At 46.8% G+C, this 72,089-nt stretch overlaps 1 protein-coding gene and 1 pseudogene across 2 annotated transcripts; one reads left to right on the top strand and one right to left on the bottom strand.

Moving 5' to 3' along the window:
• The first annotated feature begins 35,102 nt into the window (after nucleotides 1–35,102).
• Nucleotides 35,103–43,275, top strand: LOC125514998. 2 transcript variants are annotated; one of them, XM_048680406.1, is made up of 12 exons: nucleotides 35,103–35,708; nucleotides 36,563–36,645; nucleotides 36,775–37,080; nucleotides 37,174–37,257; nucleotides 38,122–38,368; nucleotides 38,715–38,879; nucleotides 39,116–39,265; nucleotides 41,528–41,621; nucleotides 41,699–41,991; nucleotides 42,182–42,310; nucleotides 42,614–42,856; nucleotides 42,969–43,275. In XM_048680406.1, the coding sequence occupies exons 1-11, from the start codon at nucleotides 35,292–35,294 to the stop codon at nucleotides 42,845–42,847; spliced, it is 2,202 nt and encodes a 733-aa protein (XP_048536363.1). In that variant the 5' UTR covers nucleotides 35,103–35,291; the 3' UTR covers nucleotides 42,848–42,856; nucleotides 42,969–43,275. The 2 variants fall into 2 exon arrangements, 1 of the variants encoding a protein (XP_048536363.1); XR_007286744.1 differs by lacking the exons at nucleotides 41,699–41,991; nucleotides 42,969–43,275 and having other exon boundaries at nucleotides 42,614–42,768.
• A 28,058-nt stretch (nucleotides 43,276–71,333) lies between these two features.
• Nucleotides 71,334–71,475, bottom strand: LOC125517759 (annotated as a pseudogene).
• Nucleotides 71,476–72,089: the final 614 nt, after the last annotated feature.

Below are 72,089 nucleotides of genomic sequence, written 5' to 3'. Positions count from 1 at the left end.
CCCACTCCGGCAAGCGCACCTCTTTGGAGTGTAGTGCTCTCATCGAGGACGTGGCAGAGAGCTCCACCGGCAAGAGCAAGAAATCCAAAGCCACGGCGCCAGAAACCAAGAAGGTGTCTGTCAAGGAGGATGGCACGGGAGGGGCTTTCACCATAAGCTCCACCCTTGACAGCAAATAGGAAGATGCGCTCGTCACCTTCTTGCGGGCGAATGTCGATGTGTTTGCATGGCAAGCATCCGACATCCCCGGCATTCCTAGGGAGGTGATTGAGCACCACCTTGCTGTCTGCCCTCATGCGCGACCCGTCAAGCAGAAGGTCAGAAAGTAGGCTTTGGAACGACAAGAGTTCATCACAGAGGAGATCCGGAAATTGTAAGCAGCGGGCTTGGTGAGGGGAGTGCTCCATCCGACGTGGTTGGCCAACCCGGTGGTGGTGCGCAAAGCAAATGGGAAGTGGAGGCTGTGTATTGACTACACGGATATCAATAAGGCTTGTCCTAAAGACCCCTTCCCATTGCCGCGCATCGACCAGATTGTTGACTCCACGGCCGGGTGTGATCTGTTATCATTCCTCGACGCCTACTCCGGCTACCACCAGATCTTCATGACGAGAGAAGACGAAGAGAAGACAACATTCATCACCCCATGTGGTACGTATTGCTTTATACGAATGCCTTCCGAGTTGAAGAGTGCTGGCTCGACGTTTGCAAGGGCAGTCCAAATTGGTTTTGAACCCCAGCTCCATAGAAATATGGAGGCTTATATGGATGACATAGTGGTCAAAACCAAGGATGGGATGATCCTCATACCAGATTTGGAAGAAACGTTTGCGAACCTACGCAAGATCAACCTCAAGCTGAACCCTGAGAAGTGTTTCTTCGGTGTTCCGTCCGGCAAGATTCTCGGGTTCTTTGTGTCACAGCGTGGGATCGAGGCGAACTCAGACAAGATCAAGGATATCGAGCAGATTGAGGCGCCCAGGCGGATCAAGGATGTGCGTCGGCTTGCTGGCTGCGTTGCCGCCATGAGCAGATTCATCTCCAAGTCCGCCGAGCGCGCCCTCCCCTTTTTCAAGATTTTGAAGAAGGCGGGCCCGATGGAGTGGACCCTAGAGGCTGAAGCAGCATTGCAGGATTTGAAGAAATACCTCTCCTCCATGCCAATACTAGTTGCGCCTAAACCACAAGAACCGTTGCTGCTATCCTTAGCGGCAACAAACCAAGTGGTCAGTGTTGCACTAGTAGCGCAGAGAGAGGTTGGCGCCGAAGTGATAGCGACAACAGAGCCTGGTGCCATTGGTGCAGAAACGACACAGCCGGTTGAAGTGTTGCCGAAGAAGAAGATGATGCAGCACCCGGTCTACTTTGTTAGCTCCCTCTTGCAGGGGGGCTAGATCAAGGTACTCCGATGTGCAGAAACTGCTCTTCGGCCTCCTTATGGCCTCGAGGAAGCTGCATCATTAGTTCCAAGCACACGAGATAACCGTCGTCACCCGCCTCCCTTTGCAACGGATACTGCATAATCCAGATGCAACTGGAAGGATTGTGGAGTGGGCACTGGAGCTGTCTAGCTTTGGCCTTAAATTTGAGAGTACTTCGACGATTCAAAGCAGAGTCTTGGCGGAGTTCATCGCGGAATGGACCACGACACCCGACAAAGAAGTTCAAGAGACTGCTCTCCTCGGCAAGGAGGCGAGTTGCGACTGGATCATGTACTTTGACGGGGCTTTCTCGCTGCAAGGCGCCGGTGCTAGTGTACTACTTGTTGCACCCACCGAAGAGCACCTCAAGTACGTGGTCCAAATGCACTTCCCCAGGGAGACGTCGACGAACAACACTGCTGAGTACGAGGGATTGCTTGCTGGTCTCAGGATCACGGCGGACCTCGGAATCAGGAAACTCATCGTTAGGGGTGACTCGCAGCTTGTCGTCAAGCAAGTCAACAAGGATTACCAGAGCCTGTTGATGAAAGCCTACGTAGATGAAGTGAGGAAGCTGGAAGAGCGTTTTGATGGTATATAGGCGGAGCACATTCCCCGAGCGGAGAACAACATCGCCGACTACCTGTCAAAACACGCTGCCCTCAAGCTACCTGTGGAACCATGTACCTTTGTGCTTCGACTAACTCAGCCATCCGTTGAACCATCAACAGAGCAGAACAAGCGGAGGAAATCAGGGCCCGACAAGTACTTTCCCACCAAGCTCCCCGGAGCCGCCGGTAAGGATGTTGCCGGAGATGCTGAGCCGGCCCTGGGATGACTGGCTCCGGCAAAGCGCCAAGCTCTTGCCATGGAGGCGGCCACCCCCGTGGCGAAATAAATGCCTTTAATCCTTGCCGTTGAGCCTCAGGCTCCGGCATGGGCACAACATATCGTCCAATTCCTCCAAACAGGGGAGCTTCCTAAGGAGCAGGAAGAAGCGGAGAAAGTAGCCCGTCGGTCTGCTATGTATCAGTTCGTCGATGACGTCCTATACAGAAAAGGACCGAATGGTGTGAAATTGAAGTGTATTCCCCGGGAGGAAGGACTGGGGCTGTTGGCGGAAATACACAGAGGCATATCTGGATCCCACATAGGGTCAAGAGCCCTGGCCGGCAAGGCATTCCGGCAGGGTTTTCTTCTGGCCCACTACCCTCCAGGATGCAACGACACTAGTAACTAAGTGTGAAGCATATCAGTTCCATTCAAAGAAGCTTCATCAACCAGCTCAAGCCCTTCAAACAATTCCTCTCTACTGGCCATTTTCAGTCTAGGGGCTCGACATACTGGGCCCCTTCCCCCGTGCTGTCGGGGGCTTTGAGTACTTGTACGTTGCAATCGACAAGTTCACAAAGTGGCCGGAGGTGGAGGCGGTGAGAAAGGTGACAGCCGTCAAGTTCTTCAAGAGAGTAGTTTGCCGTTTTGGTGTACCCAACAGGGTCATCACCGACAATGGCACACAGTTCACAAGCCGCACCTTCATGTAGTACATCCAAGACCTTGGCAACAAGGTCTGTTTTGCTTCCGTTGCTCACCCACGAAGCAATGGCCAAGCTGAGAGGGCAAACGCTGAAGTGTTGCGAGGCCTGAGAACGAAGACCTTTGATAGGTTGCATCAGAGCGGAAGGCGTTGGATTGATGAGTTGCCGACAGTTCTTTGGTCAATCAGAGTGATGCCAAATCGAGCCACCGGCCAGACACCCTTTGCCCTGGTATACGGCCAGAAGCAGTTCTCCCCACAGAACTCATATACGGGTCACCTCGAGTGCTTGCTTACGACGAGCTTGAGCAAGTGCAATTGCAGCAAGATGACGCAACGCTCCTTGAGGAAGATCGTCTTCGGGCGGCTATGAGAGCAGCGCGCTACCAGCAAGCCTTGCTCCGCTACCATAGCCGCAAGGTTCATGCCCGAAGCTTTGAGGAAGGCGACCTTGTTCTTCGGCGCGTTCAATCAGCCAAGAATTCCAACAAGTTGACGCCGAAGTGGGAGGGCCCTTATCGGGTAATACGAGTCACCAGGCCCAGCGCAGTCCACCTGGAGACCGAAGATGATGTTCCAGTGAGCAACTCCTGGAACATCGAGCATCTCCGCAAGTTTTACCCACAAAGCGCGGCTTGCCGGGCCCCCCGGCAAGCCACCTTTTGTACAAGCCTTGCCGGCAAGGCATGTAACCCTTTGTACAAAGCCAGGCGCAGACCCTGAGCATAAATAAATGAAGCGCTGGCGCCCTAAGTTATAGCATGCATGCTAGGTTGAGTCTCCCCCTTGGTTAGGGTTGATAGTGCTTAGCAGCGACTAACCCCCGGCCTAGAGGTCGAGTATGCATATTTCTGTCCTCTTTGATTCGCAGGGCACGTGGATACTTCTGCCAAGCCACTTGAAAAAAAGAGAACGGGCCGGCGCTCCGGCCCCGGCAAGCCAAAGTTGCCAGGGGCTGAAGATACAAGGACCCGGCCCCGGCAAGCCAAGGTTGCCGGGGGCTGCAAACTCAGATAAGTCCTTCATCTCCTGCCGTGCATTTCTGTATGAATTGGGGCGTATGAAACCTCGTTTATTTCCGGAATACCGTGCTCCCCTCTAACCTGTGCCCAAGAATAAACCCCTGGGCCGGAATTTGGTTGTAGCCGTGGTAGGAAGGTAACGAACGAGGGGCCTAACTCTACTTCACCACTGCCTCCGCCAAAAGCGCGAGAATGGTCAACCGAAGTGAGGGAGATGGCAAGGCCTGTTGCCGGGCGTCAGTGTTTATCTTAAAAATAACAAGGACTCGTTCCTTGGCATGGGCCTCGCTCACGCACAAAGAACCCGGCAAACACCCCTTTTCATTAAAAACATCCCATACAGGTACAGTTCATACAGAATGAAAAACACGAGCAAGGGGGTTACAAGCTTTAAATCCTACTAAGGCCCGAAGGCTTACAAACTAAAAAGAGATAAGGTGCCCGTAACCCCTTTCTTGTCCCTCTCCTCAGGAGACAGAGAAAGATGGTGAAAGGGCAAAAGGGGCGCCTAGGCGAGGTACGAGCAGCAAAAGGCACCAGGAGAATATCCCGGTGGCCACCCCGACGAGAGGCTGGTGATGATGATGATGGGGTAAGAGCTGGAAGACGAGGCGGCAGGACCGGCAATACGCGACGAAGGCGTCGGTGCCCGCGTACTCCGAGTTGACGGCCCGCCATCCGCCTTCTTCGCCTTCCCCGGGCCTCCTACACCAGCCGCCCAAGGAGGCAACCCCGAGAAGTTCAAGGGGCCCGGTGTAGATGCTGTTGTTGCCGACGCTGCCCCGGGACGGCAGGTCTGACACCTAGTCGGACCCGTCATCCTCCCGCCTACTACTCTCGGTCGTCGATGTCGCTGTCCTCCTCGTCACTCTCGCTCGAGGAGGAATCTTCATCGTCGGAGGAGCTCTCCACACAACACTTAAGGCGAGTTCCAAGATCTCCGAAGACCGTGCTGGAGAGTACGCCGCCCTCCATTAACTTGAAGTAGAGGACGAGCCCCACCGTCAGGCTATGGATGCGAGCAAACGTCTTCCATCCACGACGGAGATACATCACATGCGGAGCGGGGAAGTCGACGCCGACCCGCGTACCACCGGTCCCGCAGCCCCTCATGTGCAATCTGAGGGTCTGGGGCGGATCGACCTCCATCTCCTCAGCAAAGGGAGTGGGGAGACGGAGACGACGACGCAGTGGCCGGCGCAGCCTGATGAAGAACTCGCGGGGCCGGTCCCCGACATGGCCCTCCATCGCAGGAGGCACCATTGGCGGAAGCACGGCCGCCGCACCGCCTCGTCCTCCTCTCCCCCGACCACCACGGCGACCTCGGCCACGCCCGCTCCCTCTTCCTCTCGTGGCTGGCTCCGCCGCCACAGGTTCAGGGGAGGGAGGGATGTGCTGGCGAGCAGCAGCCCTCGTCGCCACCGTCTAAGGGCCCGCGCCTCCTCTCGCCATGACAGGTGGAAGGAACAAGCGGAGAGGAAGGAAGATGAATGCTGAAGGAATGTGGGACGACGCCCTCCTCCCCTCCTCCTTATAAAGAGACGGAGTCGAGGCTCGGCCGCCCCACTCTGCCAATCCAGCCATCGGAGGCACAGGGAATCCGGACCGACCTGCCGGCCCAATCAGCAACGGCCCGGTTTCCCGCCTCCTACACTCGCATGAATGACGCGTGGCGAGCGAGCAGGGTCAAAAAGACGGGTGAGAGAACCGTCCCCCGCCCTGTGATCGGTGGGGCACGGACGCCCTGAAGCCCACGACCCGGGTCGTCTCAGTAAATGAGCCGCGCCTCCACGCTTCCCTCTTTACGGGGAAGGCGCGAGGCGCCTCTTTATTGCAATGTGACGCATGCATGCGGAAGCCACCCCACGCATGCCCCCCACATCACGCACGATCCTCCACGACGCGCGTTCAACGCGGGTCATGGGGACGCGCAGCGGACAAAAAGTTACTGCAGGGAAAATCCGCCCCACCTGCCCGCGCACCGTTCTGGGCCTGGCCCAACAACGTGTCGTGCTTATGTGTGGCCCAAACCCGGGGGCTCCTATCGGTGTACAAAAGTAGGGGCTCTCCTTTTGACCCCTTTACTTGTGCTCGGGCAGTTAGAGCTATGGCCGCGGTCACACTAAGCAGGGCAAAAGGAAGGAGGCGGAGCACAAGACAAACAAAGCAACGCCAAGACCAGAGACACAAAGAACAGAGGGGCAAGCAGGTCCCCCCGGCAAGGCCCTTGCCGGGGCGGCCTCGGCGGCCTCGGCAAGAACCTTGCCGGGGCAACTTGCCCAAGCACCAGTGGGACAAGCCACCCTTAAGCCAACGGCTTTCAACATAGTCAACCACGTTAAGGCAAGGGCTCGGGAGGCACCTCCTTGGTGGTATGCAGATCTTCGTCAAGATCATGAACACACAAGATCAGATGAGAACCAGAAGACGGCGACCCTTGGCGGGATTCTAGCCAAGGAGATCCACGAGACCCCTGGCAAGCGCCTTGCCGGGGACGACTGCAACGCCACGGCAAGACCCTTGCCGGGCCTCCGGCAAGGCCCTTGCCGAAGACATCAGCGGGACCACAGCCGGGCCTGCATCGACCAAGACTCTACCAACCGTCCCCAAGCAGCTGCTAGCTCAATCAGCTGGGCAGGCACGTGCGTGGCGATGGGCGGCCTCTACGCCAACTCATCAAGCACCTGCGTGGTGGCATGCAAATCTTCATGAAGGCTCCACCACCACGCCAGCTCAACTGCCTACCTGCCTACATGGAGCCACCCACATCGCTCGCCTGGGCGCGTGTCGAAGCCAGATGAGGCGGCAACGGACGGGACGGGCTCCGTTCCCGTCCCCGATAAAGCAAGGGGACACCTAAGCGATGCATTAAATGCATCTTGTCCTATAATACGGGCAATAAGCTCGCAGCACTGTTACCTTTCCACCTCCTATGTGCCACTGTGGCAATCCCTTTTCTTATAAAAGGAGGCCCGAGTCGACCAGGAGAGGGATTCGGCTTTTCTGAGCACGTTACACCCCGTAGCTAGCTAAGGAACACAAGAACACTCAATACATCCACCAAAGCAGGACTAGGGTTTTACGCATCCTCGCGGCCCGAACCTGGGTAAACGAATCGCGTGCTTCCTGTTAAACTTGCTCTTCACTCAACCCCACGCCCCGCCAACCGTAGTAGGGATTCTTGTGATCCCATAGGTGTCGTTTCCCCGACACATTTTGAACTTTTTCAAAACTTTGTCAAGGTATGTGCTTTGTGAAAGTCCTATTAAGCGTCTTGATCTATCTCTATAGATATTGATGCCCAATATATAAGCAGCTTCACCGAGGTCTTTCATTGAAAAACTTTTATTCAAGTATCCTTTTATGCTATCTAGAAATTCTATATCATTTCCAATCAACAATATGTCATCTACATATAATCTTAGAAATGCTATAGAGCTCCCACTCACTTTCTTGTAAATACAAGCTTCACCAAAAGTCTGTATAAAACCATATTCTTTGATCACCTCAGCAAAGCGTATATTCCAACTCCGAGATGCTTGCACCAGTCCATAGATGGATCGCTGGAGCTTGCACACTGTGTCAGCACCTTTAGGATCGACAAAACCTTCTGGTTGCATCATATACAACTCTTCTTTAAGAAATCCATTAAGGAATGCAGTTTTGACGTCCATTTGCCAGATTTCATAATCATAAAATGCGTCAATTGCTAACATGATTCGGACGAACTTAAGCATCGCTACGGTTAGAAAGTCTCATCGTAGTAAACTCCTTGAACTTTTCGAAAACCTTTTGCGATAAGTCGAGCTTTGTAGACCATAACATTACCATCAACGTTAGTCTTGTTCTTGAAGATCCATTTATTCACTATGACTCGCCGATCATTGGGCAAATCCACCAAAGTCCACACTTTGTTCTCATACATGGATCCTATCTCATATTTTATGGACTGAAGCCATTTATCGGAATCTGGGCTCATCATAGCTTCTTCATAGTTCGTAGGTTTGTCGTGGTCTAGTAACATGACTTCCAGAATAGGATTACCGTACCACTCTGGTGCGGAAGATACTCTTTTGACCTATGAGGCCCAGTAGTAACTTGATTTGAAGTTTCATGATCATCATCATTAGCTTCCTTGCTAGTTGGTGTAGGCATCACGGGAACGGATTTCTCTGATGAGCTACTTTCCAATTTGAGAGAAGGTAAAATTACCTCATCAAGTTCTACTTTCCTCCCATTCACTTCTTTCGAGAGAAAATCCTTCTCTAGAAAGTTTCCATTCTTGGAAACAAAGATCTTGCCCTTGGATCTGTGGTAGAAGGTGTACCCAATTGTTTCCTTAGGGTATCCTATGAAAACGCACTTCTCTGATTTGTGTTCAAGCTTATCAGGCTGAAGCCTTTTGACATAAGTGTCGCAACCCCAAACTTTAAGAAACGACAGCTTAGGTTTCTTGTCAAACCATAGTTCATACGGTGTCGTCTCAACAGATTTAGACGGTGCCCTATTTAACGTGAATGCAGCTGTCTCTAATGCATAACCCCAAAATGATAGTGGTAAATCGGTAAGAGACATCATAGATCACACCATATCTAATAAAGTACGGTTATGACGTTTGGACACACCATTACGTTGTGGTGTTCCAGGTGGCGTGAGTTGTGAAACTATTCCACATTGTTTTAAATGAAGGCCAAATTCGTAACTCCAATATTCGCATCTGTGATCAGATCGTAGAAACTTTATTTTCTTGTTACGATGATTCTCCACTTCACTCTGAATTCTTTGAACTTTTCAAATGTTTCAGACTTGTCTTTCATTAAGTAGAGATACCCATATCTTCTCAAATCATCTGTGAAGGTCAGAAAATAACAATACGTGCCACGTGCCACGTGCCTCAACACTCATCAAACCGCATACATCGGTATGTATTATTTCCAATAAGTCATTGGCTCACTCCATTGTTCCGAAGAACGGAGTTTTAGTCCTCTTGCCCATGAGGCATGGTTTGCAAGTATCAAATGATTCATAGTCAAGTGATTCCAAAAGCCCATCTGCATGTAGTTTCTTCATGCGCTTTACACTAATATGACCTAAACGGAAGTTCCACAAATATGTTGCACTATCATTATCAACTTTGCATCTTTTGCCATCAATATTATGAATATGTGTATCACCACAATCGAGATTCAACAAAAATAGACCACTCTTCCAGGGTGCATGACCATAAAAGATATTACTTGTATAAATAGAACAACCATTATTCTCTGATTTAAATGAATAACCGTCTCGCACTAAACAAGATCCAGATATAATGTTCATGCTCAATGCTGGCACCAAATAACAATTATTCAGGTCTAAAACTGACCCCGAAGGTAGATGTAGAGGTAGCCTGCCAACGGCGATCACATCGGCCTTGGAACCATTCCCGACGCGCATCATCACCTCGTCCTTAGCCAATCTTCGTTTAATCCGTAGCTCCTATTTCGAGTTACAAATATGAGCAAAAGAACCAGTATCAAATACCCAGGCGCTACTACGAGCATTAGTAAGGTACACATCAATAACATGTATATCAAATATACCTTTTTTCACTTGTCCATCCTTCTTATCCGCCAAATACTTGGGTCAGTTCCGCTTTCATTGACCAGTCCCTTTGCAGTAGAAGCACTTAGTTTCAGGCTTGGGTCCAGCTTTGGGCTTCTTCCCGGGAGTGGCAACTTGCTTGCCATTCTTCTCGAAGTTCCCCTTCTTTCCCTTGCCCTTTTTCTTGAAACTAGTGGTCTTGTTAACCATCAACACTTGATGCTCCTTCTTGATTTCTACCTCCGCAGCTTTGAGCATTGCGAAGAGCTCGGGAATTGTCTTCTCCATCCCTTGCATATTATAGTTCATCACGAAGCCTTTATAGCTTGGTGGCAGTGATTGAAGAACTCTGTCAATAGCACTATCATCTGGAAGATTAACTCCCAGCTGAGTCAAGTGATTATGATACCCAGACATTTTGAGTATGTGTTTACTGACAGAACGGTTCTCCTCCAGCTTGCAGCTATAGAACTTGTTGGAGACTTCATATCTCTCAACTCGGGCATTTGCTTGAAATATTAACTTCAACTCCTGGAACATCTCATATGGTCCATGACGTTCAAAACATCTTTGAAGTCCCGATTCTAAGCTGTAAAGTATGGCACACTGAACTATCGAGTAGTCATCAGGTCGAGCTTGCCAGACATTCAAAACATCAGCATCTGCTCCTGCAGCAGGCCTTCCACCTAGCGGTGCATCAAGTACATAATTCTTCTGTGCAGCAATGAGGATAACCCTCAAGTTAAGGACCCAGTCCGTGTAGTTGCTACCATCTTCTTTCAACTTAGTTTTCTATAGGAACGCATTAAAATTCAAGGGAACAGTAGCACGGGCCATTGATCTATAACATAAATATGCAAAAACTATCAGGACTAAGTTCATGATAAATTAAGTTCAATTCATCAAATTACTTAAGAACTCCCACTTAGATAGACATCCCTCAAGTCATCTAAATGATACGTGATCCAAATCAACTAAATCATGTCCGATCATCACGTGAGATGGAGTAGTCATAAATGGTGAACATCTCTACATTGATCATATCTACTATATGATTCACGTTCGACCTTTCGGTCTCCAGTGTTCCGAGGCCACGTATGTACATGCTAGGCTCGTCAAGTTTAACCTGAGTATTCCGCATGTGCAAAACCGTCTTGCACCCCTTGTATGTGAATGTAGAGTCTATCACACCCGATCATCACGTGGTGTCTCAACACGACGAACTGTCGCAACGGTGCATACTCAGGGAGAACACTTATACCTTGAAATTTTAGTTAAGGGATCATCTTATAATGCTACCGCCGTACTAAGCAAAATAAGATGCATAAAAGATAAACATCACATGCAATCAAAATATGTGACATGATATGGCCATCATCATCTTGTGCTTTTGATCTTCATCTCCAAAGCATCGTCATGATCTCCATTGTCACCGGCTCGACACCTTGATCTCCATCGTTGCGTCATGGTCGTCTTGCCAACTATTGCTTCTACAACTGTCGCTAGCGCATAGTGATAAAGTGAAACAATTACATGGTGTTTGCATTTCATACAATAAAGAGACAACCATAAGGCTCGTGCCGGTTGCCGACAACTTTTACAAAACATGATCATCTCACACAAAAACGTATATCACATCATGTCTTGACCATATCACATCACAACATGCCCTACAAAAACAACTTAGACGTCCTCTACTTTGTTGTTGTAAGTTTTACGTGGCTGCTACGGGCTTCTATCAAGAACCGTTCTTACCTACGCATCAAACCACAATGGTGTTTCGTCAAGTTTGTTGTTTTAAGTTTTAACCTTCTTCAAGGACCAAACACAGTCAAATTCAATTTAACTAAAGTAGGAGAAACAGACACCCGCCAGCCACCTTATGCAAAACTAGTTGCATGTCTGTCGGTGGAACCGGTCTCATGTGCGTGGACATGTAAGGTTGGTCCGGGCCGCTTCATCCCGCAATATCGCCGAATCAAAGTAAGACTTTGGTGGTAAGAAGTATGACTATCACCGCCCACAACTCTTTGTGTTCTACTCGTGCATATCATCTACGCATAGACCTGGCTCATGATGCCATTGTTGGGAATCATTGCATGGACAACAACAAAAATTCTATGCACACGCAATGATCTATCCATGGAGATGCATAACAACGAGGGGTAGAGTGTATCTAAATACCCTCGTAGACCGTAAGCGGAAGCGTTTCACAATGCGGTTGATGCCGTCGAACTTTCTTCGTGCTCCACCGGTCGAGTAATGAACGTCGACACCTCCGAGTTCTGCACACGTTCAGCTCGGTGACATCCCTCGTGTTCTTGATCCAGCAAGATGTCAAGGAAGTAGATGAGTTCCGTCAGCGCGACGGCATGGTGACGGTGCTGGTGTAGTGATCCTCGCAGGGCTTCGCCTAAGCACTGTGAGAATATGACCGGGGGTGTAAACTATGGAGGAGGGCGCCGCACACGGCTAACAATTGATGTTCTGTGCTCTAGGTGTTAGGGAACGTAGTAATTTCAAAAATGTACCTACGCACACGCAAGATCATGGTGATGCATAGCAATGAGAGGGGAGAGTGTTGTCTACGTACCCTCGTAGACCGAAAGCGGAAGCGTTAGCACAACGCGGTTGATGTAGTCGTACGTCTTCACGATCCGACCGATCAAGTGCCCAACGCACGGCACCTCCGAGTTCAGCACACGTTCAGCCCGATGACGTACCTCGAACTCCGATCCAGCCGAGTGTTGAGGGAGAGTTTCGTCAGCACGACGTCGTGGTGACGATGATGATGTTCAACCGACGCAGGGCTTCGCCTAAGCACCGCTACAGTATTATCGAGGTGGACTATGGTGGAGGGGGGCACCGCACATGGCTAAAAGATCAAACGATCAATTGTTGTGTCTATGGGGTGCCCCCCCGCCCCCGTATATAAAGGAGCAAGGGGGTGTGGCCGGCCTAGAGAGGGGGCGCGCCAGGAGGAGTCCTACTCCCACCGGGAGTAGGACTTCCCCCCTTTTCCTAGTTGGATTAGGACTTGGGAGGGGGAAAGAGGTGGAGGAGAAGAAGGAAGGGGGGCGCCGCCCCCCTCTACTTGTCCTATTCGGACTAGGGGGGAGGGCGCGCGGCCCAGCCCTGGCAACCTCTCCTCTCTCCCGCACAGGACCACTAAGGCCCAATAAGTCCCTGGGGGGTTCCGGTACCTCCCGGTACTCCGGTAAAATCCCGATTTCACCCGGAACACTTCCGATATCCAAACATAGGCTTCCAATATATCAATCTTTATGTCTCTACCATTTAGAGACTCCTCGTTATGTCTGTGATCACATCCGGGACTTTGAACAACCTTCGGTACATAAAAACATATAAACTCATAATATAACTGTCATCGACACGTTAAGCGTGCGGACCCTACGGGTTCGAGAACTATGTAGACATGACCGAGACACGTCTCCGGTCAATAACCAATAGCGGAACCTGGATGCTTTGGCTCCCACATATTCTACGAAGATCTTTACCGGTCAAACCGCATAACAACATACGTTGTTCCCTTTGTCATCGGTATGTTACTTGCCCGAGATTCGGTCGTCGGTATCTCAATACCTAGTTCAATCTCGTTACTGGCAAGTCTCTTTACTCGTTCCGTAATACATCATCCCGCAACTAACTCATTAGTTGCAATGCTTGCAAGGGTTAAGTGATGTGCATTACCGAGAGGGCCCAGAGATACCTCTCCGATAATCGGAGTGACAAATCCTAATCTCGAAATACGCCAACCCAACAAGTACCTTCGGAGACACCTTTAGAGCACCTTTATAATCACCCAGTTACGTTGTGACGTTTGGTAGCACACAAATTGTTCCTCCGGTAAACGGGAGTTGCATAATCTCATAGTCATAAGAACATGTATAAGTCATGAAGAAAGCAATAGCAACATACTAAACGATCGTGTGCTAAGCTAACGGAATGGGTCATGTAAACCACATCATTCTCCTAATGATGTGATACTGTTAATCAAATGACAACTCATGTCTATGGCTAGGAAACATAACCATCTTTGATCAACGAGCTAGTCAAGTAGAGGCATACTAGTGACACTCTGTTTGTCTACGTATTCACACATGTATTATGTTTCCGGTTAATACAATTCTAGCATGAATAATAAACATTTATCACGATATAAGGAAATAAATAATAACTTTATTATAGCCTCTAGGGCATATTTCCTTCAGTCTCCCACTTGCACTAGAGTCAATAATCTAGATTACATAGTAATGATTCTAACACCCATGGAGCCTTGGTGCTGATCATGTTTTGCTTGTGGAAGAGGCTTAGTCAACGAGTCTGCAACATTCAGATCCGTATGTATCTTGCAAATTTCTATGTCTCCCACCTGGACTAGATCCCGGATGGAATTGAAGCGTCTCTTGATGTGCTTGGTTCTCTTGTGAAATCTGGATTCCTTCGCCAAGGCAATTGCACCAGTATTGTCACAAAAGATTTTTCATTGGACCCGATGCACTAGGTATGACACCTAGATCGGATATGAACTCCTTCATCCAGACTCCTTCATTTGCTGCTTCCGAAGCAGCTATGTACTCCGCTTCACATGTAGATCCCGCCACGACGCTTTGTTTAGAACTGCACCAACTGACAGCTCCACCGTTCAATGTAAACACGTATCCGGTTTGCGATTTAGAATCGTCCGGATCAGTGTCAAAGCTTGCATGAACGTAACCATTTACGATGAGCTCTTTGTCACCTCCATAAACAAGAAACACATCCTTAGTCCTTTTCAGGTATTTCAGGATGTTCTTGACCGCTGTCCAGTGATCCACTCCTGGATTACTTTGGTACCTCCCTGCTAGACTTATAGCAAGGCACACATCAGGTCTGGTACATAGCATTGCATACATGATAGAGCCTATGGCTGAAGCATAGGGAACAACTTTCATTTTCTCTCTATCTTCTGCAGTGGTCGGGCATTGAGTCCTACTCAACTTCACACCTTGTAACACAGGCAAGAACCCTCTCTTTGCTTGATCCATTTTGAACTTCTTCAAAACTTTGTCAAGGTATGTGCTTTGTGAAAGTCCAATTAAGCGTCTTGATCTATCTCTATAGATCTTAATGCCCAATATATAAGCAGCTTCATCGAGGTCTTTCATTGAAAAACTCTTATTCAAGTATCCCTTTATGCTATCCAAAAATTCTATATCATTTCCAATCAGCAATATGGCATCCACATATAATATCAGAAATGCTACAGAGCTCCCACTCACTTTCTTGTAAATACAGGCTTCTCCAAAAGTCTGTACAAAACCAAATGCTTTGATTACACTATCAAAGCGTTTATTCCAACTCCGAGAAGCTTGCACTAGTCCATAAATGGATCGCTGGAGCTTGCACACTCTGTTAACTCCCTTTGGATCGACAAAACCTTCCGGTTGCATCATATACAACTCTTCTTCCAGAAATCCATTCAGGAATGCAGTTTTGACATCCATCTGCCATATTTCATAATCATAAAATGCAGCAATTGCTAACATGATTCGGACAGACTTAAGCATCGCTATGGGTGAGAAGGTCTCATCATTGTCAATCCCTTGAACTTGTCGAAAACCTTTTGCAACAAGTCGAGCTTTGTAGACAGTAATGTTACCGTCAGTGTCAGTCTTCTTCTTGAAGATCCATTTATTCTCAATTGCTTGCCGATCATCGGGCAAGTCAACCAAAGTCCATACTTTGTTCTCATACATGGATCCCATCTCAGATTTCATGGCCTCAAGCCATTTTGCGGAATCTGGGCTCACCATCGCTTCTTCATAGTTCGTAGGTTCATCATGGTCTAGTAACATGACTTCCAGAACAGGATTACTGTACCACTCTGGTGCAGATCTTACTCTGGTTGATCTACGAGGTTCAGTAACAACTTGATCTGAAGTTCCATGATCATCATCATTAACTTCCTCACTATTTGGTGTAGGTGTCACAGTATCAGATTTCTGTGATGAGCTACTTTCCAATAAGGGAGCAGGTACAGTTACCTCATCAAGTTCTACTTTCCTCCCACTCACTTCTTTCGAGAGAAACTCCTTCTCTAGAAAGGATCCATTCTTAGCAACGAATGTCTTGCCTTCGGATCTGTGATAGAAGGTGTACCCAATAGTCTCCTTTAGGTATCCTATGAAGACACATTTTTCCGATTTGGGTTCGAGCTTATCAGGTTGAAGCTTTTTCACATAAGCATTGCAGCCCCAAACTTTAAGAAACGACAACTTTGGTTTCTTGCCAAACCATAGTTCATAAGGCGTCGTCTCAACGGATTTTGATGGTGCCCTATTTAACGTGAGTGCGGCCATCTCTAAAGCATAACCCCAAAACGATAGCGGTAAATCAGTAAGAGACATCATAGATCGCACCATATCTAGTAAAGTACGATTACAACGTTCGGACACACCATTACGCTGTGGTGTTCCGGGTGGCGTGAGTTACGAAACTATTCCGCATTGTTTCAAATGTAGACCAAACTCGTAACTCGAATATTCTCCTCCACGATCAAATCGTAGAAACTTTATTTTCTTGTCACGATGATTTTCAACTTCACTCTGAAATTCTTTGAACTTTTCAAACGTTTCAGACTTATGCTTCATTAAGTAGATATACCCATATCTGCTTAAATCATGTGTGAAGGTGAGAAAATAACGATACCCGCCACGAGCCTCAACATTCATCGGACCACATACATCTGTATGTATGATTTCCAACAAATCTGTTGCTCTCTCCATAGTACCAGAGAACGGCGTTTTAGTCATGTTGCCCATGAGGCACGGTTCGCAAGTACCAAGTGATTCATAATCAAGTGGTTCCAAAAGTCCATCGGTATGGAGTTTCGTCATGCGCTTTACACCGATATGACCTAAACAGCAGTGCCACAAATAAGTTGCACTATCATTATCAACTCTGCATCTTTTGGCTTCAACATTATGAATATGTGTATCACTACTATCGAGATTCATCAAAAATAGACCACTCTTTAAGGGTGCATGACCATAAAAGATATTACTCATATAAATAGAACAACCATTATTCTCAGATTTAAATGAATAACCGTCTCGCATCAAACAAGATCCAGATATAATGTTCATGCTCAACGCTGGCACCAAATAACAATTATTTAGGTCTAAAACTAATCCCGAAGGTAGATGTAGAGGTAGCGTGCCGACCGCGATCACATCGACTTTGGAACCATTTCCCACGCGCATCGTCACCTTGTCCTTGGCCAGTGTTCGCTTAATCCGTAGTCCCTGTTTCGAGATACAAATATTAGCAACAGAACTAGTATAGAATACCCAGGTGCTACTGCGAGCTCTAGTAAGGTACACATCAATAACATGTATATCACATATACATTTCTTCACCTTGCCATCCTTCTTATCCGCCAAATACTTGGCGCAGTTCCACTTCCAGTGACCAGTCTGCTTGCTGTAGAAGCACTCAGTTTCAGGCTTAGGTCCAGACTTGGGTTTCTTCTCCTGAGCGGCAACTTGCTTGCTGTTCTTCTTGAAGTTCCCCTTCTTCTTCCCTTTTCCCTTTTTCTTGAAACTAGTGGTATTATTGACCATCAACACTTGATGCTCCTTTTTGATTTCTACCTCCGCAGCCTTTAGCATTGCGAAGAGCTCGGGAATCGTCTTATCCATCCCTTGCATGTTATAGTTCATCACGAAGCTCTTGTAGCTTGGTGGCAGTGATTGGAGAATTCTGTCAATGACGATATCATCCAGAAGATTAACTCCCAGTTGAATCAAGTGATTATTATACCCAGACATCTTGAGTATATGCTCACTGGCAGAACTATTCTCCTCCATCTTGCAGCTATAGAACTTATTGGCGACTTCATATCTCTCAATTCGGGCATACTTTTGAAATATTAACTTCAACTCCTGAAACATCTCATATGCTCCATGATGTTCAAAACGTCGTTGAAGTCCCGGTTCTAAGCCGTAAAGCATGGCACACTGAACTATCGAGTAGTCATCAACACGTGACTGCCAGGCATTCACAATGTCTGCAGTTGCTGGCGCAGGTGGTACACCTAGCGGTGCTTCCAGGACGTAATTCTTCTGTGCAGCAATGAGGATAATCCTCAAGTTACGGACCCAGTCCGTGTAATTGCTACCATCATCTTTCAACTTTGCTTTCTCAAGGAACGCATTAGAATTCAACGGAACAACAACACGGGCCATCTATCTACAAACAACATAGACAATCAAGATACTATCAGGTACTAAGTTCATGATAAATTTAAGTTCAATTAATCATATTACTTAAGAACTCCCACTTAGATAGACATCCCTCTAATCTTCTAAGTGATCACGTGATCCAAATCAACTAAACCATAACCGATCATCACGTGAAATGGAGTAGTTTTCAATGGTGAACATCACTATGTTGATCATATCTACTATATGATTCATGCTCGACCTTTTCAGTCTCAGTGTTCTGAGGCCATATCTGCATATGCTAGGCTCGTCAAGTTTAACCCGAGTATTCTGTGTGTGCAAAACTGGCTTGCACCCGTTGTAGATGGACGTAGAGCTTATCACACCCGATCATCACGTGGTGTCTGGGCACGACGAACTTTGGCAACGGTGCATACTCAGGGAGAACACTTTTATCTTGAAATTTAGTGAGATATCATCTTATAATGCTACCATCAATCAAAGCAAGATAAGATGCATAAAAGATAAACATCACATGCAATCAATATAAGTGATATGATATGGCCATCATCATCTTGTGCTTGTGATCTCCATCTCTGAAGCACCGTCATGATCACCATCGTCATCGGCGCGACACCTTGATCTCCATCGTAGCATCGTTGTCGTCTCGCCAATCTTATGCTTCTACGACTATTGCTACCGCTTAGTGATAAAGTAAAGCATTACAGGGTGATTGCATTGCATACAATAAAGCGACAACCATATGGATCCTGCCAGTTGCCGATAACTCGGTTACAAAACATGATCATCTCATACAATAAAATTTAGCATCATGTCTTGACCATATCACATCACAACATGCCCTGCAAAAATAAGTTAGACGTCCTCTACTTTGTTGTTGCAAGTTTTACGTGGCTGCTACGGGCTTAGCAAGAACCATTCTTACCTACGCATCAAAACCAGAACGATAGTTTGTCAAGTTGATGTTGTTTTAACCTTCGCAAGGACCGGGCGTAGCCACACTCGGTTCAACTAAAGTTGGAGAAACTGACACCCGCCAGCCACCTATGTGCAAAGCACGTCGGTAGAACCAGTCTCGCGTAAGCGTACGCGTAATGTCGGTCCGGGCCGCTTCATCCAACAATACTGCCGAACCAAAGTGTGACATGCTGGTAAGCAGTATGACTTGTATCGCCCACAACTCACTTGTGTTCTACTCGTGCACATAACATCAATGCATAAAACCAGGCTCGGATGCCACTGTTAGGGAACATAGTAATTTCAAAAATTTACCTACGCACACGCAAGATCATGGTGATGCATAGCAACGAGAGGGGAGAGTGTTGTCTACGTAACCTCGTAGACCGAAAGAGAAAGCGTTAGCACAACGTGTTTGATGTAGTCGTACGTCTTCACGATCTGACCGATCAAGTGCCGAACGCATGGCACCTCTGAGTTCAGCACACGTTCAGCCTGATGATGTCCCTCGAACTCCGATCCAGCCGAGTGTTGAGGGAGAATTTTGTCAGCACGACGGCGTGGTGACGACGATGATGTTCTACCGACGCAGGGCTTCGCCTAAGCACCGCTACAGTATTATCGAGGTGGACTATGGTGGAGGGGGGCACCGCACACGGCTAAAAGATCAAACGATCAATTGTTGTGTCTATGGAGTGCCCCTGCCCCCGTATATAAAGGAGCAAGGGGGGTGTGGCCAGCCTAGAGAGGGGGCGCGCCAAGAGGAGTCCTACTCCCACCGGGAGTAGGACTTCCCCCCTTTTCCTAGTTGGATTAGGACTTGGGAGGGGAAAAGAGGTGGAGGAGAAGAAGGAAGGGGGGCGCCGCCTCCCTCTCCTTGTCCTATTCGGACTAGGGGGGAGGGGCGCGCAGCCCAGCCCTGGCCACCTCTCCTCTTTCCCACACAGGCCCACTAAGGCCCAATAAGTCCCCAGGGGGTTCCGGTAACCTCCCGGTACTCCGATAAAATCCCGATTTCACCCGGAACACTTCCGATATCCAAACATAGGCTTCAAATATATCAATCTTTATGTCTCGGCCATTTCGAGACTCCTCGTTATGTCCGTGATCACATCCGGGACTCCGAACAACCTTTGGTACATCAAAACATATAAACTCATAATATAACTGTCATCGAAACGTTAAGCGTGCGGACCCTACGGGTTCGAGAACTATGTAGACATGACCAAGACACGTCTCCGGTCAATAACCAATAGCGGAACCTGGATGCTCATATTGGCTCCCACATATTCTACGAAGATCTTTATCGGTCAGAGCGCATAACAACATACGTTGTTCCCTTTGTCATCGGTATGTTATTTGCCCGAGATTCGATCGTCGGTATCTCAATACCTAGTTCAATCTCGTTACCGACAAGTCTCTTTACTCGTTCCGTAATACATCATCCCGCAACTAACTCATTAGTTGTAATGCTTGCAAGGCTTAAGTGATGTGCATTACCGAGAGGGCCCAGAGATACCTCTCCGACAATCGGAGTGACAAATCCTAATCTCGAAATACGCCAACCCAACAAGTACCTTCGGAGACACCTGTAGAGCACCTTTATAATCACCCAGTTTTGTTGTGATGTTTGGTAGCACACAAAGTGTTCCTCCGGTAAACGGGAGTTGCATAATCTCATAGTCATAGGAACATGTATAAGTCAGGAAGAAACCAATAGCAACATACTAAACGATCGTGTGCTAAGCTAACGGAATGGGTCATGTCAATCACATCATTCTCTAATGATGTGATACCGTTAATCAAATGACAACTCATGTCTATGGCTAGGAAACATAACCATCTTTGATCAACGAGCTAGTCAAGTAGAGGCATACTAGTGACACTCTGGTTGTCTGTGTATTCACACATGTATTATGTCTCCGGTTAATACAATTCTAGCATGAATAATAAACATTTATCATGATATAAGGAAATAAATAATAACTTTATTATTGCCTCTAGGGCATATTTCCTTCACTAGGCGCCCCCTCTCCACACATATATAGAGGTGGGAGGGGGAGGGGAGCAGCCAGGGTGCGCCCCAAGTAGGCCGAATCCTACTTGGGGTCTTCCCCAATTCGGACCCCCTTACCCTAATTGCCGGAAGGAAAAAGGGAAGAGGGAAGAAGAGAAGGAAGGGGGGCGAACCCCCTCTTCTCCTTCTCCTATTCGGCCTCCTGCCATAGGGGGAGGCACGCCACCCCTTGTGGGCTGGTGTGTGATATGTCTCCAACATATCTATAATTTTTGATTGTTCCATGCTATTATATTATCTGTTTTGGATGTTTAATGGGCTTTAATATGCTCTTTTATATTATTTTTGGGACTAACCTATTAACGGAGGCCCAGTGCTAGTTGCTGTTTTTTTGCCTATTTCAGTGTTTCGCAGAAAAGGAATATCAAACGGAATCCAAACAGAACGAAACCTTCGCGAGGATCTTTCTAGGAACAAACGCAATCCAGGAGACTTGGAGTGGAAGTCAGAGACGCAATGAGGTGGCCATGAGGCAGGAGGGCGCGCCTAGGGGGTAGGCGCACCCCCACCCTCGTGGCCCCCTCGTAGCTCCACCGACCTACTTCTTTCGCCTATATATACTCTTATACCCTGAAAACATTCAGGAGAGCCACGAAACCACTTTTCCACCGCCGCGACCTTCTGTACCCATGAGATCCCATCTTGGGGCCTCTTCCGGCGATCTGCCGGAGGGGGATTCGATCACGGAGGGCTTCTACATCAACACCATAGCCTCTTCGATGATGTGTGAGTAGTTTACCACAGACCTTCGGGTCCATAGTTATTAGCTAGATGGCTTCTTCTCTCTCTCTCTCTTTGGTTCTTAATACAAAGTTCTCCTCGATGTTCTTGGAGATCTATTCGATGTAATACTCTTTTGCGGTGTGTTTGCGGAGATCCGATGAATTGTGGGTTTATGAACTTGATTATCTATGAATATTATTTGGTTCTTCTCTGAATTCTTATATGCATGATTTGATATCTTTGCAAGTCTCTTCGAATTATCGGTTTAGTTTGGCCTACTAGATTGATCTTTCTTGCAATGGGAGAAGTGCTTAGCTTTGGGTTCAATCTTGTGGTGCTCGATCCCAGTGACAGAAAGGGAACCGACACGTATTGTATTGTTGCCATCGAGGATAAAAAGATGGGGTTTATATCATATTGCTTGAGTTTATCCCTCTACATCATGTCATCTCGCCTAATGCGTTACTCTGTTTTTATGAACTTAATACTCTAGATGCATGCTGGATAGCGGTCAATGTGTGGAGTAATAGTAGTAGATGCAGAATCGTTTCGGTCTACTTGACACGGACGTGATGCCTATATTCATGATCATTGCCTTAGATATCATCATAACTATGCGCTTTTCTATAAATTGCTCGGCAGTAATTTGTTCACCCACCGTAATATATGCTATCATGAGAGAAGACACTAGTGAAACCTATGGCCCCCGGTTCTACTTTACATCATATAAGTTTCCGATCTATAATTCTAGTTTACTATTTGTTTTGCAATCTTTATTTTCCAATCTATACAACCAAAAATACCAAAAATATTTATCTTATTATCATTATCAGATCCCACTTTTGCAAGTGACCGTGAAGGGATTGACAACCCCTTTATCGCGTTGGTTGCAAGGTTCTTGATTGTTTGTGCAGGTACTAGGCGATTTGCGTGTAGTCTCCTACTGGATTGATACCTTGGTTCTCAAAAACCGAGGGAAATACTTACGCTACTTTGCTGCATCACCCTTTCCTCTTCAAGGGAAAACCAACGCATGCTAAAGAGGTAGCAGTGTGCTCCCCTCTCATGGCCCATATATCCCCCCGGGGGTTCCGGTAACCCCTCTGGTACTCCGATAAATACTCGATACACTCCGAAACACTTCCGGTGTCCGAATACTATCGTCCTATATATTAATCTTTACCTCTCAACCATTTCGAGACTCCTCGTCATCTCCGTGATCTCATCCGGGACTCTGAACAGCATTCAGTCACCAAATCACATAATTCATATAATACTATATCGTCAACGAACGTTAAGCGTGCGGACCCTACGGGTTCGAGAACTATGTAGACATGACTGAGACACCTCTCCCATCAGTAACCAATAGCGGAACCTAGATGCTCATATTGGCTCCTACATATTCTACAAAGATCTTTATCGGTCAAACCGTTATGACAACATATGTTATTCCCTTTGTCCATCGGTATGTTACTTGCCCAAGATTCGATCGTCGATATCTTCACACCTAGTTCAATATCGTCATCGGCAAGTCTCTTTACTCGTTTCGTAATACATCATAATGCAACTAACTCATTAGCCACTTTGCTTGCAAGGCTTATTGATGTGTATTACCGAGAGGGCCCAGAGATACCTCTCTGATACTCGGAGTGACAAATCCTAATCTTGATCTATGCCAACTCAATAAACACCTTCGGAGATACCTGTAGAGCATCTTTATAATCACCCTGTTACGTTGTGACATTTGATAACACACAAGGCATTCCTATGGTATCCGGTAGTTGCATAATCTCATAGTCAAAGGAATATGTATTTGACATGACGAAAGTAATAGCAATAAAACTAAATGATCAATATGCTAAACTAACAGATGGGTCTTGTCCATCACATCATTCTCTTAATGATGTGATACCTTTATCAAATGACAACTCATGTCCATGGTTAGGAAACCTTAACCATCTTTGATCAACGAGATAGTCAAGTAGAGGCTTACTGTTGGAAATATGCCCTAGAGGCAATAATAAAAGCATTATTATTATATTTCCTTGTTCATGATAATTGTCTTTATTCATGCTATAATTGTGTTATCCGGAAATCGTAATACATGTGTGAATAATAGACACCAGCATGTCCCTAGTAAGCCTCTATTGACTAGCTCATTGATCAACAGATAGTCATGGTTTCCTGACTATGGATATTGGATGTCATTGATAACGAGATCACATCATTAGGAGAATGATGTGATGGACAAGACCCAATCCTAAACATAGCATAAGATCGTATAGTTCGTTTGCTAGAGTTTTCCAATGTCAAGTATCTTTTCCTTAGACCATGAGATCGTGTAACTCCCGGATACCGTAGGAGTGCTTTGGGTGTACCAAACGTCACAACGTAACTGGGTGACTATAAAGGTATGCTACGGGTATCTCTGAAAGTGTCTGTTGGGTTGACACGGATCAAGACTGGGATTTGTCACTCCGTATGACGGAGAGGTATCAGTGGGCCCACTCGGTAATGCATCATCATAATGAGCTCAAAGTGACCAAGTGTCTGGTCACGGGATCATGCATTACGGTACGAGTAAAGTGACTTGCCGGTAACGAGATTGAATGAGGTATTGGGATACCGACGATCGAATCTCGGGCAAGTAACATACCGATTGACAAAGGGAATTGTATACGGGGTTGCTTGAATCCTCGACATCGTGGTTCATCTGATGAGATCATCGAGGAGCATGTGGGAGCCAACATGGGTATCCAGATCCCGCTGTTGGTTATTGACCGGAGAGCGATCTCGGTCATGTCTACATGTCTCCCGAACCCGTAGGGTCTACACACTTAAGGTTCGGTGACGCTAGGGTTGTAGGGATATGTATATGCAGTAACCCAAATGTTGTTCGGAGTCCCGGATGAGATCCCGGACGTCACGAGGAGTTCCGGAATGGTCCGGAGGTAAAGAATTATATATAGGAAGTGCTATTTCGGGCATCAGGACAAGTTTCGGGGTCACCGATATTGTACCGGGACCACCGGAAGGGTCCCGGGGGTCCACCGGGTGGGGCCACCTGCCCCGGGGGGGCACATGGGCTGTAGGGGGTGCGCCTTAGCCTACATGGGCCAAGGGAACCAGCCCCAAGAGGCCCATGCGCCTAGGGTTCAAGAAGGGAAGAGTCCCAAAGGGGGAAGGCACCCCCTAGGTGCCTTGGGGGGGAGGGATTCCTCCCTTGGCCGCCGCCCCCCCCCCTAGGAGATTGGATCTCCTAGGGCCGGCGCCCCCCCTTGGACTCCCTATATATAGTGGGGGAAGGAGGGCTTTTCATAACACATCTTTGGTGCCTCCCTCTCCCTCTCCAACACCTCCTCCTCCTCCATAGAGCTTGGCGAAGCCCTGCCGGAGTACTGCAGCTCCATCAACACCACGCCGTCGTGCTGCTGCTGGAGCCATCTTCCTCAACCTCTCCTTCCCCTTGCTGGATCAAGAAGAAGGAGACGTTACGCTGACCGTACGTGTGTTGAACGCGGAGGTGCCGTCCGTTCGGTGCTAGGATCTCCGGTGATTTGGATCACGTCGAGTACGCCTTCCTCATCCCCATTCTTTGAACGCTTCCGCGCGTGATCTACAAAGGTATGTAGATGCAATCCAATCACTCGTTGCTAGATGAATTCCTAGATGGATCTTGATGAAACCGTAGGAAAATTTTTGTTTTCTGCAACGTTCCCCAACAGTGGCATCATGAGCTAGGTCTATGAGTAGTTCTCTTGCACGAGTAGAACACAAATTTGTTGTGGGCATAGATGTTGTCAACTTTCTTGCCGCTACTAGTCCTATCTTGCTTCAGCGGTATTGTGGGATGAAGCGGCCCAGACCAACCTTACACGTACGCTTACGTGAGACCGGTTCCACCGACTAACATGCACAAGTTGCATAAGGTGGCTGGCGGGTGTCTGTCTCTCCTACTTTAGTTGGAGAGGATTCGATGAAAAGGGTCCTTATGAAGGGTAAATAGAAGTTGACAAATCACGTTGTGGCTTTCACGTAGGTAAGAAAACGTTCTTGCTAGAACCCTGTTTCAGCCACGTAAAACTTGCAACAACTATTAGAGGACGTCTAACTTGTTTTTGCAGCAAGTGCTTTGTGATATGATATGGCCAAAGTTGTGATGAATGATGAATGATCTATATGTGATGTATGAGATGTTCATGCTATTGTAATAGGAATCACGACTTGCATGTCGATGAGTATGACAACCGGCAGGAGCCATAGGAGTTGTCTTTATTTTTTGTATGACCTGCGTGTCATTGAGAAACGCCATGTAAATTACTTTACTTTATTGCTAAACGCATTAGCCTTAGTAGTAGAAGTAATAGTTGGCGAGCAACTTCATGGAGACACGATGATGGAGATCATGGTGTCATGCCGGTGACAAGATGATCATGGAGCCCCGAGATGGAGATCAAAGGAGCTATGTGATATTGGCCATATCATGTCACTATTATTATTTGATTGCATGTGATGTTTATCATGTTTTGCATCTTGTTTACTTAGAACGACGGTAGTAAATAAGATGATCCCTCATAATAATTTCAAGAAAGTGTTCCCCCTAACTGTGCACCGTTGCGGCAGTACGTTGTTTCGAAGCACCACGTGATGATCGGGTGTTAGATTCTAACGTTCACATACAACGGGTGTAAGACAGATTTACACATGCAAACACTTAGGTTGACTTGACGAGCCTAGCATGTACAGACATGGCCTCGGAACACAGAAGACCGAAAGGTCGAGCATGAGTCGTATAGAAGATACGATCAACATGAAGATGTTCACCGATGTTGACTAGTCCATCTCACGTGATGATCGGACACGGCCTAGTTAACTCAGATCATGTTATACTTAGATTACTGGAGGGATGTCTATCTAAGTGGGAGTTCATTGAATAATTTGATTAGATGAACTTAATTATCATGAACTTAGTCTAAAATCTTTACAATATGTCTTGTAGATCAAATGGCCAACGTAGTCCTCAACTTCAATGCGTTCCTAGAGAAAACCAAGCTGAAAGACGATGGCAGCAACTACACGGACTGGGTCCGGAACCTGAGGATCATCCTCATAGCTGCCAAGAAAGATTATGTCCTACAAGCTCCGCTAGGTGACCCACCCGTCCCATAGAACCAAGACGTTATGAACGCTTGGCAGACACGTGCTGATGATTACTCCCTCGTTCAGTGCGGCATGCTTTACAGCTTAGAACCGGGACTCCAAAAATGTTTTGAGAGACACGGAGCATATGAGATGTCGAAGAGCTGAAAATGGTTTTCCAAGCTCATGCCCGGGTCGAGAGATATGAAGTCTCCAACAAGTTCTTCAGCTGTAAGATGGAGGAAAATAGTTCTGTCAATGAGCACATACTCACAATGTCTGGGTTACATAACCGCTTGACTCAGCTGGGAGTTAATCTCCCGGATGACGCGGTCATTGACAGAATCCTCCAGTCGCTTCCACCAAGCTACAAGAGCTTTGTGATGAACTTCAATATGCAGGGGATGGAAAAGACCATTCCTGAGGTATTTGCAATGCTGAAATCAGCAGAGGTAGAAGTCAAAAAGGAACATCAAGTGTTGATGGTGAATAAAACCACTAAGTTCAAGAAGGGCAAGGGTAAGAAAGGCCTTCAAGAAGGACAGCAAGGGAGTTGCCGCGCCCGGTAAGCAAGCTGCCGGGAAGAAGCCAAAGAATGGACCCAAGCCCGAGACTGAGTGCTTTTATTGCAAGGGAAGTGGTCACTGGAAGCGGAACTGCCCCAAATACTTAGCGGACAAGAAGGCCGGCAAAACGAAAGGTATATGTGATATACATGTAATTGATGTGTACCTTACCAGTATTCGTAGTAGCTCCTGGGTATTTGATACCGGTGCGGTTGCTCACATTTGTAACTCAAAGCAGGAGCTGCGGAATAAGCGGAGACTGGCAAAGGACGAGGTGACGATGCGCGTCGGGAATGGTTCCAAGGTCAATGTGATCCCCGTCGGCACGCTACCTCTACATTTGCCTTCGGGATTAGTTTTAAACCTTAATAATTGTTATTTAGTGCCAGCTTTGAGCATGAACATTGTATCAGGATCTCGTTTAATTCGAGATGGCTACTCATTTAAATCCGAGAATAATGGTTGTTCTATTTATATGAGAGATATGTTTTATGGTCATGCTCCGATGGTGAATGGTTTATTCTTAATGAATCTCGAGCGTGATGCTACACATGTTCATAGTGTGAGTACCAAAAGATGTAAGATTGATGATGATAGTCCCACATACTTGTGGCACTGCCGCCTTGGTCACATAGGTGTCAAACGCATGAAGAAGTTCCATGCTGATGGACTTTTAGAGTCTCTTGATTACGAATCATTTGACACGTGCGAACCATGCCTCATGGGTAAAATGACCAAGACTCCATTCTCAGGAACAATGGAGCGAGCAACCAACTTATTGGAAATCATACATACTGATGTGTGCGGTCCAATGAGTGTTGAGGCTCGCGGTGGCTATCGTTATGTTCTCACCCTCACTGATGACTTGAGTAGATATGGGTATGTCTACTTAATGAAACACAAGTCTGAAACCTTTGAAAAGTTCAAGGAATTTCAGAGTGAGGTTGAGAATCAACATGACAGGAAATTAAGTTCCTGCGATCAGATCGTGGAGGAGAATACTTGAGTCACGAGTTTGGCACACACTTAAGAAAATGTGGAATAGTTTCACAACTCATGCCGCCTGGAACACCTCAGCATAATGGTGTGTCCGAACATCGTAATCGCACTCTATTAGATATGGTGCGATCTATGATGTCTCTTGCCGATTTACCACTATCTTTTTGGGGCTATGCTTTAGAGACTGCCGCATTCACTTTAAATAGGGCTCCGTCGAAATCCGTTGAGACGACACCGTTTGAATTATGGTTTGGGAAGAAACCTAAGCTGTCGTTTCTAAAAGTTTGGGGATGCGATGCTTATGTCAAGAAACTTCAACCTGAAAAGCTCGAACCCAAGTCGAAAAAATGCGTCTTCATTGGATACCCTAAAGAAACTATTGGGTATACCTTCTACCTCAGATCCGAAGGCAAGATCTTTGTTGCCAAGAATGGATCCTTTCTAGAGAAGGAGTTTCTCTTGAAAGAATTAGGTGGGAGGAAAGTAGAACTTGATGAAGTATTACCTCTTGAACCGGAAAATGGCGCAACTCAAGAAAATGTTCCTGAGGTGCCTGCACCGACTAGAGAGGAAGTTAATGACAATGATCAAGATACTTCTGATCAAGCTCCTACTGAAATTCGAAGGTCCACAAGGACATGTTCCGCACCAGATTGGTACGGCAACCCTGTCTTGGAAATCATGTTGTTAGACAACGGTGAACCTTAGAACTATGAAGAAGCGATGGCGGGCCCGGATTCCGACAAATGGCTAGAAGCCATGAAATCCGAGATAGGATCCATGTATGAAAACGAAGTATGGACTTTGACTGACTTGCCCGTTGAGCGGCGAGCCATAGAAAATAAATGGATCTTTAAGAAGAAGACAGACGCGGATGGTAATGTGACCATCTATAAAGTTCGGCTTGTCGCTAAGGGTTATCGACAAGTCAAGGGGTTGACTACGATGAGACTTTCTCACCGGTAGCGAAGCTAAAGTCCGTCCGAATCATGTTAGCAATTGCCGCTTTCTACGATTATGAAATATGGCAAATGGACGTCAAAACGGCATTCCTTAATGGTTTCCTTAAGGAAGAATTGTATATGATGCAGCCGGAAGGTTTTGTCGATCCTAAGAATGCTGACAAGGTGTGCAAGATCCAACGCTCAATTTATGGGCTGGTGCAAGCATCTCGGAGTTGGAACATTCGCTTTGATGAGATGATCAAAGCGTTTGGGTTTACGCAGACTTATGGAGAAGCCTGTGTTTACAAGAAAGTGAGTGGGAGCTCTGTAGCATTTCTCATATTATATGTAGATGACATACTTTTGATGGGAAATGATATAGAACTCTTGGGCAGCATTAAGGCCTACTTGAATAAGAGTTTTTCAATGAAGGACCTTGGAGAAGCTGCTTATATATTAGGCATCAAGATCTACAGAGATAGATCAAGACGCCTCATAGGTCTTTAACAAAGCACATACCTTGATAAGATATTGAAGAAGTTCAATATGGATCAGTCTAAGAAGGGGTTCTTGCCTGTGTTGCAAGGTGTGAAATTGAGCTCAGCTCAATGTCCGACCACGGCAGAAGATATAGAAGAGATGAGTGTCATCCCCTGTGCCTCAGCCATAGGTTCTATTATGTATGCCATGCTGTGTACCAGACCTGATGTAAACCTTGCCGTAAGTTTGGTAGGAAGGTACCAAAGTAATCCTGGCAAGGAACACTGGACAGCGGTCAAGAATATCCTGAAGTACCTAAAAAGGACTAAGGAAATGTTTCTCGTCTATGGAGGTGACGAAGAGCTCGTCGTAAAGGGTTACGTCAACGCTAGCTTCGACACAGATCTGGATGACTCTAAGTCACAAACCGGATACGTGTATATTTTGAATGGTGGGGCAGTAAGCTGGTGCAGTTGCAAGCAGAGCGTCGTGGCGGGATCTACATGTGAAGCGGAGTACATGGCAGCCTCGGAGGCAGCACATGAAGCAATTTGGGTGAAGGAGTTCATCACCGACCTAGGAGCCATACCCAATGCGTCGGGGCCGATCAAGCTCTTCTGTGACAACACTGGAGCTATTGCTCTTGCCAAGGAGCCCAGGTTTCACAAGAAGACAAGGCACATCAAGCGTCGCTTCAACTCCATTCGTGAAAATGTTCAAGATGGAGACATAGATATTTGTAAAGTACATACAGACCTGAATGTAGCAGATCCGTTGACTAAACCTCTCCCTAGAGCAAAACATGATCAACACCAGAATTCCATGGGTGTTCGATTCATCTCAATGTAACTAGATTATTGACTCTAGTGCAAGTGGGAGACTGTTGGAAATATGCCCTAGAGGCAATAATAAAAGCATTATTATTATATTTCCTTGTTCATGATAATTGTCTTTATTCATGCTATAATTGTGTTATCCGGAAATCGTAATACATGTGTGAATAATATGTCCCTAGTAAGCCTCTAGTTGACTAGCTCGTTGATCAACAGACAGTCATGGTTTCCTGACTATGGACATTGGATGTCATTGATAGCGAGATCACATCATTAGGAGAATGATGTGATGGACAAGACCCAATCCTAAACATAGCATAAGATCGTATAGTTCGTTTGCTAGAGTTTTCCAATGTCAAGTATCTTTTCCTTAGACCATGAGATCGTGTAACTCCCGGATACCGTAGGAGTGCTTTGGGTGTACCAAACGTCACAACGTAACTAGGTGACTATAAAGGTATGCTACGGGTATCTCCGAAAGTGTTTGTTGGGTTGACACGGATCAAGACTAGGATTTGTCACTCCGTATGACGGAGAGGTATCACTGGGCCCACTCGGTAATGCATCATCATAATGAGCTCAAAGTGACCAAGTGTCTGGTCACGGGATCATGCATTACGGTACGAGTAAAGTGACTTGCCGGTAACGAGATTGAATGAGGTATTGGGATACCGACGATCGAATCTCGGGCAAGTAACATACCGATTGACAAAGGGAATTGTATACGGGGTTGCTTGAATCCTCGACATCGTGGTTCATCCGATGAGATCATCGAGGAGCATGTGGGAGCCAACATGGGTATCCAGATCCCGCTGTTGGTTATTGACCGGAGAGCGATCTCGGTCATGTCTACATGTCTCCTGAACCCGTAGGGTCTACACACTTAAGGTTCGGTGACGCTAGGGTTGTAGGGATATGTATATGCAGTAACCCGAATGTTGTTCGGAGTCCCGGATGAGATCCCGGACGTCACGAGGAGTTCCAGAATGGTCCGGAGGTAAAGAATTATATATAGGAAGTGCTATTTCGGGCATCGGGACAAGTTTCGGGGTCACCGGTATTGTACCGGAACCACCGGAAGGGTCCCGGGGGTCCACCGGGTGGGGCCACCTGCCCCGGGGGGGCACATGGGCTGTAGGGGGTGCGCCTTGGCCTACATGGGCCAAGGGCACCAGCCCCAAGAGGCCCATGTGCCTAGGGTTCAAGAAGGGAAGAGTCCCAAAGGGGGAAGGCACCCCCTAGGTGCCTTGGGGGGGAGGGATTCCTCCCTTGGCCGCCGCCCCCCTAGGAGATTGGATCTCCTAGGGCCGGCGCCCCCCCCCCTTGGACTCCCTATATATAGTGGGGGAAGGAGGGATTTTCATAACACATCTTTGGTGCCTCCCTCTCCCTCTCCAACACCTCCTCCTCCTCCTCCATAGAGCTTGGCGAAGCCCTGCCGGAGTACTGCAGCTCCATCAACACCACGCCGTCGTGCTGCTGCTGGAGCCATGTTCCTCAACCTCTCCTTCCCCTTGCTGGATCAAGAAGAAGGAGACGTTACGCTGACCGTACGTGTGTTGAACGCGGAGGTGCCGTCCGTTCGGTGCTAGGATCTCCGGTGATTTGGATCACGTCGAGTACGCCTTCCTCATCCACGTTCTTTGAATGCTTCCGCGCGTGATCTACAAAGGTATGTAGATGCAATCCAATCACTCGTTGCTAGATGAATTCCTAGATGGATCTTGGTGAAACCGTAGGAAAATTTTTGTTTTCTGTAACGTTCCCCAACACTTACTAGCGACACAGTGTTTGTCTATATATTCACACATGTATTTAGGTTTCCGATCAATACAGTTCTAGCATGAGTAATAAAAATTTATTATGAATAAGGAAATATAAAAATAACAGCTTTATTATTGCCTCTAGGGAATATTTCCTTTATGAGCAACCAAAGGTGGCAAGGAGGTGGGCGGGGCAGTGATAGTGATAGACTGATGGGGAGGTGATTTAACGAGTGGAACAACAGTGGTCGCAAGAAGGCATGGGAAGCAATGTGAATCTGAAAGACCGACGAGTATGGAAGATCTATAGGGTGAGACCAGAAGTAGAGGAGACGAGGTGGCGGGCGACATTTAGAGAAATTATAAGCCGTCCCACCATCTTTGTGGGTTTTGAGAGGTGGATCAAGAGGGAGACCAATCTTTCAATATATATGAATAAATATAGGGATAAGAAAAAAAATTGGACCTCCAAAATATCATGGATATAAGAGCATCTCTAGCAGACCCTGCGGCAGGTCGTCCCGGAAAACTTTTATACGGTACCGCGAGCCCTCCAGCGGAACAGATCCGGCAAACTTGTCCCGCATATGTTTTGCAGAACGTGTTTACGGGATCTGTTCCGAGCCGGAGGGCTTGCGGTACCGCAAATAAAATCATAAGACAAATATAGACAAGTTCATCATCACTAGTTCATATCTACTTCATCGTCATATATATACATCACTAGTTCATCATCATACTAGTTCATCACATCCAAAATCATGCGCAACATACGAGGTATCAAGTTTGGCCTTACAAATGCGCGATCAAACAAAACAAAAGATGCTCAAATGACATAGAGCAATCAAGAAACATTCTCATTGTTGCGAAGAACGTCACCTCCATCTTCATGAACTTGGACAGGAGAGTGAGAGGCAGCATCCTCATGAACTTGGACCGGAGAATGAGCTCCACCGCCGCCACCACCATTCACATGGTGTGCCAAAGCATCAAAGCTACCACCATCACCACCACCACTACCACCACCATCACAACCACCACCACCATTCACATGGTTTCTCGAAGCACCAACCCCACCTACAAAACCACCTCCACCACCATTGCCAAAGCTAGCACCACCCCAATGCCGAACCCTTCACCTCCACCACCTTGGATAACATGGACTCTTTCATCTTGGCCATGTAACCAATTTGATCTCTCAAGGTGACTACCTCGGCCATCCTCTTCATTCTTGCCTTCTCCTACTTGTTTGTCCTTGTGTCTCCCTCCTCTTGGTGTGTCATCACTATCATCATCATACTAATCTTCCAATTTTACGCCTTTATTTGGGGGCGGGGGGCTTTTTTTGTCCCCACCCTCCACTTCTCACTATCCCGGAGCCATCGCCAACAATGATGAATATTGAATGACCATCCGTTTTTGCCTGGGGTTTGCTTCTAGTACTCATTGGCGACGCGATTCTACACACAGACATTGAGACAAATACGAGCTCATGCTCTTCATATCAAGACGGCCAAAGTCACCATGATGAAAAATACTCACATAATCATCAATAGTGACGCCACTTGGAGGTGCATTCTGCACTTGCTCCAAGCACCCACTCCAACGGCCACGATTTTTGTTGATGGTGTCCCAGCGACCTTCGAGTAGCTTCAAGGTCCGGCCGGAAGGGAATGGCATCATTTGGTGATACTTGTCCTCGATCCTTTGCCAATTGTTTCCATAGCTTTGATCTTTGCCGACCACGACGTCAAGAGAGATAGCATCCCATGCTTGAACTAAGCACACATCCTCCCCATCCTTGCATCCTAGTCGACCTCGTCGATCACTTGCATGTGATCATCACCGCCATTCTCTTGATCCACCTCCGGCTCGACATCAACGTGAGTCGCATCGAAATTGCCAAGTGGGGCACTCAAATCCACCTCGCTCTTGGCCAACATCTTCGTATATGTGGAGGCCACACTTTGGCTACAAAATTTAACGGGAAAAGCTCAAACAAATGTTCCGAACGGCCAAAGCATAGATCACCGGAGCAAACCAAGCAAAAGGAAAAAAAATGTATACCTCCCGGCCATTTCATCGAACACGTTGTAGGCATGACCGGTGGAGTTGCCGTGAATATGGATGCCGTGGCCGGTCGAAGGTGGATGAGGAGCCCTTCCTCTTGTCGAGATCGCCTTCTTCCTTGGGAGCTTCGCGGCCGGTGGAGGAGGTCTTCTTCCTCCCGCCCGCGGCCTTGACGGGTGGAACCACGGGGCCGAAAGAAGGTGTCACACCGGCTGCGCCCACTTGGACATGGTGGTTCCCCTGCCGCTTGCTCTTGATGGCCGCGACAGAAGGAGTTGGGGCGGCGACGGCATGGTGGTCGTGGGAGGCGCGGGCGGATGGAGCGGCGGCGGTGGTGGCGGCGACACATGATATGGGGCACCTGGGGGCGGCAGGTACTCCATTAGGTCGAATTTCGGCGCTGCGAGGCCGGACGGCGAGGTCGGAGGTGGAATTGGAGGCGGCGGCGGCGCGGGAGGCAGGAAGTGAAGCAGCCGGAAGTGGTTCACGCCAAGGGGGAAGGAGAGCCGACAAAAATAGGTGAAATCCCGTAAATACGAAGAAAATGGGCCGACCAATCCGGAATCACACAAAAAGAAAATCGAAACATCCAAATTTGCAGGATTTATTCGGGACTGAAAACACCCTCCGTCCCGCAAACCAGCGGTTATTTTGCCGGATAGCCCGGTATGCTAGATATGCTCTAACACTTTACATTGACATTTTTTTTAGTCGCATCTCGATTCTCGCCCCTCAAACAGATTGTGTTTCGACCCTGTTCGCAGCCTTCGGCACCGCCTCTTTCCCCCTCCTCAAGTCCGCGGCTCCTCTCTCCCCAGACGACCGGCACACACCGCCTCCTGTCCCATTTCCATTTGCGCCGCTCCTCCCCCAAGCAGGACAGGCACGCACCAAGCAGTCGCTGCTGCAGCATTGCCTCCTCCCCTTCCTCATGGCCGATCCCTCCCACTCCTCCGCGACGGCGAGCGACGCCCTCCCCGCCGCGGACCTCCCCGCCGCGGCCCTCCTCGCGTCGGCGGTCGACACAGATGCGCTGCACGCGGGCCACGTCGCGTCGGCGGCCGCCGCAGACGCGTCGCACGCGGGCCACCTCGCGTCGGCGGCCGCCACAGACGCTCCAGACGCGGGCTTCCCCGCCGCAAGCACCGATCCGGACATGAGGTTCGACTTCGAGTCCGATGAGCTCGGGAAGGAGAAGACGGTCGGTACTGTGGATGAGCGCGACCTGTTCGTCTGCTACATGGGCCCTGAGGCGTGGCCGTCCCACCTCGAGGCCACCAAGTCCGACCGCCTCCCCCACCTCCTCGCCGCCGCCATCAAGGCCCGCAAGCCCGAGATGATGAAATCGGTGAGAATAGCTTCTCATTCTCTCTTCTGTTTGGCGAATTGGCTTGTTCCGTGATGTGATTACTGGTATGCTTCTGATCGAGAAATTTTAGTTTGTTTGGTTCAAGTGAAATTGATTGCTCCGAGCCTAGATGATGGTACTTTAGATTATGTAGGTCAATTTGGTCGCATGCACATGGTGCCGATGCTTTTGGTTTCCTGCAGGGCATGGTGACCCCCTTACTAACTAATGTGTATTGATGGATGTTGTAGTTTCCAACTGCTTTTGCCGAGTTAGGTTTAATTTATTCACACTGTGGTAGAGTGTATATGTTATGGAATGCTGCTAATGTCACATATGGGGTTAATCTTAATAGGAAATGCAAATGTACATGGTTTTGGGGTGCAAACGTACATGGTTTTGGGGTGCCATAACAATGTCCTTTATCAAATAGCTTGTTCCTGGTGCAATGCTGAACTTTTTCTCGGGTTCAATTTACTGCGTATGTATAGCTGTTCTGGTTCCAGATATTTTTAGAACAAGTTCTTATTTTAGATAGCAGCAAGCAATGCGTGTACATCTCAAAAGTGTTACTCTAATCCCGAATTCACTTTTAAGTTATTATGTATTCTTTGGTGCGTGTGTTCTATCTCTGTTTTCTTGTTGGGAAGTTATCTCATTCTTTTTGTTAATTCTCAGTTGGTTTTCATGCTTGTTATGGGCATTGAGATGTGCAGCTGTCGTAGTGTGATCCAATGGTCCAGCAATGTGACTTGTGCTGAAGCACAAGCCACCTTGTAATAATTAGATTAATAGACAAGAGTTGCCTATGTTTCATTTTATTGATCTAATGAGTGGTCTACTAATGTTATCAGACTGAACTCACCATCTGTGAAGAAGAAGGCACTGAGTCATCTCTTGGAGACGTGTTGATCTTTCCTGATATGATCCGATACAGGTACCTTACAAGGCTGGACTCATAATTTAAACATGCAAATTTCCTTTCTCCGTTAGGCACTGAAAAGTAATACATGTATGTGATATGCCAGCTGATTATTTTGTTTAATTCTTGATGTACTGTTTGCAGAGGGTTGACATGCTCTAATGTCAACACTTTTGTTGAAGAAGTACTCATGAAAGATGCTGATTGGCATGATGGATTTCTTGAGGCTATAAGAGGTTCCTATGTTTTTGTCTGCTGCCATGAAAGCAAGGATAGTAAGTGTGGTGCTTCTGGTCCTGCTTTGATTAGAAAGTTCAAGGAAGGAATCGAAGCTCAAGGTCTTGGACCTCAGGTTATTGTTAGAGCTTGTTCTCACTTGGGAGGTCATGAATGCTTAGGGACCGTCATCATATTCAGTTCAGATGCCAAGGGAGAAGTGACTGGTCATTGGTAAGAGCCAGGAACCATAGTAAACTCACATTCTTTGGTTTCAATTTTATATTGTCATAAACTAGTCATTGATTACTATATTTGTAACTGTAGGTATGGTTATGTTTCTCCTGACGATGTGAATTTGTTGCTGAATAAACATATGAGACAGAATGAAACAGGGGATCATATACGGAGGTATGCTTCCCCGGTGCATATGAACATTTGACTGAAGATGGTTACTCAGTTTTAGCCTTTAAATGCTGCATAGTGCATACATAGTGTCACTGAGGACAATGATCATTTCAACTCTGCAGCATTTTCTCTTGCTGTTGTCTACTTGTATATTGGCACTGACATGCTTATGTAAATGTTCATTTTGTGACTAATTAATAATTTGATATTGTAAAATGCATGGTGTCTGTTCTAGGTTTAGTGTGTGTATAACTTGTTATTAATCTGTTTCCAAATGATTGGCTACTTCAAGTACATAGTTTATGAGTTAAAGGAAGATAGCAGGATGAAAATTATATCATCAGATGCTTCTTTTCTAGAGCATTATAGTAAAGTAAGCCAACAGTCTGTTATAAAAAGCCAACAGTAAGAGTATTGCAAGCATTCTAGCGGGGGCATAGATAAACTACTCCCTCCGTCCCATAATATAAGAACGTTTTTGACATTAGTGTAGTGTCAAAAATGTTCTTATTATGGGACGGAGGGAGTATGTTGTAGCTTGTTTTTACTCCCAGCAGCCGTAGTTTGTCTCAGTATTGTTCGACCACCTCTTTACAAGTTATTTTGTTAGTGTGATGCTATATATTGTGTTTTATTATTGCAAATGTCCTTGATTGTTTCTTTGCAATGTCTTCAGAAATCAAAGAATTACATTTATATAGTTAGTCTTGTTATAATGGAAGCAGTAACAAATCTTATTTCTCAAATATTGTATAAACCCATTGTACTTGTTCATGTTCAGTTGTCCTTCTGTCCTATGCTTGTTCATAGCAGATACCTCTCTTTGAACTATGGTTCTTACACATGCTACCGTATCCTATCATGCAGGGGTCAGTTGGGTTTGTCTGAAGAGCAGCATCTGGAAGATTTGGAGCTTAAGCGCGTGAAAAATGGTATTACTGTGCTCAAGAAGGCAGGGACAGGGACAGGAGGGGAGGACAATTTGATGTGCAGTCTTCAGGACATCATGGACCTTAGTCCCGAAGTAGAGAACTTAGAATTCGATTCCTCAAAAATGAAAGAGACAGATGCCATGTATTTGGCTGCTTTAGCAGGGGATGGAGTGCCGCAGCAGATCCCTCCTTGCCCGGACGCAATTAGCTCTGAATCGGTGGCTTTTTTTTGTGTTGAAGCACTTTTATATGTGTCATTATGTTAGTGTGATGCTACATAAAGATGTTGCGGTGCATTTTCGTAAATGCCTTTGATTGTTTCTTTGCAATGTATTTCGAAATCAAAAAATTACATTTTTGTGGTTAGTCTCATTATAAGGAAAGCAGTAACAGATCTTTCTCAATCATTGTATAGATCCTTATATGTCTTTATTCATGTTTAGTTGATATTTCTCCCTATGTCCATAGTTGGATACCACTGTTTGAACTGTGGTTCTTACACATGCTATATCCTATCCTGGCGTGCAGAGGTCAGAAGTGGAGGTGCCGCTGCAGCAGGCCCCTTCCCACCAGACCGCAATTATTCCTCAAAATGCAAATAGTGAGAATGGAGCAGCAGAAATGAATGGGCACAATACAGATGGGCTAGAAGAAGAGAATGGAAGGAGTGCTGCTGATAAGACCATTCTTCAGGTAATTTAACATGTGATACTTGTAGCTTCTATATTTCTGTACTTCCTCTTCTCTTGGGCTGGGGGACCTGATTAGTCTCATTATAACAAAAGCAGTAACAGATCTTCCTCAATTATTGTATAAATCCTTATATGTCTTTATTCATGTTTAGTTGATCTTTTTCCCTATGTCCATAGCTGGGTACCACTGTTTGAACTGTGGTTCTTACACATGCTATATCCTATCCTATTGTGCAGAGGTCAGAAGTGGAGGCGCCGCTGCAGCAGGCCCCTTCCCACCAGATCGCAATTACTCCTGAAAATGCAAATAATGAGATTGAAGCAGCAGAAGTGAATGGGCACAATACAGATGGGCTAGAAGAAGAGAATGGAAGGAGTGAAGTTCAGGTAATTAACATGTGATACTTTTAGCATCTACATTTCTGTACCTGCTCTTCTCTTAGGTTGAGAGAACCTTACATCGTTGGACTATTGAAGCTGCTGTAAAGTTTATTGACCCGAACAGCAGGATCTCTGCTTTTGCATTGAGAAAAAAAAAAGGGGGGGGGGATACATCTGCTGGAGAGCAACACAGAAGAAACTGGAACTGAAAACGGTGCAAACGCACCCAAACAACTCACTGAACACACCTCAGCCTCTTTCCCTCTTAGCGGCTTTAAGCAGGTTAAGATCATCGCTAGTGAGAGAGTACGGACTGAATGTTCTCCTCTTTGTTCTCAAAGATTCTTCGATCGCCTCTTTACAAATGTGTCATACCGTGTAAATTGCCAGCAACAGCTGCTTCTTTTCCATTTTGTACAGGTGCTCTGGCATTGCACTTTCTCCACCACCCTTTTAAAGTCGGTGCCCGCAATCCTGCCAAAGCTGATCCCAGGCAGATGCTAGCCGTCTCAGTCCACAACTCATTTGCAAAGTTGCACTGCAGAATCAAATGCGCCGCAGATTCAGGAGCAAGATTACATAGCTTGCAAACTGTGATGTGCGGCTAGCCCCTAGTAGCTAATCTGTCCACTGTCCACTTCTGGTTTTGCAGCAACAACCAAGCATAAAACTTCACTTTTCTCTCAACACTAATGAACTAAAAACTGCAGCTCTCAACTCCTCTGCAGAAAAAGGCTCAGCCAAGTGATGAAGGTAAAAACTAGGCATACCCAGAAAACACCAATTCAACCCAGCGGTCTGGCCAGTAGTACTGCACCCCATTATCTGCGAGATATGTTACGATAGAAGGTTGGCTTTATCATTGTAGTCAAAAACCTCACCATTACTTCCAGATAGCACTGGTATGTGATTTTTGTTCTCCTCCTTGCTTTTGCCCTCAAGTGAAAGAGCCGGGTATTCGCATCTCCCTCCTTAATCTAGGTCAGCCACGATCTCTGCTGCCATTTGATCCAGTGAATCCTCTTGAGCCAAGTCTAACTTGAAGATCACCTCATTAGCTAGCTCGGTATGGAAGTTAATATCAGTCAACCTCTCCTTATTCCATCTTTTCAGCACCCTTGCTGTTGAGAGCTTCGTGTGCAGCATCCTCTGACTGTATCAGTGGTCTGGACTGGCTCCGCCCAGTCGTTTGTAGCAAACCTCCTGAAACCCATCCAAGTCAAGCCAGAAAGCTTTGAACCGGAAGCCCTTGAACCTCTGCCCTACCATCAACGGGCAATGGTCCGAAATATTTGTAGAAGCCGGCGACATCTGTAATTGAAGGAATCTCACATCCTAATCTCTAGTTAAGAAAACTCTTGATTCTTGTCAGAGTAGAGCTCTGCTTTTCATTATACCAGGTGAAATGCCTTCCCAGCAGTGGGAACTCTCTTAGTTCTAGATCTTCAATAAGATCACTGAATCTTCCAATCATCCTCAAATTAAGATTGTCATTGCTTTTCTCTTCTTCCCTTTTAATTAAGTTATAAATCTCCCAGAATTAACCATTCCTGCATAGGCACCAGTCAAAGACCAACTCATTGTTTGATCTGTCGGTAACAGTTTCAGTCAAAGAGAAATGGCCAGGGGCCGTTCCATTCAGAGCAATCTTGCAATATGACGAACGAGCAACCAAAATCCCCCCTCTCGTACATTCAGCCAACTTGTACACAAACTCATCTGTAAATATTGGCCCCAAAACATCAGACACCAACATCCTATCACACAAACCCAACTTGGTTTCTTGGAGGCAAACCACATGACATACCTTATCAGACAGAGAATTACGAACAGACCTCCTTCTCGCTGGGTTATTAAGCCCCCTTACATTCTAACATAGGATTTCTAGATCCATAAAACATAAAAACAACTCAACTCTCTGCCTGACTGACGAATAGGACGAAGCCAAGCATCTGTCTTCAACACTAGAGCAGACCAACACCACACAAGGATGAAAGAGGAACCTAACATTGATAACCGAATAGGCGACGAGGGGAGGCAAACCAGTACCTAAACTGCTATGGTCAGCACCGGCAGCGCCGCCTCATTCTTCTTGAGAGGACGGGATGCCTCCATCAGATCGTTGACTGTCTGGATGAAGTTTTGTCCCGGCTCCTTGTAGATGTCCAACCCTGACAGCCCATCATGTAGCAGCATGCCATTGCTGTAAATTGACAAGGCTGAATTAATTCAATAAAGAGACTGACGAGTATCCTAACCTATTTGCAGACTGAACATATACAGGATCCTAATGCAGCTGATCCCACTGGTCTGAGAAATGATATTATCAAGAAGAAGTTTCTTATACCGGAAGATTTTAATGGTATGCTTGATGTTTCTCTTCTAAAAAAATTAAATATGATTGTTGAAATCATTTCATGTGTTCTGTTAATTTTTCAGGTGAGGCAGTTCTTGATCATTCGGACGTGCACAAAGTTCGTACCGCACAAGAGTTGCGAAACATCATTGAAAACACTAGTGGCTGGCTATCAGCCAGAATTACTAAAGCATTGCTAGTAAATGGGAGTGTTTTTCAAATACCAGTTCACATGGTCATCGATAAAACCTATAGAAAGAGCGGCGCTGTATGCGTGGTGCGCGGGGAAGAACTCCCGCATGTTCCTGTAGAAACTAGTCTGTACACTCATAGTCTTACTGCTGTACTGGCAGAGCGGCGACCCCAATATTCCCACGTATGTGTTATTTGTTTCACATTTAACGTCTTCATACAATATTCTTTATGAAAATTTCATAAGTTGCCATTTCCATCAGGTTTATGCAAAACAGACATATAACACCAAGGGACTAGTTAGAATAAGTGGCATAAAGCTCAGTTAGTTTTTGTTTTTCACTCTGCAATTTATGTGAAATTTATTGTTTTAGATCTCCGACATGGTGATCGAGAAGCATGACTTCAGAGGCAATTTATGGGCCCGTAGAAGGTACTCGCTTCAAGGTGATAATGAATACCATGTTCTGCAGTGGCTCCCAAAGGTGGTAGAAGATACCAAGGTAACTCCTAAACCTGTTGCACCAGGTGGTGCACCAGTTATACTCATTCTCTTTGCTCAACCAGCAAGTGCCTTCTGCTATGGTTTATTGGCTATGAAACCCACTTTAGTACAAAGCTACTATGTTCCTATATCTGTTTTCATCTTTCTTTCTTCCTTGCAAATCTATATATTTGTTTTATCAGCTGCATTCAAATGCAATGAAATTAACATAGAGTGCGTAAACATATATAGGGCGATGCTAATGTTGTGCAAGTTGCTACTAGTCTTACTACTAAGGCTGTTAATCAATTTGTCTATTTAGGCAATCAAGGTGAATCTGGAGATGAAAACACAGCAAGCTGAGGAAGCTCCAGCAGATGATTTTTCAATCAAAAAATGCATCGCTGTGGTGAAGACAATAGAAGAATTGTCAACTGATGAGAAGGTTGGCTCCTTCGATATTTTCAAAGATGAGAACAACAGAGCGATTTTTCTCTGTGCTGATCCAGAGACCCGTCTTCTATGGTTAAGAAAGCAGCTGAGTAGAATAACTTGACTCTGAAAGGTAAGCATGTCGCAGTTGCCTTTGCTGTTCTAAATTCAAGTTATATTTCTTGTACATATTAGTTGCAGTCCGAAGAACTGACCTTCACTTCTTGTACACAACTGTCACTCAGGGCCTTCTTCCGGTTGGATTGCGAGCGTACTGGGGGACGGTGCTCTGGACAAGGAGGTGCATGGCACACCTATGGTGATCTTACTGGATTGGTCCTAATCTCTGTGTTTTTTTTTAAGTTTTTCATTTCATGTTAGTACAACCTCTGAAGGTTGCAGTCTTTTTCTGTCGTATGTGTGGAGGATCAAGGTGGCTGGGATGGCTTGTGTTTGCTCTGCTTTGTCCAGTCATATTTGGAATGGTGTTGTCTAATCAGATGATAGAATATAATTTGTTACAAGTGTTAAAAAAAAGGTGAATGTTTCTTATCACTTTGACCAAATAAAATCAATTCACCAGACCTTGGCCTCATCTGGGTCACCATAAAAGGCATGCTGCTTGGTAATAGCTGTCAATTGAGAACTTATGCATGACTTCAGTCCAGGCAGAATAGTTCTTAGATATTGGATATCTGCTAATCGTGGTATCACACAGTGTTACTGTGAATGTTAATCGTCAGAGTTGCCCATTGTTTAAAAATGAATACAGCTCCTGTGTTGGAACGTGAGTGGCTAGGATTCAAGGCCGCGTCTCCGACGGGTGGCAGCCGTCGTGACCGCGTCGTCGGGCTACTGGGCTGTGGCCCGGTGCTCCTGTTGGCGCGTCGGGGCGGGGTGGCGGCCCCCCCTTCCAGCCTTTGGTGTCTCCTCCGTCCGCGGGCCGGCTGCTGCCGGCCTTGGGTGGCCTCTGCGACGATGCTGCAGCTGGGGGTCGCCGGATCTGGTCGTCCTGGCTGGGTTCGGCTCGTCGAATCTGGTCGGCGTCTTCCGACAGCGAGGTGGATGGCTCCGGCATGGTGGTGGCGCCGCCACGGCGCCGGGGGTGTGCGGTTCAGCGGATATGCGGATCAGCTGCCGGTGGCTGGTTGCGTGGGGGTGTGGAGGCCAGTGCTCCGGGTGTTTGCCTGCGTGGCTTCTGCCGACGCCGACGACGCGGCACCCGTGGGCGTCGTTCTTCCTTCCTGAAGGGTCGTCGTGGAGCCCTCTGGCCTTGTCCACCCTCAGGGTTCGTCTTCGGGTGAAAGCCTATGACTATGTCGGGCGACGGCGTCGTTCCGTGTCGCTTCCCCCCTTGGGGACGTCGTCTTGAAGACTTGTTTCCCTCCGCGTTTTCCATGGGCTGGACGTGCACAACATCAAGGTTGGCTGGTACCCAACCGGTGATGCGAGATGTTGGCGTTGCGACTTGTGCGGTAACGACGATGGTAGCGCGTGGAGCTGGGTCGCGGCTGGTCCTTCTGATGTCGGTGTTCCGGTGCGTCAATGGGTGTGCCTATGATTGCATCTCGCTGTGACAGAGAAATCGGAGCTGCGTGTGGCAGGGCCCCTGCAGCAACGATGACTCCATGAGGGCGGATTCAGCGGACAGTGCTCTTCGGAGGCTGCGATGGACTAGGTCGGTGCGAGGCTTGCAACTTTCTCCCGTGAAGCGCATCAACAAAATCGAAGCTGGCGGTCTTCGACGTCTCGGCCGATTGTTTGGCTTTGGCCGATGAGGTCATCGGGTGTCGTTCGTTCGGAGGGGTCTTGACGAGTTGTCGGCGGCGAAGTCGGAGTCGCCTGCTCGGGGAGAGGTGACGACGATGACAATGCAGGCAACCTCGACGGTGTCCTCTCCTCGACGGTGTGTGTGGTCTTGTGGGTGCCAGGTCGGCCGGTGTGCCTTATTGTTGGTCGTGTTATGACGGTTTTTGCCCGGGTTCCCGTTAATTAACCGGGCAACTCTCTTCTTCTTAATCAATGAAAATGGCAAATCTTTTGCCTCGTTTTAAAAAAAATTCCCCAAGCGCTGAACTACTATTCAGGAGTCAAAGCTCCAGGCCTTGGATGTGGCTACAGCCGCCTATCTTGGCGGTTCGTCTACGTGGTTATGCCGAGAGGCCGGCTCTGGGCACAAGGCGGCATTTTTCTTCTCTGGAACGAGGATGTTTTGGATCTTCATGGCATTTTTATGGGCGAGTTCTACTTAACGGCGGCCATCAAGTTCTACTTAACGGCCCGTCGGCTAACAACCGGAACGAGGATTTTTGTTGTTGTTGTAGTTGCTGAGATTACTGCTCATAGACCGGCGCCTAGGTTCGAGTGGCTGATTAATGGTGATTTCAACCAAGTCTATAGGGCCAGAGACAAAAACAAGCGGGACGTCAACTGGAGATGTATGAATCCATTCCGTGCTTTGTGCTTAAGGGGATCCACTTGCAAAATGGTCGCTTCGTGTGGAACAGTGAAATGAGAACCTACCCTGAGCAAGCCGGATGTGATCTTTTGCAGCGAGGATTAGGATATCCAGTTCAGCGACCACATTCTTCACGCCCCCTCCCCCTCCTCATCCTTGTCAGACCATTATCCGCTGCTCCTTGCTTCCGATGGTGGGCCAAGAAAGCCTAGGTGCTTCAAGTTTGAGAACTATTGGGTCAAGTTGCCGGGCTTCAACGAGACTGTTGCTGCTGCTTGGGCGGAGCCAGCGCCGCACTTTGAGCCTTGCCAAGTGTTTTTCCATAAGGCCAACTCCACCGCACGACCCCAAACAAACGCCCGGTTTGACCGGATTTCGTCCCTTTTGGGGCGGCAATGGGTTCGCCATGTCCGTTTGCGGCCGTTGGGTTGTCGGTGCGTCCAACGCGCGGCCGCACCCCAAATCATGTCTGAGGTGGACATGATTAAAAAAGCATAAAAACTAAAATAAAATGCCAAAAAGGTAAATAAACGCAAATATAAAAACATAAAACATAAGTTAACCATCACAGCCACAAAACGGCCCAGTTCCATGGTTCACATAGCCATAATTAACATAAAAAACAAAATAAAACCACCGCCCGCTCGCTCCTGCCGTGCCTGTCGGTGCCATGGCCGTCGCCGTCTTCAGTGGCCGCCGTTGTCGTCGTCGCTGACGAGGTCGACGTAGTCCGGCGGCGTCCAGAGGTGGGACGGCGGTGCGAGGTACACGGGGGCGGGCTGAAAGGCGGGAGGTGCCTGCACCACCTCCTCCCGTGGCGATGCCTCCCGCTCCGGTGACCGCGGCAGTGTGAGGCACCAGTTCACGCCCCCCACGGCGTCGGCCATCTCCGGAGCCGTGCATGACCAGCTCCACTGCTGGCCCACCAGGGCTGGGTGCAACGCGACCATGAGCTCCTTCATCACCTCCTCCGCCCTCACCATCTGCAGCTCCGGAATGGCGACGTCGCCGGCCGCAGAGAGGGCCATCATCTCCTCGAGGCCCTCCCATTGGCGCTCATCGTGCGTGTTCATGGAGTCCTCCATGACACGTTGCATGAGCCGAGCCTCCTCCTCCGTTGTCATGCGAGGAGGTGGTGGTGGCGACGGAGATGGTGAAGGCGACGACGTGGGCGTCAGGCCGCGCACCCGCGTATGCCCGCGCACCTGGGGAGCAGCTGCTGCGCGCTCTCGATGTGGCCGCCGCGGCCCCGACGAGGTGCCGGCGAAGAAGGAGGCGCGCCGCACGTCGTGCTCGTCCCTTAGCCACGTGTCCCACAGGTCCGAGTCGGGGGCATACCTGGGGTCGTCGTACAGGTCGTCCAGCAGGAGGCAGCGACGACGCTCGATCTCCTCGCGGCGCGCACGGCCGCTCGTCGGGACCGGCGGGATCGGCACCCGGTCGGTGGAGAGATGCCAATTATTGGGGAGGTGCACGTCGCTCCACGGGAGCGGCGTCCTTGCCTCCCAATAACGGCGGCATACATCTATGTTGATGTACTATCGGTCGCGCTCGCCGCCGGCCGTAGGGCCGATGGTGAACGGGCCAGGCGCGGGGGCCGACGTCGTGGTGATGCGGGCTCCTCTTTCACGGAGCCGTGGCGGTGGCCCAAGGACGAGCCAGCCTCGCGGTCGTGCTTCCCCTTGCGGTTTCAGAACACCATGGCTGCGAGGCGGCTGGCCGGCGAGATCAAGGACAGGGAGAGGGAGAGCTAGGGTTTGGGCCGTGTCGGGTTTCAAGGAGGCAGAACGGGCTGGAGTGGGGAGTGTGGACGACGACCGGTCCACGGCTTCGCATTTAAGAAGGACGGCGACCGTTCGTTGGGCCGATGTCAGGTGGGGCTGACCGCTCGTGCACATTAATGTCGGGCGGTGGGAGATAGGTGGCCGCCTATCACGCGACCCCGAAGCGGACGAGCGACGCGTCTGTTTGCTGTCCGCCGCGACCCAAACCCGGCGCATGTTTGCGCTCGAAATGAGTTGACCCGGACACAAAATGAACCCGATGGGTCCAGGCCGTCGTGCGCTGGGCCTGTGGTCTATCTGTTTTGCTTCAAACGGACGTGGGCGAATGGGATGGGGTCCTGCGCGGCAGTTGGCCTAAGCTCAGGAGAGTTAGCCTCGGGCTAAAGAGTTGGAGTAGATCCTTTGCTTCCAATGCCAAGCTCCACTTTGACATGACTCTCAAGATCAACCTTCAGCTTGACGTCGTGCAAAGAGACAAGAGAGTTGTTAGAGCATCTCTAACGGACGGACGGTAGCGCGGCGTGCTAAAAAAGTTTTGTAGCGTCGAAATAATGTTTTTGCGCATGGGAAGTTTTCCAGGCGCACAAAAACACGACGTTCAATACGGCGGCCCTACCTGCAGCAGCCGGCAAGCACTCCGGCGCCTCAAATTTGCAGCCCCGCAGCCCGCGCGCATGCCCGCGCGTTAAAGTTTTTTGAGTGCACACTACTTTACAGCGCCTACGGAGCGCTTTATTTTTTCCTCCGGCGCATAAAAACGCTGGTTTTTAAGCGCGTGAGGTAGTTTTGGGGTGCCTGTTGAAGATGCTCTTAGACGAGGAATGCGATCTGCACAAAAGCCTGAAGCGACAGGTTGTTAGCCTAGCGGTCATGGAAAGATCTAGGAAGCGTCAATCTTCGCATGTGAAAAACCTTAGAAAAGTCACTTGAAGATCAACGCGCAGAGGAGAAAAAACTCTATTCATAAGCTGAGAGCCTGATGGTAATGGTTGAGTCAGGAAACACCAAGACAAGGAGAAAATCATGCACCAAAACTTCAAGGCCACGATGACAAGAGAGGTTGGGGACTTTAACGAGTGTGATCTTACTCTCTTTGGGGAGTCATTTTTTTTAGGGGTTGGGGAGTCTTTTCGTGAAGAGGAGATCCGTGCCACCATCAAAAACCCATGCCAAATGACAAGTCACCAGGGCCTTTTTAAGGCTTGTTGGCATATTATTAAGCCTAAGCGCATAGAGTAATTATGCTCTTCTCCAGACTTGCACCCAGAAAACATCCATTGGCTTAATTTTGCGGGCATGGCGCCAAGAAGAAGATGTGCCTATCCCCACCGCCCACGCCACCGCACTTCCCATCGCTCCTCCCCACAGGTTCGAGCGCTGGTGCGACCGGATACGCTTGCTTCCCCCCGCGCTGCTCCATCTCGCCGCCACCGCCGTTCCCTGGCTCGGAAGTGGAGAGGAGAACTACGCCACGGATCTCGTCAGATCGGTGGCCCAGATCCGCGACTACCTGCACCGCGGATGGATTCCCACGGCGACGGGAGCAGTGCATCAGACCAAGAGATCGTTGGATTGGTGTCGGGTTTGGGGAGGAAACAACGAGCAGCGGCAAGGGCGGCGAGAGATGCGGAAATTATAGGTCAGGTACGCGATGCGAGGATGCTCCTGGCACTGTGAATCATGTCACGAACCACCCAGGAAGAGAGGGGTCGGTTGTTTGCTCTGGGACAGCCGCTTACTCCTGTGCTGATTTTAAATTGGGCATCGGAGGAGGCTTGTTCTACTTCCCGTATTCAGAGGGCGAAGTGGAGTATCTTCAGAACAGTGCAGAGATAGCTGCGAGAAGGGATAGGCAAGTGAGGCGAGGACAGGGATGAGCCTGACTCGAAGTCGGCTTGAGGTATGTCCAGGTTATCCTCCCATCTGCTGCAGACCTCATACTGCGAGTGAGGGGGAGAGGGCGTGGAGTCGCCATTGTTGGTCTTCAAGGATTTGGGCGGATTCCAGTTCAAAATCCCACGTGATCCAGAGGAACAGGAATGAGCTGACCGGGTCAAAGCTATTGCCAGGTCAGAGACATAGGTGGGACCCGCTGTCAGTGAAGAGGGTGAGGAGATTGGGGGTGACTTCTTTAGCCAGTTGTGGTTTGGTGAGGACGATAAAACAAACACCTCCCCTAGGGTTCCTAGACAGAGAGAGGCGGCGGTGTGGATCCGCAAATCGCTGTTGGAGGCCAAGGCTTTTGGTGTTGAGAATTGCCACCCAGTTTCGGAAGGTGAGAGCACAGGCCAGGTAGCCACCCAATTCAGCATCTCCGAGTCGGGGTGGTTTCGAGATCCGGAGACTATGTTTGCTGAGATCTACGAGAAGGTGAAGAGGGGAGAAGGAGGCCATGGAAGGGGAAGAGGAAGGGGGAAGGGTGAATCCAGCAGAATCCTGTGCCCCAAGATGATTAACAGCAATCTGGGCCGCCGATGATGTATGGGTTTCCTCCATCCATGACACTGCAATTTGGCTTCCCAGGCGCCCCTCCTTGGGGTTTCCTAGGTGCTTACCCTCTGTATCCACCTCCTCCAAATTCCCCGTCAAGCAATCAATGGGTTGCCCCAGGACAATCTCATGTGCCCCCTGGGAGTGGCCACCATGGTGGTGGGCGGCAACAAACAAGTGGAGGGGGTCTGAAAAACCAGGCTGGAAAAGAGAAGCAGAAGAAGAATTTGAATATATCTAGCTCTATCAACATTACAGGGGGCAAAGAGAAGATGGTTGTGGATTTCACTGAGTATAGTCAGTCAATGGAAAAGAGAAGCAGAAGAAGTTTGTTGGTAGTGCTGCTGCAGGTTTGGGATTCTATCATATTGAAGTACCAGACATGGGGAAGAATGCAATTGGAAGCTTTAAGAACTTTGGAGTAGTGTACATTGAATTAGGAGAGATAAGTAAGGAATACTTGGCCAGGAGTTTGCAGTCATCTATAAAACTAATTGGCCTTGGCAGATAAGATCAATTGGCAGATGGTCTTATACTCTTATCTGGTGAAGTTTCCACCACATATCTCTGTGGATCATGTAGCTGGGTACCCATGTCTTGGTCTGTCTAGGGAAGATATCATTGTTAAGGTAGTAGCTTGGAAAGAGGATCTAGAGAAAATGGACAGCTTAACCGAAGTTTGGGTTCAATTGAGGAAATTGCTGCCCAAATGGTGTGAATGGTCTTCACTTGACCAAATCACGTCTGTTTTTGGACTGCTTGTGGAGGTGGATTGGGAACAGATGTTCAAGAGTATGTTTGAAGTGGTCAGAGTTAAAATACAATGTAGAGACCCCAACAAAATTCCAAATGAGAGGTTGTTCTCTCTAGAAGGCAAATTAGTACAAGTTCAGATCACTGTGGAAGTCCCTAAACCTGTGTCTATAGAGATAGAACCTTCAAGGTCTGGGCACAAATATGGAGATGGTGATGCTGACAAAAACAATAACAGTGGAATGGAAACTGATGGTTGACTAAATGAAGGGGGAAACAACCAGAGATCCCTCAATGGCAATGGTGGGAACAATAGCAGAAATGTGGATGGAGGTAGTGGTAATAATGGCCAGAGAACTCATTCCTTGTGTGATATGATGACTCCACCTAGTGAGAAAGCTATTTGGGAGGCTTTTAAGAGGAAGGATGATGTGAACTATGAAGAAGCAATTGAGATACAATCTGATGGGAATGAGGTGGTGCTAACAGAAAACCCTGAAAGGGAAGTGACTAGATTTCTGTTTGTGGAAATGAATGAGGAACTGGGGAAAACTGGAGAGGAAATTAGTACGATAGAGACAAAATTCCATGCAACTAGTGATGGGACGAAACACAATGTGGAAGATGGTGAAGATGAGGTTTATCTTCCTGATGACATTATGCCCACTTATGAGGAGGAGGGGGTTATGTTTGATCATAGGGACAGGAATACCTCCAAGAAGCAGAAGATCTGGGGCCCAGTTCAACCTGCAAGGAAGAGCACTAGGGTGAAAGGAAAACTGCCCATTATGGAGAAAGCTGAATTGCTCAAGATGAAGAAGGATTTGGAATTACCAAAAACATCTGTGAAAGGTATAATAGACTCAAACCCTTTTAATGTTTTACCTGTTGAAGAAATAGTAGATATGACCGATGTTATTGGTGTAGAGATTAGAGAAAAACTTGAGCATAAGAGTACTACTACTCCTCTAGATGATGTAGGACATAATGTAGAACCCTGGTAGATAGGGGGGAATGATAGAGTAGAGAATCTAATCAGTAAGAATAGACATGGCAAGCACCCTGGAAACAAGGTTTGCAAATGAGGTACATCTTCTGGAACATTAGAGGGGTTGTGGCCCCTGGTAGGCATAAATGTATAGAGGATACTATTTTACCTTTGAATCCTGCTTACATAGGTTTTCAAGAGACTAAAAAGGAATCTTTCTCCAATTCCTTTCTTAAGAATTTATTAGGGAATAGGAACTTTGAGTGGAACTGGTTCTGCTGGGGGTATTTTAGTAGGTGTAGAGTTAGACATTTTCAAGATCATTAGTTGGGAGATTTTTAAATTCTCTGTGAATGTAGTAGTTTGTAAGAGAGACACTCAGGTAGTATCTAGGATTACCACTGTATATGGCCCTGCATATGAGGAAACTAAGCAAGAATTTATCTCTGTTTTGCACCAGATGTTCCTTAACTGGACTGGTCCTGCAATTGTAGGGGGAGATTTCAACCTAGTTAGAAGTCAAAATCATAAGAACAATGGCAGAGTAGATTTTAAGTGGATTGACAGGTTCAATTCTTGGGTGGACTATTGGTCCCTGGTAGAAATTAATATGACCGGGAGGATGTATACATGGGCAAATAATCAAGCAGATCTGATTATCTCCAGAATTGATAGAATTTTCTGTACAACTGAGTTTGAGGCCACCTTTCTTTAGCTAGTGCTAGAGTGCTTCCTAGAATTGGGAGTGACCATACCCCTGTTATTTGGGAGTCTGGGTGTGATGAGCTTCCTAAGAAGAATAGTTTCAAATTTGAAAAGTGGTGGTTAACTATGCCTAAATTTAGAGAGATAGTGGTTAGGCCTTGGGATACTAGGTGTTTTAGTTCCAACCCTATAGATATATGGCAAAGTAAAGTGAGAGTTTTTAGGAGAATAGCTAGAGGTTGGAGTGCTAACCTAGAAGCTTATCTTAGGAAATATAAAAAAAGCACTCATGGAAGAATATGATAGAATGGATATCCAAACAGAGACTAACAGGCTTTCTAAGATAGTTAGGAATAGGATGAAGGATATTTTAAATGAGCTTAGTGATATATGGTGCAAAGAGGAGACTAGAGTTAGACAGAGACATCTTAGAAGGTGATAGAAATATAGCTTACTTTCAGGCAGTAGCTAATCAGAGAAGGAGGAAGAAAATGATCTCTGTCCTAGAGGGCCCTGAGGGACCCCTGGAAGAAATGAAGAAAATAGCTCTAGGTTATTATAAGAAACTCTTTAAAGCTGAGCAGAGACCTAATATTGCTTTGAAACAAGACTTTTTCAATGGTAATGAGAAGGTTTCTATAGAAGATAATCTTAAAGTAGAAGCTAGATTCACTGAGGAAGAGGTTAGGAAAGCAGTATTTGACTCTTACTCAGATGGAGCACCTGGCCCTAATGGCCTGCCTTTTATGTTCTTCCAAAAAATTTGGGACATAGTTAAAGATGATCTTATGGCTATGCTTGAGGCATGGTATGACCATGACCTAGACATTTTTAGATTGAATTTTTCCATGATCACCTTGATCCCTAAAGAAGAGGAAGATAAGGAGATGAGGAAGTTTAGACCTATTAGACTTCTTAATTGTTGTTTTAACATTTTCACTAAGGTCTTGACTAATAGACTAGCTTTGTTAGCTAGCAAATTGATTTCTGAAAATCAATCTGCCTTTATTAGAGGTAGGTACATTTTGGAGAGTGTGGTTACTGCACATGAGGTGCTACACACTGCCCATTCCTCTTGTAGGAAAGGGATGATTTTGAAGATTGACTATGAAAAGGCATATGATAGAGTGAGTCTAGATTTTTTTTTCTATGAGGTTCTTGAGTTAAGAGGCTTTGGTAGAAGATGGATTAACTGGATTAAAAGTATCACTCAACAGGGATCCATTGGTGTCAAAGTTAATGGGGAAGAGAGTGATTTTTTTATTACTAGTAGTGGGCTGAGACAAGGGGATCCTTTTTCACCCTTGCTTTTCAACCTGGTGGTTGTTGTCTTTGCTAATATGGTGGTTAAAGTGTCGCAGTCTGGTCTGAATAGAGGAATGTGCCCAAATTTCTGCCCAGGTGGGATCACCTGCCTACAATATGATGATGATACTTTACTTTTTGTAGATAATGATCGTAGAGCTGCTATTAATCTCAAATGGGTCCTGACCTGTTTTGAGTTAGTGTCTGGCATGTCCATTAACTATCATAAGTGAGTTAGTCCCCATCAATTTAGAGGAGGAGGAGATTCAAACTTTCCTTGATGTTTTCCACTGTGTTAGAGGAAAATTCCCAATCAAATATTTAGGGATTCCCCTGCACTTTGATAAACTCAGGAGAGAAGATCTACAACCCCTTGTTGATGCCCTCGAATGGATGTTTGGAGGGGTAAACTGCTGTCTTTGCTTGGTATGGTTACTCTAGTTAAGACCTTCTAGCCAGCACCCCAATTTATATGATGTCCTTTTTTAAATTCCCCAAATGGGCCATTTCCTTGATCAACTCCTAGTTAGCTAACTGTATTTGGAATGATAATGAAGGAAATCAAAAGATTCATTTAGCCAATTGGCAGTATGTGTGTATGAGAAAAGAATATGGAGGCATGGGTATTCCAAATCTGCAAGATTTAAACCTGTGCCTGATAGGTTCTTGGATAAAAATATATATATTCAGTGAGGGGTCCCTATGGAGGAAAGTTATTGATGCCAAATATAATACTAAGAGAGCAAACATCCTCTCATGTAATGAACCTCACCCATCTCAGTTCTGGAAGGGGGTGATGTGGGCCATGAAAGCTGTTAAACTTGGTTATAAATGGGCAGTAGGACGTGGAAGATCCATTATATTCTGGGAAGATATTTGGTTTGGTAACTCTCCCCTAGCTACCCAATTCTGGCATTTGTACTGCATAGCTAATGATAAGAACAAAACTATTGCAAAAACATGGGATGGAAGTACTCTCAAGATTTCCTTTAGAAGGAATTTTGATGAAGAGCTTATGCAACAATGGTTTGATTTGGAAATTATTGCTAAATCTATAGTTTTCACTGATCAGGAGAATAGCCTGATTTGGCAGTATGAATCAAAAGGCATCTACTCTTCTAAATCCCTGTATGCCATTATAAATTTTAGAGGGGTACAACGTATTTACACTCCTACGGTGTGGAGTTTGAAAATCCCACCTAGAATACAAGGTTTCATTTGGCTGTTCTCTCAAAATAAAATTATAACTTGTGATAACTTGAGGAAAAGGAGCACCCCAAAACCCTTGGAATGTGTTCATTGTACTGAGATAGAAATTGTGCATCATCTTTTCTTTGACTGTGTGGTTGCTAGAGTAATGTGAAAAGAGGTAGATATAATTTTTGGTAGGAATTTTCACTCTTTTTTGGAGTTAGCTGCCTGCTGGCTCTGTAATAAGAAATTTATGCAGTTAAATGTAGTCTCTTCTGTTGTCCTGTGGGGACTGTGGAATACTAGGAACTACATTGTGTTTAATAGGTCTAAATGGACTTCTGTCAAACAGGTCTGGTAGAAAATAAGTCACTACTTAGGAGATTGGATGAAGCCTCACAAGGAACTACGGGAGGGATAGACAAAACAATTCAGGGATCATCTGCTGGTGAGATTGAGATCGCCGCTGGAACTGGAACCGTACTAAGATGTCAAGAAACTTTGGAGCAGCTTTCCTAGTCTAAAACCATCCAAGGGCTTACACATGGGGGGCGCGCCACCTTGGAGGAGGTCAAGAACAATCCAAAGTTAGCGGAGGAGATCCATGTAGTCTTTGTCCCCATGATCTGAACGTAGAAAATGTGGTGTTGATTCACCTGTCTTGTTTTTTTTTGTTTCTATTCCTGGAAGACTGTATCCTGATGTAGCATTTGTTTGTGCTGGTTTGGAACCGTTTGGAACCTGGTTGTAGACCAAAGGCTCTGTATGACTTTTGGTTTCATTTCTATGAAATGCAGCCGGGGGAGCTCCCCTTTGATAAAAAAAGGATAGTGCGGAGGCCATCTCAAATTTTCTCCTTATTAGCCTCGTCCATATTGTTGGCAAGATCATTGCCAAGATGTTGGTGACGAGACTCCCGCATTTCATGTGCACCCTTGTTTCGCGAGCCCAAAGCGCCTTCATCAAATCTAGGAGCATCCACGGCAATTGCATGTTTATGCGTAATTTTGGGAGACACCTTCATATGTTCGTCCGCATGAAGTTGGACTTCCGCAATGCATTTCACTATGTTCGTTGAGAATATTTTAATGGATATTTTTCCAAAGGAAAGGCTTCCCGCCTAGCACTGCACCATAGACGAACAATAGAGACACATACCTAGAGGCACTCCGTGTTATGTCTCTTAGCACCTAACCCAATCACCATGTAATGACACTAAAAGAGACATTGTAGAGTGTCTTAGTAGTAGAGACATCTTCTTAAACACATTCCCCATTATGTCTCTTATCGCTAAGGTAAGGACGACCTTTGAAGCATACTAGTCAAGAATTTGGAAAATAGGAGGTAAATGGTGTAAAATAGAAAAATTTATCCAAATCATTTCTTAAATACACGTTGAAATTTGTCACGGAGAAAACAATCTAAGAAAGGCAAACTCAGGAAAACTATATCTTTTAAATTTTGTCAAAATAAAATTTTATATTTGTAAAACAAATATTTGAATATTTGGGGATGACATTGTTGGGTTTCGTAGTAATTTCAAAAAATTTCCTACGCTCACGCAAGATCATGTGATGCATAGCAACGAGGGGGAGAGTGTTGTCTACGTACCCAACACAGACCGACTGCGGAAGCGATAACACGACGTAGAGGAAGTATTCGTACGTCTTCACGATCCAACCGATCAAGCACCGAAACTACGGCACCTCCGAGTTCGAGCACACGTTCAGCTCGATGACGATCCCCGGACTCCGATCCAGCAAAGTGTCGGGGAAGAGTTCCGTCAGCACGACGGCGTGGTGACGATCTTGATGAACTACAGCAGCAGGGCTTCGCCTAAACTCCGCTACAGTATTATCGAGGTATATGGTGGCAGGGGGCACCGCACACGGCTAAGGAATAGATCACGTGGATCAACTTGTGTGTCTAGAGGTGCCCCCTGCCTCCGTATATAAAGGAGGAGAGGAGGGGAGGCTGGCCGGCCAAGGGAGGAGGCGCAGGAGAGTCCTACTCCCTCTGGGAGTAGGATTCCCCATCCAATCCTAGCCCAACTAGGATTCCTCGGAGGGGAAAAGAGGAGGAGGGGGCCGGCCACCTCTCCTAGTCCTAATAGGACTAGGGGAAGGGGGGGCGTGCAGCCCATCTAGGGCAGCCCCTTCTCTTTTCCACTAAGGCCCACTATGGCTCATATAGCTCCCGGGGGGTTCCGGTAACCCTCCCGGTATTCCGGTAAAATCCCGATTTCACCCGGAACACTTCTGATATCCAAATATAGGCTTCCAATATATCAATCTTTACGTCTCGACCATTTCGAGACTCCTCGTCATGTCCGTGATCACATCCGGGACTCCGAACAACCTTCGCTACATCAAAATGCATAAACTCATAATATAACTGTCATCGTAACCTTAAGCGTGCAGACCCTACGGGTTCGAGAACAATGTAGACATGACCAAGACATGTCTCCGGTCAATAACCAATAGCGGGACCTGGATGCCCATATTGGCTCCTACATATTCTACGAAGATCTTTATCGGTCAGACCGCATAACAACATACGTTGTTCCCTTTGTCATCGGTATGTTACTTGCCCGAGAATTCGATCGCGTATCCAATACCTAGTTCAATCTCGTTACCGGCAAGTCTCTTTACTCGTTCGTAATACATCATCCCGCAACTAACTCATTAGTTGCAATGCTTGCAAGGCTTATGTGATGTGCATTACCGAGAGGGCCCAGAGATACCTCTCCGACAATCGGAGTGACAAATCCTAATCCGAAATACGCAAATACGCCAACCCAACATCTACCTTTGGAGACACCTGTAATGCTCCTTTATAATCACCCAGTTACGTTGTGACGTTTGGTAGCACCCAAAGTGTTCCTCCGGCAAACGGGAGTTGCATAATCTCATAGTCATAGGAACATGTATAAGTCATGAAGAAAGCAATAGCAACATACTAAACGATCGGGTGCTAAGCTAATGGAATGGGTCATGTCAATCAGATCATTCACTAATGATGTGATCCTCGTTAATCAAATAACAACTCATTTGTTCATGGTTAGGAAACATAACCATCTTTGATTAACGAGCTAGTCAAGTAGAGGCATACTAGTGACACTTTGTTTGTCTATGTATTCACACATGTATTATGTTTCCGGTTAATACAATTCTAGCATGAATAATAAACATTTATCATGATTATAAGGAAATAAATAATAACTTTATTATTGCCTCTAGGGCATATTTCCTTCAGTCTCCCACTTGCACTAGAGTCAATAATCTAGATTACACTGTAATGATTCTAACACCCATGGAGCCTTGGTGCTGATCATGTTTTGCTCGTGGAAGAGGCTTAGTCAACGGGTCTGCAACATTCAGATCCGTATGTATCTTGCAATCTCTATGTCTCCCACCTGGACTAGATCCCGGATGGAATTGAAGCGTCTCTTGATGTGCTTGGTTCTCTTGTGAAATCTGGATTCCTTTGCCAAGGCAATTGCACCAGTATTGTCACAAAAGATTTTCATTGGACCCGATGCACTAGGTATGACACCTAGATCGGATATGAACTCCTTCATCCAGACTCCTTCGTTCGCTGCTTCCGAAGCAGCTATGTACTCCGCTTCACATGTAGATCCCGCTACGATGCTTTGTTTAGAACTGCACCAACTGACAGCTCCACCGTTTAATGTAAACACGTATCCGGTTTGCGATTTAGAATCGTCCGGATCAGTGTCAAAGCTTGCATCAACGTAACCTTTTACGGTGAGCTCTTTGTCACCTCCATATACGAGAAACATATCCTTAGTCCTTTTCAGGTATTTCAGGATGTTCTTGACCGCTGTCCAGTGATCCACTCCTGGATTACTTTGGTACCTCCCTGCTAAACTTATAGCAAAGGCACACATCAGGTCTGGTACACATCATTGCATACATGATAGAGCCTATGGCTGAAGCATAGGGAACATCTTTCATTTTCTCTCTATCTTCTGCATTGGTCGGGGATTGAGTCTTACTCAATTTCACACCTTGTAACACAGGCAAGAATCCTTTCTTTGCTTGATCCATTTTGAACTTCTTCAAAATTTTGTCAAGGTATGTTCTTTGTGAAAGTCCAATTAAGCGTCTTGATCTATCTCTATAGATCTTAATGCCTAATATGTAAGCAGCTTCACCGAGGTCTTTTCATTGAAAAACTCTTATTCAAGTATCCCTTTATGCTATCCAGAAATTCTATATCATTTCATTAGTAATATGTCATCCACATATAATATCAGAAATGCTACAGAGCTCCCACTCACTTTCTTGTAAATACAGGCTTCTCCAAAGTCTGTATAAAACAAATGCTTTGATCACACTATCAAAGCGTTTATTCCAACTCCGAGAGGCTTGCACCAGTCCATAAATGATCGCTGGAGCTTGCACATTTGTTAGCTCCCTTTGGATCGACAAAACCTTCCGGTTGCATCATATACAACTCTTCTTCCAGAAATCCATTCAGGAATGCAGTTTTGACATCCATCTGCCAAATTTCATAATCATAAAATGCGGCAATTGCTAACATGATTCGGACACGGACTTAAGCATCGCTACGGGTGAGAAGGTCTCATCGTAGTCAATCCCTTGAACTTGCCGAAAACCTTTTGCGACAAGTCGAGCTTTGTAGACAGTAACATTACCATCAGCGTCAGTCTTCTTCTTAAAGATCCATTTATTCTCAATTGCTTGCCGATCATCGGGCAAGTCAACCAAAGTCCATACTTTGTTTCATACATGGATCCCATCTCAGATTTCATGGCTTCAAGCCACTTTGCGGAATCTGGGCTCACCATCGCTTCTTCATAGTTCGTAGGTTCATCATGATCTAGTAGCATGACTTCCAGAACAGGATTACCGTACCACTCTGGTGCGGATCTTACTCTGGTTGATCTACGAGGTTCAGTAGTATCTTATTCTGAAGTTTCATGATCATTATCATTAGCTTCCTCACTATTGGTGTAGGTGTCGCAGAAACAGTTTTCTGTGATGTACTACTTTCCAATAAGGGAGCAGGTACAGTTACCTCGTCAAGTTCTACTTTCCTCCCACTCACTTCTTTCGAGAGAAACTCCTTCTCTAGAAAGGATCCATTCTTAGCAACGAATGTCTTGCCTTCGGATCTGTGATAGAAGGTATACCCAACAGTTTCCTTTGGGTATCCTATGAAGACACATTTCTCCGATTTGGGTTCGAGCTTATCAGGTTGAAGCTTTTTCACATAAGCATCGCAGCCCCAAACTTTCAGAAACGACAACTTTGGTTTCTTGCCAAACCACAGTTCATAAGGCGTCGTCTCAACGGATTTTGATGGTGCCCTATTTAACGTGAATGCGGCCGTCTCTAGAGCATAACCCCAAAACGATAGCGGTAAATCAGTAAGAGACATCATAGATCGCACCATATCCAGTAAAGTACGATTACGACGTTCGGACACACCATTACGCTGTGGTGTTCCGGGTGGCGTGAGTTGCGAAACTATTCCACAGTTTTTCAAATGTACACCAAACTCGTAACTCAAATATTCTCCTCCACGATCAGATCGCAGAAACTTTATTTTCTTGTTACGATGATTTTCAACTTCACTCTGAAATTCTTTGAACTTTTCAAATGTTTCAGACTTATGTTTCATTAAGTAGATATACCCATATCTGCTTAAATCATCTGTGAAGGTGAGAAAATAACGATATCCGCCACGAGCCTCAATATTCATCGGACCACATACATCGGTATGTATGATTTCCAACAAATCTGTTGCTCTCTCCATAGTACCGGAGAACGGTGTTTTAGTCATCTTGCCCATGAGGCACGGTTCGCAAGTACCAAGTGATTCATAATCAAGTGGTTCCAAAAGTCCATCAGTATGGAGTTTCTTCATGCGCTTTATACCGATATGACCTAAACGACAGTGCCACAAATAAGTTGCACTTTCATTATCAACTCTGCATCTTTTGGCTTCAACATTATGAATATGTGTATTACTACTATCGAGATTCAATAAGAATAGACCACTCTTCAAGGGTGCATGACCATAAAAGATATTACTCATATAAATAGAACAACCATTATTCTCTGATTTAAATGAATAACCGTCTCGCATTAAACAAGATCCAGATATAATGTTCATGCTCAACGCTGGCACCAAATAACAATTATTTAGGTCTAATATTAATCCCGAAGGTAGATGTAGAGGTAGCGTGCCGACCGCGATCACATCGACTTTGGAACCATTTCCCACGCGCATCGTCACCTCGTCCTTTGCCAGTGTTCGCTTAATCCGTAGTCCCTGTTTCGAGTTGCAAATATTAGCAACAGAACCAGTATCAAATACCCAGGTGCTACTGCGAGCTCTAGTAAGGTACACATCAATAACATGTATATCACATATACCTTTGTTCACCTTGCCATCCTTCTTATCCGCCAAATACTTGGGGCAGTTCTGCTTCCAGTGACCAGTCTGCTTGCAGTAGAAGCACTCAGTTTCAGGCTTAGGTCCAGACTTGGGTTTCTTCTCCTGAGCAGCAACTTGCTTGCGTTCTTCTTGAAGTTCCCCTTCTTCTTCCCTTTGCCCTTTTTCTTGAAACTAGTGGTCTTGTTACATCAACACTTGATGCTCCTTCTTGATTTCTACCTCCGCAGCTTTCAGCATCGCGAAGAGCTCGGGAATAGTCTTGTTCATCCCTTGCATATTATAGTTCATCACGAAGCTCTTGTAGCTTGGTGGCAGTGATTGGAGAATTCTGTCAATGACGCAATCATCCGGAAGATTAACTCCCAATTGAATCAAGTGATTATTATACCCAGACATTTTGAATATATGCTCACTGACAGAACTGTTCTCCTCCATCTTGCAGCTATAGAACTTATTGGAGACTTCATATCTCTCAATTCGGGCATTTGCTTGAAATATTAACTTCAACTCCTGGAACATCTCATATGCTCCATGACGCTCAAAACGTCGTTGAAGTCCCGATTCTAAGCCGTAAAGCATGGCACACTGAACTATCGAGTAGTCATCAGCTTTGCTCTGCCAGACGTTCATAACATCTGGCGTTGCTCCAGCAGCAGGCCTGGCACCCAGCGGTGCTTCCAGGACGTAATTCTTCTGTGCAGCAATGAGGATAATCCTCAAGTTACGGACCCAGTCCGTGTAATTGCTACCATCATCTTTCAACTTTGCTTTCTCAAGGAACGCATTAAAATTCAACGGAACAACAGCACGAGCCATCTATCTACAATCAACATAAACAAGCAAGATACTATCAGGTACTAAGTTCATGATAAATTTAAGTTCAATTAATCATATCACTTAAGAACTCTCACTTAGATAGACATCCCTCTAATCTTCTAAGTGATTACGTGATCCAAATCAACTAAACCATAACCGATCATCACGTGAGATGGAGTAGTTTTCAATGGTGAACATCGTGTATGTTGATCATATCTACTATATGATTCACGCTTGACCTTTCGGTCTCCGTGTTCCGAGGCCATATCTGCATATGCTAGGCTCGTCAAGTTTAACCTGAGTATTCTGCGTGTGCAAAAACTGGCTTGCACCCGTTGTAGATGGACGTAGAGCTTATCACACCCGATCATCACGTGGTGTCTGGGCACGACGAACTTTGGCAATGGTGCATACTCAGGGAGAACACTTCTTGATAATTTAGTGAGAGATCATCTTATAATGCTACCGTCAATCAAAGCAAGATAAGATGCATAAACAGATAAACATCACATGCAATCAATATAAGTGATATGATATGGCCATCATCATCTTGTGCTTCTGATCTCCATCTCCGAAGCACCGTCATGATCACCATCATCACCGGCGTGACACCTTGATCTCCATCGTAGCATCGTTGTCGTCTCGCCAATCTTATGCTTCCACGACTATCACTACCGTTTAGTAATAAAGTAAAGCATTACATCGCGATTGCATTGCATACAATAAAGCGACAACCATATGGCTCCTGCCAGTTGCCGATAACTCGGTTACAAAACATGATCATCTCATACAATAAAATTCAGCATCATGCCTTGACCATATCACATCACAACATGCCCTGCAAAAACAAGTTAGACGTCCTCTACTTTGTTGTTGCATGTTTTACGTGGCTGCTACGGGCTTAAGTAAGAACCAATCTCACCTACGCATCAAAACCACAACGATAGTTTGTCAAATAGACTCCGTTTTAACCTTCTCAAGGACCGGGCGTAGCCATACTTGGTTCAACTAAAGTTGGAGAGACAGTCGCCCGCAAGCCATCTATGTGCAAAGCACGTCGAGGGAACCGGTCTCGCGTAAGCGTACGCGTAAGGTTGGTCCGGGTCGTCTCGTCCAACAATACCGCCGAACCAAAGTATGACATGCTGGTAGGCAGTATGACTTGTATCGTCCACAACTCACTTGTGTTCTACTCGTGCATATAACATCAACATAAATAACCTAGGCTCTAATACCACTGTTGGGTTTCGTAGTAATTTCAAAAAATTTCCTACGCTCACGCAAGATCATGTGATGCATAGCAACGAGGGGGAGAGTGTTGTCTACGTACCCAACGCAGACCGACTGCGGAAGCAATAACACGACGTAGAGGAAGTAGTCGTACGTCTTCACGATCCAACCGATCAAGCACCGAAACTACGGCACCTCCGAGTTCGAGCACACGTTCAGCTCGATGACGATCCCCGGACTCCGATCCAGCAAAGTGTCGGGGAATATTTCCGTCAGCACGACGGCGTGGTGACGATCTTGATGAACTACAGCAGCAGGGCTTCGCCTAAACTCCGCTACAGTATTATCGAGGTATATGGTGGCAGGGGGCACCGCACACAGCTAAGGAATAGATCGCGTGGATCAACTTGTGTGTCTAGAGGTGCCCCCTGCCTCCGTATATAAAGGAGGAGCGGAGGGGAGGCTGGCCGGCCAAGGGAGGAGGCGCAGGAGAGTTCTACTCCCTCTGGGAGTAGGATTCCCCCTCCAATCCTAGTCCAACTAGGATTCCTCGGAGGGGAAAAGAGGAGGAGGGGGCCGGCCACCTCTCCTAGTCCTAATAGGACTAGGGGAAGGGGGGGCGCGCAGCCCATCTAGGGCAGCCCCTTCTCCTTTCCACTAAGGCCCACTATGGCTCATATAGCTCCCGGGGGGTTCCGGTAACCCTCCCGGTATTCCGATAAAATCCCGATTTCACCCGGAACACTTCCGATATCCAAATATAGGCTTCCAATATATCAATCTTTACGTCTCGACCATTTCGAGACTCCTCGTCATGTCCGTGATCACATCCGGGACTCCGAACAACCTTCGGTACATCAAAATGCATAAACTCATAATATAACTGTCATCGTAACCTTAAGCGTGCGGACCCTACGGGTTCGAGAACAATGTAGACATGACCGAGACATGTCTCCGGTCAATAACCAATAGCGGGACCTGGATGCCCATATTGGCTCCTACATATTCTACGAAGATCTTTATCGGTCAGACAGCATAACAACATACGTTGTTCCCTTTGTCATCGGTATGTTACTTGCCCGAGATTCGATCGTCGGTATCCAATACCTAGTTCAATCTCGTTACCGGCAAGTCTCTTTACTCGTTCCGTAATACATCATCTCGCAACTAACTCATTAGTTGCAATGCTTGCAAGGCTTATGTGATGTGCATTACCGAGAGGGCCCAGAGATACCTCTCCGACAATCGGAGTGACAAATCCTAATCTCGAAATACGCCAACCCAACATCTACCTTTGGAGACACCTGTAATGCTCCTTTATAATCACCCAGTTACGTTGTGACGTTTGGTAGCACCCAAAGTGTTCCTCCGGTAAACGGGAGTTGCATAATCTCATAGTCATAGGAACATGTATAAGTCATGAAGAAAGCAATAGCAACATACTAAACGATCGGGTGGTAAGCTAATGGAATGGGTCATGTCAATCAGATCATTCAACTAATGATGTGACCTCGTTAATCAAATAACAACTCATTGTTCATGGTTAGGAAACATAACCATCTTTGATTAACGAGCTAGTCAAGTAGAGGCATACTAGTGACACTTTGTTTGTCTATGTATTCACACATGTATTATGTTTCCGGTTAATACAATTCTAGCATGAATAATAAACATTTATCATGATTATAAGGAAATAAATAATAACTTTATTATTGCCTCTAGGGCATATTTCCTTCACATTCTTCTAACATCATACTCACAAAGTTGCCAGACATCCTTACACTTAACTTACGCCTATAATCAGGAAAACGTAACCATCATGCAACATTTGAGCTAGTCCTATAGGTGAGACTAGGAATCGGGTTTTGCCGTTTATAACTTTACACATGCTTATGGGTTTTCCTCTCAGCCACATATTCAAGAATCGTAGCAGTTATAGCATAGAATATAAACATCTAATTATAAATTTGGAAATAAATAATACATTTATTATTGCCTTTAGGGCATATTTTCAACAACACGTTGTTGGCGCTAAACACCTTGGTAAGGAGGGGGGCGACCGGAGGAAGGCACGGCAGTGCCCTTGGACTAGTGGATTTTTTATTGAGACAAACATCTGGGTCCCGCATGTCATAGCGCTCAGCTTAATGGTCAACCAAAAGGAGTTGACCTTGTGGTACCACATGGACCTGATCGATGGGCTGGTGATGTCATAATCAGGTCTAATTTTGGTCCAAACGGTACATAACAAGAAGTGGTAGTTTTTAGCCAAAAATTTAGAGTGAAATAGGTATGTTTCGAATAAAAGTTGTAAGGTGACAATTGTGAGGGAGGGTTGGTCAAATTGTGGTAATTTTTTGTTAAATACTTCGCTATGGTAGTAGCCCGTGAACATCTTCGACTAATCTGTTTGTAGCAACTGCAGAGGCCCGAAAATTTGAAACACTTGAACGGAAGTACCATCGAGAAAGAAGAAAAAAGGCATAATTACATAATTAGGATGCGGAGTATTTGCTCCCTAGCTCAAATGTTCCTGATGAACAGTAAAAGGTTAAAAGAAAAACTGATTTTTTTTTGTAGCGAACTTTGACCAATGTTTTGTGTGCTTGCAAGAATTTGTCATAACATGATACTCGTGGAAGTCGTGGCAAAAAAATTCCAAGCTAAAAAAGGCTACATTTTGAAGTATTTTGGAGTTGTTTTACATGACTTCCACATTTGTCATTTCATGATGAAATTTTCAAGCACAAAAAGTATTTGTCAAAGTTTGCCACAAATTAAAAAATTAGAATTTTTATTTTTTTCTTAAAGTTTTCTGTTCATCCGGAGCTCGCTTGAGCTCCGGGCATAATTACCCACACCCTGGGTACTACGGGAATAGGTTGTCGATAGGGACCGATTTTTCTGCGCGTTGTAGATCGTCTGTAATGTTCCGCAACCTTTGCTGCTGATGGAAAATTTCTTAGAGCTTCAGCCATTAAGCATTGTCCTTGCACTGGCGGAGCTTCGTGAGGGCAAAACCAGGCCGTGGCCCGTCGGAGAAAAATAATAATTTTGTACATGTAAGAGCATCTCGAGCCGTGCCCCCAACAGGCTCTCCCAGGCGATTTTTTCGCGCCGGCGCACAAAAAATCGGCACAGCCGCGCCCTCAGAAGCCCAATTTTCGTCGGCTCGGGGCGAATTCAGCGCCGGCGGATCCAGGCCGAACCCGGCGCACTGGGGGGCGCTCGGGAGCGCCGGACAAAATGGTTTTGACGCAAAAGAGCCGCGGACCCGTCGAGTCAGCGATTCTCGCCTCGTCGTCCTGTGAACGCCTCGGTTTCCCGAGGGGAATCAATGCCAAGGCTGCCGCCGGTCAGCCTTCCATTGATTCCTCACGGGGTGGCTCTTCACGGGCGGCGCGACGCCGCCTGACTCCCCGCCCCGCGTACACACGCCTTCCCGGCGGCTATAAAAAGCCCCCCCCCCCTCGCGCGCCGTTGGCCACAAACTTCGTGCTCTCTGTCTCTCTCTGCCGCCGACGAACCTCTCCTCTCTCTGGCGGTGTTCGGCGTCAAGGCCGAGCCCGCAACGGATACCCCGCTCGGCCGGCATCGTCATCAATGAAGGCGGCGGCCGCGCCTCGTCCTCCGCTCCTTCCCGACTCGTCAAGCCAAAGACGGAGCCAGGGCTCCCCGTCGTGAAGACAGAGCCCGGGCTCCCCAACGGCGTCAAGGAGGAGGCGCTCGACGATGAAGCGGCCCTCAAATGGACGTGCGATGGCTGGCTGCAGACGGAGAGGGAGCGCCAGTGCGCCGCCCTCGCGCGGTTCGAAGCTCGTCGCTGTGGCCGGGACGAGTGAGTCATCGTCGTCCTCGACGACAGCGACGACGACGACGACGCGCCGGCACCGCCTGTCCGCCATGGAGCCACTGGGCAGGGGTCCAGCAGTGGCGGCCGCGCCGTGAAGAAGGAGAAGGCCGACGACGACGACGGCGGCGACTTCGCCGAGCTGATCGGCTTCTTCGCCCCTTAGATTACTTTTTTTAGATAATTTATGTAAAACACCCAACATGTTTAATATGAATATCAAGTTTGCCAAATTTTACCGAACTTTGCTGAATTCAAAATTTTTAAATTAAAAAAACGCGTCTGGGGACGACCCTGAGGCGAGCGGCTGGGAACCCGCTCGCCCCTGCACCGATTTTAGCGCCGACTGGCCCCCAGGGGACGCGTAAAGTCGCCGCCTGGGGGGCCAACGGCTGGAGATGCTCTAACAGCCTAATCCCGGTACCAGATCAAACCAGCTCTGAGCTATATAGCCCCGACTGAGCGCTGAGCAGAGGTGGTGGAGAGTGAAAGATTGGATGAAGCGTATGCCTCTGGCAGGGACGCGTTGCATGTTATATAGATAGAGAGATTTACAAGATCTTGGAAGTTCGGTTGTGTTGGATTGATCCTCAAGAAAAGGCTAAAGAGATGAGGATAAACCACAACTACCTGATTACAATGCACACGCAACACGCTAACCTACCGGGCGTATATACGGTTTATAATCACACCGTATATACATGTTACAATATATTCTAACACGCCCCCTCAATCACAACTTCACCAAGTTAAGATTGCTCTTAAAATCTTCCAGTTTTCGTCATGACAAGGCTTTGCTAAACCCATCAGCAACTTGATCACCTGTGGGTATAAAACGAATATCCAATAGCTTGCTAGCTACTCTCTCTCGAACAAAATGATAGTCAACTTCTATATGTTTAGTTCTTGCATGGAACACTGGATTTGCTGACAGATATGTGGCACCAATATTGTCACACCAAAGACAAGCAACTGGTGAATGAGCAACTCCAAGTTCACGCAGAAGAGTTTGGACCCAAATAATCTCAGCAGTTGCATTAGCTAAGGATTTGTATTCTGCCTCAGTACTTGATCTTGAAACAGTAGCCTGCTTACGTGCACTCCAAGAAATCAAGTTGGGACCAAAAAACACACAGAAACCTCCTGTTGATCTTATGTCATCAGGACATCCTGCCCAATCAGCATCTGAAAAAGCACTAACAATATTGCAAGTTGACTTGGTGAATTTCAGACATGTACTCATAGTACCTTTAAGATATCTCAAAATCCTTTTAACTGCTGTCATGTGTTGGGAGGTAGGAGAGTGCAAATACTGACAAACTTTGTTCACTGGGAAACAAATATCAGGTCTTGTTAATGTCAAATATTGCAAGGCACCTACCATACTTCTATACCTTGTTGACTCTTCGGCCCCCAAAGGTTCTCCCCCTTCCTTTGACAGTTTTTCGGATGTTGAGAGAGGCATGTTTGAAATCTTGCAATTCATCATACCTACACGTTTCAAAATATCCATGACATATTTTTCTTGGGTCAGGAGAATGCCATCTTTCACTTTATTGACTTCAATTCCCAAGAAATAATGTAGATCTCCTAGATCTTTCAAGGCAAAGTCTCTTCTCAAATCTGCCAACAAAGCTACAGTTGCATCTTGTGATGAGCTAGCAACAATTATATCATCAACATAGACCAACATAAACATAATAATTTTTCCTCTTCTGAAGAAGAACAGAGAAGTATCTCCCCTTGATGGTTTAAAACCAAGTGCTTGAAGTTTGTCACACAACCTGGAGTACCATGCTCGAGGTGCCTGTTTCAAACCATATAGAGCTTTGTCAAGTTTGCAGAGATGATTTTCCTTGCCTTTTATCGCATAGCCAGGTGGTTGTCTCATATAAACTTCTTCCTCTAGAACGCCATGAAGAAACGCATTCTGAACATCCAATTGCCTAAGACTTCAGTTACTGGATACTGCAACAGAAAGAACAAGTCTGATAGTAGCTGCTTTAACAACAGGACTGAATGTATCCTCATAGTCTATACCATATCTTTGTTTGAAACCCTTTGCTACTAGCCTTGCCTTGTATCTGTCAATTTGACCATCTGCCTTTCTTTTAATCCTATAGACCCACCTACAATCAATAACATTTTTATTTTTTGCTGGTGGAACTAAGTGCCATGTCTTATTTTTAATAAGAGCATCATACTCATCATTCATAGCCCTCTTCCAATTTGTATCATTCAAGGCATCTTGCAAACTATGAGGTTCACTAGTAGTTATCAGACCACCAAAGCGAGGTTTGAGCTTGTCATACCTAACTGTGCCATCTGTACCAACTTGAGGTTTTGAAATACCGTGTTGTGATCGTGTTCGTCGAGTCGGGACATCAGAGACTGCAGGTACATGTGGCACAGAAGATCCGCCAGAGGGAGGAGGATCTGCACGCGCTCGAACATCAGCACGCGATCCCGTAGCAGATCTGTCGCCAGCGACAGAGGATCTCGCATCCTGTCGGGGCAGATCCGCGCGGGAGTCCGTGTCTCCCTCGCTCGGTTGGCCCACTTGGCGGCCTGCAGGAGGGGAGCCGGCTGGCCCGTTTGATGGCGCGGTGTCGGGAGACGCAGCGGGCGACCCACCGTGCGCCACGCGTCGTTCCCTGGGCGGCGTCTGTGCGGCCGAGGCAGATTCGCCCCCTGGGCCGCCTGCGCCACCTGGGCCCACTGGCCCTGCCGTCTCGGGATCGCTGCCCACAGCACCTGAATCCTCCTCGTGTTCTGCAGCGTTTTCGTCTTGTTCTGGCTGCATAAAATCATGCACAAAAACTGGATTTTCTCCATTGTTAGCAACAGGATTAGTGCGAAAATTAGTCTGTTGATCAACTACAGGTTCGTCCCCATGATCAAGAGGTGCAGATTCAGGGAGCAAAAGGACTTCCGGCCGGAGAGGGGCGCCTGCATTGGGATTTAAGGATGCAAATGGAAAAACCGTTTCATCAAAAATAACATCACGGGATATATAGACTCGTCCGGCAGCAACATCTAGGCATTTAAAACCCTTGTGAAGATTGCTGTAGCCAAGGAAGACGCACTGTTTGGAACGAAACTCCAATTTTTTGGAATTATAAGGGCGAAGATTCGGCCAGCATGCACACCCAAAAACTCGAAGAGAGTGATAATTGGGTTGTTCATGAAACAATCGTGTCAAAGGAGTTTCAAAATTAATCACTTTGCTAGGGGTGTGATTTATCAAGTATGTGGCAGAGAGAAAAGCCTCATCCCAAAATTTCAAGGGCATGGAGGCATGGGCTAAGAGAGAGAGCCCTACATCAACAATATGCCGATGTTTTCTTTCTCCTGACCCGTTTTGCTGATGAGCATGGGGACAGGAGACATGGTGAGTGATTCCTAATTGACGAAAGAAGGAATTTAAGCGCTCATACTCGCCACCCCAGTCTGTTTGCATAGTGATTATTTTTTTATTGAACAACCTTTCAACAAGAGTTTGAAATTCATGAAAGACTTTAAACACTTCAGATCGGTGCTTGAGTAGATATATCCACGTAAATTTGCTGTAATCATTGATGAAAGACACATAATAGTTTTTCATATTGATAGAATCACGGGCAGGCCCCCATACATCGGAGAAGATTTGCTCTAAAGGAGCTTTAGACACACTGTTTGAACTAGGATAAGGAAGTTGGTGACTTTTGCCCATTTGGCATGCATCACAAACACCTTCTTTATTTAACTCACTACTAGAAAAAGGAATATCATTCTGACTAAGAACATGACGCGCTATGGTAGATGACGGATGTCCTAGCCGACTGTGCCACCTTTCAACAGGTAGTTTATTTGCACCAAACGCTTGCTTGCTTGAACTAAGAGGAGCCGATGATACGGGGTAGAGGCCTTGTCTACATTTGCCACGCAGAAGGGTTTTCCTTGTTCCCTGTTCCTTGACGAGAAAGAAATTTGGGTGAACTTCAAGGAAAGTATGATTGTCAGTAGATAAGCGATGAGCAGAGATAAGGTTTTTGGCGGCATCGGGTACATGCAAGATATTCTTTAGATGAAGATCACGAGTAGGGGTACGAACAGTAGTGTGACCAATATGACTAATTTCCATACCTTCTCCGTTGGCAGTGTGGACTTGATCGTTGCCGTGATACTTGTTGTGGACGGTCAACTTGTCGAGCTCGCTGGTGATGTGGTCGGTGGCGCCGGTGTCCAGATACCAGTTGGTATCCACTCCATAGGACGAGGTTGTGGCAGATCCGGCGCTCTTCTCATTCTTGGTGTAGGAGATGTCGAAGCGACGGTAACACTCAAGGGCGGTGTGGTTCAGCTTCTTGCAGATTTGGCAGACGATCTCAAGAAGATCATCTACTCCGTTGCCGTTGCCGTTGCCGCGGCCTCCCTTGCCGCGACCACCGCCTCCATTGCCACGGCCTCTGTTGCCACGGCCACCTCCTCCATTGTCGCGGCCGCCATTGCCACGGCCACCTCCACCACGGCCACCACCACAGCCACGAGAGATGGCATTTGCCGAGGACTGGGAGGAGTGGTTGCCACCTTCGAACATAGCAAGACGCTTTTCAAAGCCGATCAACTGAGAGTAAAGTTCAGCTACCTTGATTGGTTCAGTCCTCGCGGCGCAGATGGACGAGACAAATGAGATGTAGTCGTAGTCCAGCCCTGCAAGGATGTAGGAGACCATGTCATCATCGTCGAGCGGCTTGCCTGCTGAAGCCATCTCGTCGCCCAGCGCTTTCATACGCCCGATGTAGTCGGCGATGGTCGTGGTGCCCTTTTTGGTGGTGGAGAGGGCGATCCGCGTGTTGACGATGTTGGCCTGCGTCTGGGAGAGAAACATCTCCCTGATGGCGGTCCATGCCGCGGCGGCCTTGGTGCAGTGGGCGACTTGGATCATCACAGGTGGCGAGATCGAGTTGAAGATGAAACTCAGCACCTGCGAGTCTTGCGCCAGGGTGACGAGATATGCCGGGTTCGGCACATCTGTCGGCTTACCATCTTTGTCGGCAAGCTTGGGCTCCGGGAACTGGTGATCAGGATTGAGATGATCAATCAGCTGCGCTCCGCGGATGGTGGCTAGGGCTTGGGCGCGCCGGACCAGGTAGTTACCCCGGTGCAGCTTATCAGCGATGGGAATGAGGGCAAAAGCGGCGGCGGCGGAGCTGGAGCTAGCCATGACTAGGGTTGGATGTTGGAGAGGAAGTTGGCTCTGAATACCATGAAAGATTGGATGAAGCGTATGCCCTCTGGTAGGAACTGAAGACAGATTCTACTCTTGAGTTGAGAACTTGATAAGCACAATCATGAGCTACCCCA

Source organism: Triticum urartu, chromosome 6 (genome assembly GCF_003073215.2).
Source record: "Triticum urartu cultivar G1812 chromosome 6, Tu2.1, whole genome shotgun sequence".
Classification (NCBI taxonomy): domain Eukaryota; kingdom Viridiplantae; phylum Streptophyta; class Magnoliopsida; order Poales; family Poaceae; genus Triticum; species Triticum urartu.
The sequence above is the reverse complement of the archived record's forward strand: the minus strand, read 5'-3'. Positions and strand labels throughout refer to the sequence as shown.

Excerpts from the sequence above, each read along its gene's own strand:
- LOC125514998 (XM_048680406.1), top strand. The coding sequence starts at position 35,292 with ATGGCCGATCCCTCCCACTCCTCCGCGACGGCGAGCGACGCCCTCCCC. Across the intron at positions 37,258-38,121 it reads ACAGGGGATCATATACGGAG|GGGTCAGTTGGGTTTGTCTG; the intron begins GTATGCTTCCCC and ends CCTATCATGCAG. Across the intron at positions 42,311-42,613 it reads AGGTGGTAGAAGATACCAAG|GCAATCAAGGTGAATCTGGA; the intron begins GTAACTCCTAAA and ends TTGTCTATTTAG.